The sequence below is a fragment of the Ctenopharyngodon idella genome, chromosome 15, assembly GCF_019924925.1.
Source record: "Ctenopharyngodon idella isolate HZGC_01 chromosome 15, HZGC01, whole genome shotgun sequence".
NCBI classification, from domain to species: Eukaryota; Metazoa; Chordata; class Actinopteri; order Cypriniformes; family Xenocyprididae; genus Ctenopharyngodon; species Ctenopharyngodon idella.
This window is the reverse complement of record NC_067234.1, coordinates 11630084-11702172: the sequence shown is the minus strand read 5'-3', so window position 1 is coordinate 11702172 and position 72089 is coordinate 11630084. Positions and strand designations below refer to the sequence as shown.

Sequence of the window (72089 nt, the reverse complement as noted above, 5' to 3'; positions counted from 1 at the left end):
GTTAAAGATATTCAGGCCAGCAAAGTTATTATTGTGCAAAATATCTATGGATAATGTTTCTACAACAAATAAAAATAAAAAGGGGCTCAAAGGGCAACCCTGACGTTGTAACGTGCTGGTGGTATATACACACACAACGAAGAAGATAATTCACAAATAAGTATTTACTTGATAATCCAACGGGAAGTAAGATATGAGACCCAACAAAGACACACCAACAGAACTGAACTAATATACACAGACAATTAACTAAAATGACTAACAGCTGTGATAATGAGATTAGTGTCCATGGTGACAGATTGTGGCGGGAAACTAGAACAAAGGAGCACAAGTGACAGATGAAAACAAACAAACTGAATGTTCATGTGGTGTGAGGGTGTGACATGACGCCCCCTCCTGGAAGGCATGTCCTCGCGCCGTAGAGAGGAGGTGATGAGGACTGAGAGATGAAGAAATGGGCAGATGATGTAGGAGGCGGTTCAGGAGGTGGACGGCCGACCGGGAGGAGGCGGAACACAAGAGTCCAGGGTGGAGAAGATGGTGGAGTGAACAAAGGTGGAGCCTTGAACAGAGGTGGATGTTTGCTGACCCAGGCCACAGCTGAGACTGCGCCCTATGGAGGCGGCACAGGAGGAAGGAACGATGGCGGTGTAGTCACTGGCGCCACCATGGGGACTACCGGAGGCGACGGTGACGTGGATGAAGGAGCCCACCGCACAGCCGGAGAGCCGATGTAGTGAAGAGACTCCGAAGATCTAGGTGGCCGCGACGTAGCCACAGTTACGACCCCCCCGAGATGGTGGTAGGGATCCAGAGGGCTGAAGTCGAGCAGGAGCGACCGAGGGCGCAGGCGGAGCCTGAGGGAGGGAGGAGCTGGCTGAAGCTGAAGGGGTGGAGGGCCAGAGAGTAGCGACCGACCCGCAAGTCCGCAGCGTAGGTGTAGCGATGCCCGACTCAGGTGGAGCCGACGTACTGAGGGAGTCTGGCGAGGCTGAACGCCCGATGGTCTCTGCTGACATCGAGGGAGGAAGGAACGCAGGCACAGGAGTTAGGGCAACGGGTCAAGGAGGAGTGGAGCGTGCAGAGGCAGAAGGCGGAGCCACAGGCTCATCACAGCCATGAAGAGATGGCTCCCAGCGGCCCCCAGGTGTAGACTCACCACTGAGAGGAGGCACTGAGGGACTGGTGGGAGGCATCGATGATTGGGCGACAGGATTAGTAGGGGACTGGGACAGAACTTGGAGGGCAGAGCAAAATCCAATAAAAAATAATACAGAGTCAATAGTATTCTGGAGAAGTAGTGGATAAGGGAGGCTGGGCGGGACCAACAGGTTAGGAACATGGCAGACAGATTCAGGAAGGGGGGGGTAGGAAAAACAACCTCTCCAACATCAAAAAAATTTTTAGCCGAACACTCACTCTCAGTGGCGTGGGGGGGGCTCGTTTCCATCCCTTCATACTCCACAAGGACTCCCTCGGCGATGGAAGAAGCTGCCGGCTCACACACCAGGCACGCGTTGCTCAGGCTCCGTGACGATGTTCAGCTCGTCGCTCTTATGTGCGCTGGCTTGTACGTCGCGGCGGAGTGGCTCTCGTTGCCTGCAGTGAGCTCGGGCTGCCGATCCCCGCAGTCCAGGTGTTGTTGGCTGGGCACTGGGTAGCTAGTGGGGCCACTCTACGTATTCCGTGAAGCTCCCTCGAGGCCCTTCCCCGGACAGCTGCTCTTTGGTGGCGGTGTTGAGGCCGGCATATAGGAAGCTGCAGAGGCAGTTGTCCGGGAAAGTTGTAGATGGTACAAGGCGGAGAAAATCTTTCAAATGTGCCTTGAGGGAGCGGTCCTTCTGCTCAAGGCATAGCAGTTGAACTGCGGTAAAGTGATCCATAGTGCAGGAGGAAACCAGAGACACGTAATTTACAAAAAACGCTGACAACAAAGCACGCCGCTTATCTTTTCATGGTCGGGTCATGGAGGGTGTGACAGACGTATTCCGCAAAGAATAGGAAACCTTGGTGATGTACGTGAATTTAAAATTATACAACTATCTATTTCTTTGTACAACATTTGAACAATATTTATGAATTTTGAGGGTAATCCAAAAGCCTCTAAAGAGTTTAGAAGGAACTGGTGCTTTACAGTATCGAAGGTCTTATAAAAATCGAGGAATAAGATAATTGCATCGGACTTGATTTCATCTCTATAATCAATAAGATGCAGAACAAGTCGAGTATTACAACTAATATGACAACCTTTCATAAATCCAGTCTGTGTTTCATTAATGATATGATGTAAATAATGTTTTAATCTCTTGGCGAATATGGAAACTACTAATTTATAATCAAAATTAAGAAGAGTGATAGGACGCCAATTATCAATTATAGTTGCATCTTTGTCTGGTTTGGGAATGAGAGATATCACCCCTTGTTTCATAGTAGGAGGCATCGTTCCATTTTTTATACATTCTTGAAGCATTAAGAAAAAAGGTTGTTCTAAAAACTCCCAAAACTGTGTGAAGAATTCTAAAGTAAGGCCATCGGAGCCAGGCGACTTCCCCTTTTTCATTGATTTCATTGCATCTCTAATTTCATTTAAGGAAACAGGAGCCTCACATGATATCTTAAATTCATCACTTATTTGAGGTATATGTATAGTTCTTAATCTGTTGTAGGTATGAATTACTTTGGTTTTTCTGAAAATCAGGGGAGTACAGATTCCTATAAAAATTAGTAACAAATTTCTCAATTTCTTCATGGTGTTTAGAAACTGAATTGTTAATTTGTAATGCAGAGATACTTTTCCTTTTAAAATTCCCTTTCTCAAGTGTTAGCTTTAAACTCCTCAAACTACGGACACAAATAAAATGTGACCATTCACATTGCTGCCATCTTGGCAACCTACAAAGATGATCTTTACAGTGTAAACAGTGTGATGTGTAAACACTGCAGATAACTGATTGGTCATAGAGAATCGTCACTACCAGCATCATTGGATTTGAAACACGAGACACCAACCCTGCTAGATTTAAAGGATTAGTCCACTTTCATATAAAAATTTCCTGATAATTTACTCACCCCCATGTCATCCATTATTCTCCTTATAAAGGACTTCAATAGACCCCAAACGGTCTGTATTCTTCAAAAAGCTTACGCTGTATGTCCTACACCTTAGAATACGGAAGTGCGGTCTGGCGAAAGCACTTGCGAGGCAATCATTTGTGTTTATAAAGCATATACATTTTTATTTTTTTTTTAGAAAATGACCGATCGTTTCGCTAGATAACACCCTTATTCCTCATCTGGTATCGTTTAAAGCCCTTTGAAGCTGCACAGAAACTGCAATTTTGATCTTCATCCCTTTGGGGCCCAGTGAAGTCCACTATATGGAGAATAATCCTGAAATGTTTTCATCAAAAACCTTAATTTCTTTTCAACTGAAGAAAACACGACATGGACATCTTGGATGACATGGGGGCGATTAAATTATCAGGAAATTTTTATTTGAAAGTGAACTAATCCTTTAAATAGTCAGTAGCCAGGTTTCCATCCAAGGATTTTTTTGCGAAAAAAGGTTTAGCACTTCAAATGTTTAGCGATATAGCTGATGGAAGTGCCATTTGTCTATAAAATTTCTCAAATATCGACACAATCTTTTTCCATTTATCTTTAGCACATAAATTCTATGTCGATACTTCAAATGTCGCAAAAATTGGTTTGGAAACACTTTTTGTCAAGAAAAAGGGCTTTAACGCAAATAAATGTGGTCACATGGCAGAATGAGCCTATACATGCAGAGTCTGTGTTTGTGATGTTGCTTTAACCCTCGTGTTGTCCCCTTTAACACTCGTGTACTGTTGCGGGTCAATTTGACCCGATTTTAGAATTGTCAAAAACATCAGTTAACCTATGTTTTTCTTCTTGAAATTTTGTGACTTTTTCTCATTTAGGGTCATGAACATGTATGCAAACTTTCAACACGCTGACATGTTTTGACATATACAGAGACATGGTATGGCGGGCTGCGAAAAGACTCTCGCTATCTGAAAGAAAACAAGGAGCCGCTGATCAAACAAAATGCTGAGGCCAGAGCCAAATTATGGCCGCTGGTCAAGAAGGCTCGTGAGGAGGGGAAGAAGGTTTCATGGAAGGTTCCCCATGGTGATGTTCAAGGGTCAATTTGACCCGCATATTTTAATGTTCTAAGGCAACTGCACAGGCCCAAAATAATAACATGTCTTGGTTATATTTTGTTATTTTATTTTTTTACTAGCCTATGAAGGTAAAAAAGAAGCTTTTCCTCACTTATTTCAATACAAAAAAATATTTTGTCAGCCACATATGGTAAAAATGAGCTATCATTTCTTTTTTCAATCTATCTGAAATACTATCTAACCTACATTGTTTTTCTTGAAATTTTGTGACTTTTTCTCATTTAGGGTCATGAACATGCATGCAAAGTTTCAACACACTGATGTGTTGTGAAATGTGCATACAGAAATTTTATACGTTCTTACTGTTCATAGGTCAATTTGACCCATATAGACAGCCATTCAAAATAAACTACAGACCCAAAATACAAAACAGTTCTGCGTTGTATGTCAGAACTCTTCAACTCTAGTACTGAAGTGCCAGTGTCTTGCTGAGTTTAACAACTTTTTATTTTCAAAGTTTGTGAAATTATAAAGTTGTTTTACCTGTTAATTGTCTGTCCCACCTTTTGAGCATAGATATGAAAATTACTTTTCTAACTTAAATTGTTAAAAATCTTGAATACTTCAGAGCACAGACTTAAGTTTGGTATCTTTTTAAAGGGAACACTTTACAGATTGTTGAAGAAGTAAAAAAAAGTTGTAAAAGTAAAGTTTAAAAAAAAGTTATAGAAGTTTGTTAGTGAAAATTTAAAATATATAAAATATATATTTTCTATAAAATATATATTTTACAAAACATCATTGTTTTACAAAACAAACTTCAGCAAAATATCTTAACAAGTTCTGTTCCAAATTTTAAGTTGATACCTCAAAAAAACAACTTTCAGTAAGTTTTTTTGTGCACAGTACCAAACCTTTCCACTAGATAACATCCAGACTCCACTGGTGACTTATCGATTTCCATATATGGTTTGAGTGATCTGAACCATATTTTTCCATACTTTTCAAAATGTTTATGAAGTAGACATCCTATTCAGAAGAAGTTTGGGCAATAATGTTAATATTTGATTTGAATTCGACCCCTAAAACACATATAAAAAACATACGGAAAGAATCAGAGCATGTTATAGTTTGGCACCAGAACACAAATGAAGAATCTATCACTATTTATCTATTGCCCTGTCATTTCTTTTGAAAATCAGTCACCAAATACGAAAACTAGAATCTGAGAGCTTTAAAATGATCAGAATCAGAATCAGAAAGAGCTTTATTGCCAGGTATGTTTACACATACTAGGAATTTGTTTTAGTGACAGAAGCTCCACAGTGCAACAGATTGACAGCGAAAAGACAAGACACAGATAATAAGAAGAATAAAAGAATAATATACAAATATACAAGATAGACAAAGTGCAAAAAAAGCAGAAAACAATATATAATATAGACAATTTGTATGTACAGTTATGATGTGTGCAAATTTGAAATATTAATAAGTATGTGTTTTAAGTAAATAATGTGTAATAGTGTTGTGTGTTCTGTGTTTGTCAAGTGTTCATGAGATGGATTGGGCATCCCGAGGTAAAACAGAAAAGCAAATGGAGAATAATTAGCATAGCTGCTGTTCATAACATTAAGCAAAGATAGTCATGTGCAATTGATCTGATATGAGATGGATTATGTGAATGCTTGGCTAAAGAGATGTGTCTTTAATCTAGATTTAAACTGGGTGAGCGAGTCTGAGCCCCGAACATTATCAGGAAGGCTATTCCAGAGTTTAGGAGCCAAATGTGAAAACGCTCTCCCTCCTTTAGAGGACTTAGCTATCCTAGGTACAACCAGAAGTCCAGAGTTTTGTGATCTTAAAGAGCGTGAAGGATTGTAGGGCGATAAAAGATCAGTTAAGTACACAGGAGCTAAACCATTTAGAGCCTTATAGGTCATTAGCAGTACTTTATAATCACATAAGTCCCTGGTCTGTCCAGATGCTGCAGAACATAATGCAGTCCCATATTGACTGCATCATTCACAGACCTGTTTGCTCAGTAAGCAAACTGCAGGGGGTCCAATAAGGGTCCAGTAATGTCCTTCAGATAAGCCAGAACCAGTCTTTCAAATGATTTCATGGCCACAGACGTTAGAGCCACAAGTCTGTAGTCATTAAGTCCAGTAATTTTGGGTTTCTTTGGGATGGGGATGATGGTGGAGCGTTTAAAGCACGAGGGGACTTTGTACAGCTCCAGTGATCTGTTGAAGATCTGTGTGAAGATGGGGGCCAGCTGGTCAACACAGGTTTTCAGACAGGCTGGTGAAACACTGTCTGGGCCTAGTGCCTTTCTTCTCTTGTTCTTATCGGAACAAGAGAAGCTTATCGGAATAATTCCTCTTTGCCACTCTGATCTCCTTTTCCAGTGTGTATTTGGCCTGTTTGTACAAGACTCTGTCCCCATTTCTGCGAGCATCTTCTTTGGCCTGACGGAGCTGGCTGAGTTTTGCAGTGAACCACAGTTTGTCATTGTTGTAAGTTAAATGAGTCCTTGTAGGAATGCACAAATCCTCACAGAAACTGATATATGATGTAACAGTCTCTGTGAGCTCGTCCAGATCGGTGGCAGCAGCTTCAAAAACACTCCAATCAGTCCATTCGAAACAGGCTTGTAAAGCCCGCTCTGTTTCGGTGGTCCATCTCTTTACACTCTTCGCTACAGGTTTAGCCGATTTCAGTTTCTGCCTGTAGGTCGGTATGAGATGAACTAAACAGTGATCAGAAAGCCCCAAAGCTGCCCGTGGGATAGAGTGATATGCATCCTTTATTGCTGTGTAACAGTGATCCAGTGTATTACTGTCTCTGGTGGGACAAGTAACATGCTGTCTGTATTTTGGAAGTTCACGTGAGAGAATCGCTTTATTAAAGTCCCAGAGAATGATTAAAACAGAGTCCGGGTGTTGTTGCTCACTCTCTGTGATCATATCAGCGAGTATCTGTAAAGCCGAGCTCATGTGCGCTTGTGGAGGAATGTAGACACTCACCAGAATGAACGAGCAAAACTCCCACGGCGAATAGAACGGTTTGCAGTTAATGAAGAGTGTTTCAAGATCGGGACAGCACATCTTCTTTAACACAGTTACATCTGAACACCACCTTTCGTTAATGTAAAAGCACGTCCCGCCGCCACGCGATTTCCCCGTTGATTCTTCGCGCGATCTGATCTGAACAGCTGAAAGCCCGTTAGACTTAACACGCTGTCCGGAATGGCGTCGTTCAGCCAGGTTTCCATGAAGCACAGAGCAGCCGAGTTCGAAAAACCTTATTCATCCGGGAGAGCAGAAGGAGTTCGTCCGTTTTGTTGGGTAGAGAGCGGAGATTCGCCAGATGGATGCTAGGCAGCGGCGTTCTTAAACCGCGCTGTCTGAGCTTCACGAGCGCGCCGGCGCGCTTCCCCCATCTGTGCGTCCTGCAGCGTCTAAACAGCGCTGCCGCTCCACCGATTACAACATTCAATAAAATGTCTGAATAATCGAAATCCGGTAAAAGATTTTGTGGTGTGTACTGCCGAAAGTTCAGCAGTTCATCCCTGGTAAAACTGATCGTATTTGAAAAATTAACAAACACTGGAGAGCTAAGCACTGTGGCTGCCATGTGCGGCGCCATCGTGATGTAAACTAAATGATATATAGTTTGTCAAGATTACTTTAGGTTTAAACTAAGATATTATTGTTATAAATGTATAATGGTAATGTCCCACAGGTGGGGGGAGGGGCAATCTTAAAAATAGAGGTTATAAGCATTTTTATGAATCATAAATTCAGATATTTATTCTTTGTAATGTGTGAAAAGTATTGATATTAAAAGTTAATTATTTGTACATGATTGTATGTTTTTTTTTTTTTTGTGATTTTTGGGGAATTGTATTGAATCCAATTAGGGTCAATTTGACCCGGACCATACAGGCAATAATCAGAAATCAAACAGTGCACAAGGGTTAAAAAGACTCTGGTAAAAGTTGAAGTACTGACTACACTCGTACTAGAGTTCGTTTTCCCTTTTGGTGCGGACCAAAACTCGGGTGCGCACCAAAAGCAGACCAAACAAGCGTACCGAGACCTCCTTGAAGAGGTGAAAGCAATCCAACCCAACGGACCAAACGATATCATAATTTATAACGGGAAATGTGTTATATAAAAAGCAGTATTGTCTGATTCTGTGAGTGAGCACATTTTTTACCATAGTTGAAAACCAAAGAGCGCCTCTATGTTGTGTAATTGCACTTCTCCGTGCGAGAATGCTGATGCGACGAAGCCTTGATTCCCGCTCTGCATCATTATAACATTCATATATGGTCTCTCGACACACCGACAATGTACAGTTCGCCTACTAGACCGTGCTGGGAGATCCAGAGAGAGAAAGAGAGAGAGAGAGAGAGAGAGAGAGAGAGAGAGAGAGAAAGAGAGAGTGAGCGTTTGAATTTGCCGCAGCATTAATATGAATGTAGTGTCAGGAAAGATAACTCGAGATTCAATTGCAAGTGAACAAATCCTTTATTAAGGAAAAACTCTCAAAGAGAATGTTCAAAGAGATGGTCAGGAAAGTCGTGGTGCAGCAGGTCCTTGGCAACAACAGGGACTACAATGGGCAGATCTCCGAACGCAATCCAACGAGGAACACAATGACAGATAAACATCCACTCCGAACAGAGGCAGGAACTCCAAGACGGTATAAACATCCACTCCGAACAGGGCAACTGGAACCCAGGAGACGAAGGGCAGAGAAACTGCAAGGAACACAGAGTGAGCCACAGAAAACAATCCGACAATGAACGAACAAACACAGAGACACTAAATAGCAGCGCTGACGAGCCGCAGCTGCAGCTGATCGCAAATCAGCGCTCGTGAGTTGCCCAGCAACACACATGACAGCCATAAACACACACACAAAACAACAGAACAGGAATCCACAGACCTGCGAACCGTGACAGTACCCCTCGCCCTAGGAACGCCTCCTGGCATTCCCGTGAGGCACTACCTGTCGATTGAAATCATCGATAAGGGAGTGATCCAATATGTCTCTCGCAGGCACCCAACTTCTCTCCTCCAGACCGTAACCTTCCCAGTCCACCAAGTATTGGAATCCGCGTCCCCTCCGCCTTGAGTGAACGAAATGGGTGAACGAAAAACAGGCTTAACTTTGGATACATGAAATACCGGATGAATTCTCCTGTACACCGGAGGAAGTTTGAGGCGAACTGCCACTGGACTAAGGATCTTAGTGACAGTAAACGGGCCTATGGATTTAGGAGCAAGCTTATTACAAACGGTGCGGAGAGGAATGCTCTAGGTAGAAAGCCACACTTTTAGACCAACGACGTATTCGGGAGGCTTTGACCGGTGGCGATCGGCCTGGGCCTTAGTGCGCTCCCGCACCTGGAGGAGAGCAGTTCTAGTCTTCCTCCAAGTGCGACAACACCTCTGGGCAAAAGCGTGAGCGGAGGGGACCGCGACTTCTGATTCCAAACTCGGAAAAACAGGTGGCTGGTATCCTAAACTACCTTCAAACGGGGTTAGGCCCATGGACGATACAGGTAACGAGTTATGCGCATACTCAACCCAAGAGAGCTGTTGGCTCCAGAAGGAAGGATTCTGAGAAACCAAACATCGCAACACTCGTTCAAAATCTCGGTTGGCCCTCTCAGTTTGACCGTTGCTCTGAGGATGATAACCAGAGGAAAGACATTCGGCCCCAGTAATCGACAAAACTCCCTCCAAAATTTGGACACAAATTAGGGGTCCCCTGTCAGAAACCACGTCCTTCAGGAGGCCATGAATGCAAAAGACATGATCAATGACAGTAACCACTGTCTCCCTGACAGAAGGTAATTTGGGCAGGGGAATAAAATGAGCCGCCTTCGAGAACCGTTCCACCACGGTTAAAACCACCGTGTTGCCCTGGGAGGGTGGGAGGGCAGTAACGAAATCTAGCGCAATATGGGACCAGGGTCTCGAAGGGACTGACAGCGGCTGCAGGAATCCCGCTGGGGGTCGATTGGAAGTCTTACCAACCGCGCAAACCGAGCAGGCCAAAACAAAACCACGAATGTCTCAAGCCATAGAAGGCCACCAGAATCGTTGCTTTACCAAATAACTGGTACGATTAACCTGTGGATAACAAGCGATCCTGGAACAGTGACCCCAACGGATAACATTGGACCACAAGTTCTCAGGCACAAATAAACGGCTCGGTGGACAACCGGATGGAGGCGTTACCCCTTGTAAGGCACTACGGACCTTCGACTCGATCTCCCAGACAACCGCAGAGATGATCAGTCTCTCCGGTATGATGGAATCGGGAGAAGACGGACGCTCGGAATGATCAAAAATACGAGACAAAGCATCGGGCTTGGTGTTTTTAGAGCCTGGGCGGTACGAGATGGAAAAATCTAAACGGCCGAAAAAAAGAGCCCACCGAGCCTGCCTAGAGTTCAAACGTTTAGCGGATCTAATGTACTCTAGGTTCTTGTGATCGGTCCAGGCGATAAAAGGTACCCCCGACCCCTCTAACCAATGACACCACTGTTCCAAGGCCAACAGCTCTCTGTTACCAATATCGTAGTTGCATTCGGCGGGTGACAAACGATGGGAAAAATAAGTGCAAGGGTGCATCTTACCGTCCTTGGAAGAACGCTGGGAGAGAACCGCTCCAGCCCCCACCTCTGATGCGTCGACCTCCACCACGAACTGACGTGAGGAATCAGGGGTCACCAGAATCGGAGCCGAAACAAAGCGGCTTTTTAGGTTGGAAAATGCAGCTTCAGCTGCACTAGACCACCTGAACGTCATCCTGGTGGAGGTCAAGGCAGTCAGAGGAGCGGCCAGCTGGCTGTAATTGCGAATAAAACGCCTATACAAATTCTCAAAGCCCAGAAACCTCTGTAGAGGCCTTACGGGAGTCTGGGGTTGGCCAATCCACCACAGCCTGAATCTTGTCGGGATCCATGCGCACTCCCTCGGACAACACGATGAACCCTAAGAACGGAACCGACTGTGCATGAAACACGCATTTCTCCGCCTTGACAAAAAGGCCATTCTCTAGCAGCCTCTGAAGCACTCGTCTGACATGCTGAATATGTTCCTGGAGAGACGGAGAAAAAATCAATATGTCATCCAGGTAAACATATATGAATTGATCAACGATGTCTCTCAGCACATCATTGATGAGTGCTTGGAAGACTGCGGGAGCATTGGACAGCCCGAAAGGCATGACCAAATATTCAAAGTGCCCCCTGGGGGTATTAAAAGCGGTCTTCCATTCATCCCCCTCCCTGATGTGAACCAAATGATAAGCGTAGCGGAGGTCTAACTTCGTAAAAAAGGAAGCTCCCTGCAACCGCTCGAAAGCTGAAGACATCAGCGGCAAAGGATACGTATTCTTTGCCGTGATGTTATTCAGCCCCCGACAGTCAATTCAAGGTCGCAGAGAACCATCCTTCTTCCCCACGAAGAAAAACCCCGCGCCCGCAGAAGATGAGGAAGGGCGGATGATCTTGGCTGCCAAAGAATCAGAAATATATTTCTCCATGGCCTCCCTTTCCAGAACGGAAAGCGAGTATAACCTGCCTTTAGGCGGAGACATACCTGGCAATAAGTCTATGGCACAGTTATAGGGACGATGCGGAGGAAGAGAGGCAGCTCGAGACTTACTGAACACTTCCTTCAGGTTCAGGTACTCCTTAGGCACGTTAGACAGGTCCATGGATTCCTCCTGAAACACAGAACACAACACGGAAGAACAGGCAGACACCAAACAAGACGCATGACAAAAACTGCTCCAAACACAAACAGTGTTCTGTTGCCAGTCTAAGTGGGGATTGTGAAGTGACAACCAGGGATGACCCAACACCACGGGAGCCAGAGGGGAATTGATTAAAAGTAGTCTGATCTCCTCCGTATGGTTACCGGAGGTGATGAGTTTGATGGGCACGGTATTCTGGGTGACAGACGGCATAACCTGCCCGCTGAGTGCTTGGACGGAGATAGTCTGAGGTAGCGAGACCACCGGAATAAGCAGCTGAGCCGCCAGTGAAGCATCAATGAAACTGCCCTCCACTCCTGAGTCCACTAAAGCCAGGCAGGTATGGAAAGCGTTGGCCCATTGTAGTCTGACCGGAAGGAGAGTAGCTGTAGAGGATTTCTCGAAGGATACACCACCCATCAATAACCTCAAGTCTACTGACGGGCTCTGGCTTTTACCGGACAGCTTGTAACAAAATGTCCGCTCGCTCCGCAGTATGAACATAATCCGTTGGTCCGTCGACGATCCCTCTCCTCCCTGGCTTTCCCACACCACTGTTCCCCAGAGTGCAGCGTGTCCTGACAGCAGTGTGATCATCAACGCCACCCTGGTGGAAGACGAGGCTCGGCGTGATGATCCGATCGCGCCGCGGAAGGGGAAACAGACAGCGGGGTAGGCACAGTGGGCGCTCCGTTGATTTCAGATCTTAGACGTTGGAGCTGGGCAGTAACCTCCGACACCTGTGCCACCAAGGCTTGCACCGCACGACCCATAGCCAATATTTGTTCATCCTGTTGATCCATACGAACATTGTTATTAGCAATAACGTTTCTCCACTCACCAATTGCTGAATCCATCCTGGTCAGATTGTTATGTCAGGAAAGATAACTCGAGATTCAATTGCAAGTGAACAAATCCTTTATTAAGGAAAAACTCTCAAAGAGAATGTTCAAAGAGATGGTCAGGAAAGTCGTGGTGCAGCAGGTCCTTGGCAGCAACAGGGACTACAATGGGCAGATCTCCGAACGCAATCCAATGAGGAACACACTGACAGATAAACATCCACTCCGAACAGAGGCAGGAACTCCAAGACGGTATAAACATCCACTCCGAACAGAGCGACTGGAACCCAGGAGACGAAGGGCAGAGAAACTGCAAGGAACACAGCGCGAGCTACAGAAAACAATCCGACAATGAACGAACAAACACAGAGACACTAAATAGCAGCGCTTACAAGCAAATCAGCGCTCGTGAGTTGCCCAGCAACACACGTGACAGCCATAAACACATACACACAAAACAACAGAACAGGAATTCACAGACCTGCGAACCATGACATGTAGTATATCATTTAACAGCGGGAATGACGGCTACATTCACATAGTGTTTGCGTGTGTCTTGACATTACAAATAAAGCCATAAGCTCATGGAGCTAACTTGTCAAACATTATTTTGATGGATGACGCAGAGAAAACTCTGACCAATGAGAGGACAGTTGTACTTGCATGTGTCTTGCATAAACGCATTTTGGTACGCTTTGAAATGTTGCCATGTGAAAGCGAACCGAACCAAGAAGAAAATGCAACATTGTGTAGCACTCTATATGTCCCTGTGTTTAGAGTGCCCTGGGTTTGTTTACTAAATAAATAAATAAAGAATCAAATGTTCAAATAATCATTGGTTTCCTTTTACTTGAATTTTCACTAAATTTGAGAAATTGAATATTCAAACAATGTATTATTCACAGTATATAACTTTACAGGACTCGCTTTGTGTATATTTCACACTTTTACACCACTTTACATGACTTTTCTGTCAGTTAGTAAACTTAACTGGGCCCAGACTCTTGTAAATGTTGGAAACTCAAAATAGTCCCAAAATAAATAAATAAAATATGGTGCAGGCCTGAACGACGCTCGTGTGCGTTGGGCCATAAAAAAACAATATTGCCGCTTCACTTACGATAGAGCCAACAATGATGGGAAACAACATTATTACTCACGATTGTTGCTCGTAGCTCAGTCCCGCGAACAATCGATCCACGTGGAGAGTTAAGGACGGAGAAAATTTCCCGATGTGGGAATCCCGCGATGCCAGGGGAGCTTTCAGGAATTCCTGGCTACCTGAAGCGCTGCCTGGATGGGAATCCAACGTGGCCGGAGGAGCTCAGTCTCCCGTTATTCCGAATCAGTTGAGAATAACAAGTTTGTCACAGTCCTGTGTCTGCATTACCCACACATGCACAATTACAAACGTGGTAGGAGTTCAACACTTTAACTTCTGTACGAAGTTACATAAACTCACTTCACTTATTATAACTAAATTAACACTTTATTCTTAACTGCGTCACTCTTCGTGTCGTCTTCGTCCTCTCTTCTCTCGTGCTCTTCTCTTCCCGCCCCCTCTGATCAATCACATATCTCCAAAACGAACTGACATGTGAAAATACCCAATAAGAGCCTAGCTAGACTTTATAAACTTTTAACAATATAAAGTTGTTTATAATACACACGAGGAGAACACATATAGAATATATATTGAATAAACACAAAAACAATATAAAGATAAATCTTGATGAAAAGTAAAATAAAAATATATTTCAACTGGGCTCCAATTGTAACAAATTTAGTCCCTGTTTCTGAACAAAACAAACGATCCATAGGTGTGAAAACATCCTAAGTAAAAAGTAGCCATAACTACTACCTGTTTTAGTGTGACACTGGTAACTGGACTTCACATCATATTAATACATTGGTAACACTTTATAGTAACTGCACACTATGAAGCATTAGTTAAGCATTAGTAAACAGTCAATTCATCATTTATAAAGCATTAATAGACATTAATAAGCAGTTTATAAATACACCTATAAATGCTTTGTTCTTGATTTATAAGCATATCTATAATGTGTTTAATAATTGTATTTTCATACTTTATTAATGATCAATTTATCATTTCTAAATTAAGTATTACATTATTTATAAACCAGTTATTTAGGAGTTGTCAGTGGTTCATAAGCTCATTTATAAAGTGTAAGTAAATGATTAATAAACTATTTAAACATACATTTATACATCTTATTATTTAGACATATAGTAATAGTTACTCAGTGTGTTAATAAATGCTTTATTAATACATATTTCTACTGTAATTCATGATTAATTCAGGTAGTTATAAAACATTTAGTAGCTGTCAGTTAACTATTGTTGTGAGCTCATCTAAAGTGAGGACTATTCATGCCTCGTAAATCTTTTTCAAAGAAGATTTAAAGGCTCAGTGATCTTCTGCACTGCTGTTCTCTAATGTTTTAAAGATAGTACTGAGGTAGTTTTGACACTGTGAAATATTTTATTACATTATTAATGTTTTATAAAAACATTCTTTGTTGTATTTTGGCACTCCTGTAATACAGTGTTGGCACTGGTAAAATTTTATTCAACAATGTTTACACTTTACAGAAATGTATTTTTATATCAGATTGCAAAAGCTGTTTCATTTTACTGCACAGTTATGTTTTCTGGAGGAGTACAGGGATTTTTACTTTCTGTGAAATTGCAGAGGTTTACTTTTAATTTTATATCAAGTTACCCATCGTAAAGTTTCATTTTTTTTCCTTGAAATAAATATTTCTATGTTCTGTATCCTTTAAATCTCCTTTATAAAAGCTTTACGAGGCATGAATAGTCCTCGCTTTAGATGAGCTCACAAAAATAGTTAACTGACAACTACTAAATGTTTTATAACTACCCGAATCAATCATGAATTACAGTGGGAATATGTATTAATAAAGCATTTATTAACACACTGAGTAACTATTACTATATGTCTAAATAATAAGATGCATAAATGTACATTTAAATTGTTTGTTATCATTTACTTACACTTTATAAATGATCTTATGAACCACGGACAACTCCTAAATAACTGGTTTGTAAATAATGTAATTACTTTAGAAATTATAAATTGATCATTAATAAAGTATGAAAATACATTTATTAAACACATTATAGATATGCTTATAAATCAAGAACAAAGCATTTATAGGTGTATTTATAAACTGCTTACTAATGTCTATTAATGCTTTATAAATGATGAACTAACTATTTACTAATGCTTAACTAATGCTTCATAGCGTGAGTTATTCTAAAGTGTTACCAATACAGTAATACAAAAGAACTTAAATTGTTCTCTTCTGAACAACTAAATAAAGGTGTAAATCATGAAAAAGTTATAAAGAAAAGAATAAATGAATTAGGAGAAACTGGTGGCCACAATTCACGGATTGTATACTACACATTCACACCATGTAACTTGACATATGTACCACATCCTGTGTGAACATAATTTTAGGCTCAGGGTGCAAAAGACATTGCTGTATTTGTGTATGAAACTGCCAAATCAAATTATGAATGAGATGCCTAGAAAGATAGTCAGAAATCTGATAAAATGTACAATTAAAAATGTGTATTACCATTGCATTACCTTTGCAAACAGCAAGTGCATTGATACAGGAAACAGGAAATGCACTGAATCGGGTATTTGTAATTGCGTATGTCAGCACCTCACTTACACTGACTGCATGAGAGGAAGTGTTTTGTAGCTCCCACTTCCTTTAATCTGAGAGAAGAGCACACAAACATCTCAACGAGCAGCAGGAAGAGGAAAGTAGCACTTCAGATCCAAGCCTTAAGACACACCTGACCTTTCCTAGAGACACATATACACAGACGAAGGACAGGGTAAGCTTATCTGTGATTGTACATTCTGATCCACATATTTCCCAGATTATATTCTGGCATAGATTGGTGTATTTAGCTTTTTCCTCTGCAAAAAATAGTAATATAAGAAAGACCTGCATGATATTGTCCCAGTCTGTTCATTGCTGTTGAGTAAGAAGCTATAAGGGCACCTCCTTATAAAAAGTTTTCTCAAGCCCTATGTTTAGTATATTTTCTTTAAATGATTGCAACCAATTACAAAGGTTGAGAAAGTATCAAAAAACAGTCCAGTAAGGTGTGTGAGTCACTTTCAAGCGTCTTTTTGACGTCCTTTTATGACACATGCACATGGTGTGAGAAGGAGCACATGGTGTGAGAAGGCGGCAAGATTATTTGCTTTAGTAATCTTATTTAAAATGACATGAACTGTACATAAAAAATATGTGTGTGTATGGAGGTGTAGAGAAGACTTTTCTCAAGTTTTTCTTAATTGCATGTTCAGAAATTCAGTTTTTCTTTTCGTTGCCTCGGGGCAACGTTGTGTGATAAGGGGTACTTTTCAAGGATGTAGCTCACATTGGCAATAATGTGTTATAAGAAGGGAGGTGCAGGGTTTCTGGGTGCGCAGGAACACCCAAAGTGATGTGCAAAATGTGTAACATACACCTCTATTTGACAGCAGAGAAGAACTGCTTTTTGAAGTTTCGTACGGAGTGAAATCTTATTACATAAAGTACATTGTATGACATGACACACTACATGATACAAACCTATTCATGTATCAAATCTAATATATCAATGTGTTTCAAGAGTTTTTCCCTTTATACTTAAAGGGTTAGTTCACCCAAAAATGAAAACAATGTCACCTACCACTCACCTCCACGCTGCTCCACACCCACAAGACCCCTGCCCACCACCGGAACACAAAACAAGAAATCCTGGATGAAATCTGATGGCCCAGCGAGGCCCCCAACACCAGCAACGCCACCACACCTAGCAAGATCCACAAAGGCACCAAAGACACACTCAAAACTGTTCATGTGAGTACAGTTGCCCAACACCAACATTACAAAGCGACGAGAACACCCCCCGTGCGCCACAAAAACAAAACAACAACCCCCCAACAACATCCAGTGATGGCCGACTCCAAAACACCACCCCGAAGCCCTACAAACCCCCTGCCTCGAATCAGCGGCTCGGAGCGCCAAAGTCACGTGATTTTAACAATCTGGCAGTCTGATACGCGATCTAAATCACCGATTCAAAACCAAAGACTCGCAAAGCCCCGAAGCAGCACCGAAAGCCTCCACCAGACACCGCCGAAAAGTCGTCACTTTGTTCCCCCGGCGCACAAAAAGCACTCTCGTCACTCCACAATACCAAGATTGAACCCCTGTACTCACACGAACTGCTCCAAACATGTCCCCAGCACCCCCATGGATCCCGAAAGGGGTAGCGACACCACCGGCAACAGAGGCACCACCGAGCCACCGTACCCCACCAAAAACATCCCAATCTGTGCTCCGAAGACAAACGAAGGCCCCATGGGTGCAGCATGACGCGAGGGCGAGCAACAAATGACACCACCTTCATTTTTGGGAGAACCAACCCTTCAATGATTTTTTGACATTTTTGAAAAAGATTTGTGATTTTGTATTGCCCTCTGAGCATTGATCATTTTCTCTATGTTTTTGTACCACTGTTGCATAACGTTGCCCAGAGGCAACGAAAAAATATTTTGGGGTGGGGGGTCAAAAAAATATTCTCAAATTAACTAAGAAATGATGTGGAATAATTGTTTTCATGTGCTATCAAAATGCATGCAGCAGAGGGCAACCGCAGCTTCAAAAACAAGTCCAAAACAAGCCCTATATTATTTATTATAATCAATATTATTTATTATCAATTATTTATTATCAATAAATGAGCCTGTAACATATTGAACTGAAACCACTCGGAGTTTGAAAGGCAAAAACAGAAGTTATTTCACAAAAAAAATCATCAAATTGCAACAAAGTGGGAGGGCACACGCACTATCCTCCGATCACCTGTGAGCAGAATAGGTTTGTAGATGGAAAAGGAGAAAAAGTGACATGAAGGCCAAGTATGGTAACCCATACTCTGAATTTGTCCTCTGCATTTAACACATCTAAGTTAGTGCACACACATTAGGAGCAGTAAATAGTGAACACACCCTTACAAAAGATTACTGCAGTTTTTACATATAGAAAACTGCAGTTTTTTGGACACGAAAAAACTGCAACATTGCAGTATAGCTGCAATACAACTGCAGTTTTACTGCTGTTGAACTTCAATGTATTGCAGTTGTACTGTGATTATACTTCATTATACTGCAAATCTATGGTTGTACTTCAATATACTGCAGTTCTTTTTTGTAAGGGCATCTCCATGTTATTGTTTACACGGTCACCAACGGTCTCTACGATCAACTTAGGCTTACGATGCTTTTGGGAAACGCAACCCTGGTCTGCTATTGTTGTGTTCTGGTAGTGTAATTCGGGCAGCTACACCTTTACACTGAGATGCAATCCCTGAGTTTTCAAACTAAAACGGGGTCTGCAGCGTTTTCGAAAGTCTCCATTTTCGAGGGTCAAAAATGCCGAAGTAGTGTAAATGATAACAAAATTGTAACAGCAAAATTTATGCGTTTTAAAACTAAAATGCACTAGTGCAAACAGGGCCTGAATGTGAGAATAATGTACTCGGTTACTAACGTAACCTCGGTTCCCTTAGATACGGAACGAGTACTGCATCGTTCGTCTTATTAATTAATATTGATTATTAATAAGACAAGGCGCTATGGGGAAAAATCCTTTTTCTCTGATTCTGAAGCCTTTATACAATCACACAGTGTGAACTGCACGGCCATTGATTCGTGAAGTTAAAGAAAACAAACCAATGAACCAACGTGCAAGCCAATAGTGAGCAAGCCCGCTCGAGCCTGACCAAAGGGACGGGGCCTCGGGCTATATAAGTGGCCATCTCACCATGGCAAATCGATTAAATTCGACTGAAGTGATGGCATGAGGCATCTCGCGCGTAGCGCAGCAAAGAATGCAGTACTCATTCCGTATCTAAGGGAATCGAGGTTACATTAGTAACCGAGTACATTCCCTTGCGATACTACACGAGTACTGCGTCGTTCGTCTTATTAATTAATATTGATTATTAATAAGACAAGACACTATGGGGACAGTACAATCACGCCGTGCTACGCAGGGGGACGACCGAGCATCAGTGCAGAGCACTTGAGAAAGGGCTCGCGACAGACACTCAAGACAGGGTAGCCCAGACAACGGGGTACTGAAAAACTGTAGTCATCCACCCAAGCCCATAACTAGGGCACCGGAAGGGCCTAGGGTACATATATAGAGGGCACAGAACATAGTTACGCCCAGACATGGTCGGGGTCGTAATGGAAAACCATAAGCTGGACACAGCAGATTCATGCAGAAAGGACCTGCGACTGAAGCGCAGGGACATCCAGATTATAAAACCTGACAAATGTGGACGGTGAGGCCCAGCTGGCCGCCGCACAGATGTCGGTAATGGAAACGCCACAGGTCCATGCCCACGAGGAGGCCATACCTCTTGTCGAATGCGCTCTCACACCCAAGGGGCATTGAAGACCTAAGGAGGAGTAAGCGAGTGCTATAGTGTCGACTATGCATCTGGAAAGTCTGGGCTTCATGACTGGGAGACCTTTTGTGCGGCCACCGAAGCAGACAAAAAGCTGTTCCGCCCGATGAAGGGAGGTGAAACGGTCAATGTAAGACCTCAGGGCTCTGACAGGACAGAGTAGGTTCAACTCCTGTTCATCCTGAGAATGAGGAAGAGCGGAGAGAATGACCATCTGCTCTCTAAAGGGGGTAGATAGGACTTTCGGGACATATCCATGTCTCGGTTTCAGGATGACTTTGGAGTCGTTAGGCCCGAACTCAAGACACGAGGGGCTCACAGAGAGTGCCTGTAAATCTCCCACACGCTTAACTGATGCTAGCAGCAAGGCAGTTTTCAGCGACGGGTCGTAGGTCGGCAGTCTGGATTGGTTCAAAGGGAGGGCCTTTAAGACCTCTAAGAACCACAGAAAGATCCCAGGCAGGAACCGTGAGGGGATCCCTTAAGGAAGCGAACAACAAGGCCATTTCTCCCTATCGACTGCCCCGCTATAGGAGTGTAAGAAGCTGCTATAGCTGCAACATAGACTTTAAGGGTAGAGGGAGTACGGCCTCTATCCATTAAGTCTTGAAGGAAGGACAATATCTGGGATATGTCACAAATTGATGGGTCCTTGCCCCAGGCTGTACACCAGGCGGCAAAGATGGCCCATTTCAGGGAGTAGAGACGTCTTGTAGACGGAGCTCTGGCCTGAGAGATAGTGTTTAAGACATTCTCAGGGAGGCTTGCAGGCTCCCATTGAGAAACCACACATGAAGGTCCCATAGCTCGGGTCTGGGGTGCCATATTGTCCCTCTCGCTTGGGAGAGGAGGTCCCGTCTCAGAGGGATTGGCCATGGCTCCAGGGGCGATAGCCGAGAAGGCTCCGAGAACCATGGTTGGGTCCTCCTAAGAGGAGCCACCAGGAGGACTTTGTGAGCACCTTCCCTGACTCGTCTGATTACTTGGGGAATCCGCGTGATATTGGGCAGTGATGATTGTCTTCTGAGGCAAAGAGTTCGACCTCTGCCTTCCAGAAGATGTCCCAAATTCTCTGGACTGAGCGGGGGTGGAGTGACCATTCCTCTGAGGGAAGGTTGCTCCGGGACAACATGTCCGCCCCTATGTTCAGCACGCCCTGTATGTGTGCTGCTCTCAACAAGAGCAGGTTGCACTGGGCCCACTCTAGGATGGTTTTTGCTAGAGTGAAGAGGGGCTTTGAAGAGAGGCCGCCCTGGTGATTTATGAAGGACACCACTGTCATGTTGTCTGATCTGACCAGGGCGTGGTGTCCCACCAGGAGAGGAAGGAAAACCTGGAGAGCTCGATATACCGCCATCATTTCCAGGCGGTTGATATGCAGCTTGCTTTCCAGGTCATTCCAAGCACAAAAGGCCGGACAGTTGTCGCACAAAGCTCCCCAACCCGTCTTGGAGGCATCTGTGAAGACGACCTTCCTCTTTTCTATCACCCCAATTGCCATGCTCTGCTTGAACCAGCAAGGGTTCATCCAAGGGGTCAGGGTTGTGACACTCGCCTGGTTCACCTTGAGCGAGCAACGACCATGTTGCCAGGCTAGGGGCAGGACCCGTGGTTTCAGCCAGAGCTGCAGAGGGCGCATATGAAGCAAACCCAGCTGCAGAGCCGGAGATGCTGAACTCATCAGACCTAGCATCCTCTGAAACGTTCTGAGCGGTAGAGAAGCCCCGGGCGTAAAGGTTTGTACGAGCTGCTGAATGGCCAGAGAATTCTCTGGAGTGACTGTGGCCCTCAAGTGGGTCGAGTCTAAAATTATCCCCAGGAACGACACACGTTGGCTGGGAGGTAACGAGCTCTTTGTAAAATTGACCCTGAGCCCCAAGCGCTCTAAGTGGTTGAGGATGATGGATCTGTGGGATATTAGCTCCGCCTCCGACTGGGCCAGAATGAGCCAGTCGTCGAGGTAGTTCAATATGCGCACACCCATCTGTCTCAGAGGAGAGAGAGCCGCATCCATGCACTTCGTAAAAGTGCGGGGAGCCAGAGATAGCCCGAACGGAAGGACCGTGTATAGATATGCCTCCCCTTCGAAGGCGAATCTCAAGAATCGCCTGTGATGGGGGGCTGTCTGGATGTGAAAATAAGCGTCTTTCAGATCCAGGGTAAAGAACCAGTCTCCCAGGCGTATTTGCAGGAAGATCTGCTTCAAAGTGATCATTCTGAATGAGCGCTTTATCAGGGCCCTGTTCAGATGTCTGAGATCGAGAATGGGTCTGAGACCGCCATCCTTTTTGGGGACGAGGAAGTACCTGCTGTAAAAACCTGACTCGCTCAGTGCTGGAGGAACCACCTCTATGGCTCCTTTCGCCAGCATGGTGTTTACCTCGGAACGCAGGACGTGCATCCTTGCTTTCCACAGAGGTTTGGACCACGCCGTTGAAAAACTGGGCCCTTTGAGCGAACTGGAGTACATAACCTCATTTTATTATGTTCAGAACCCAAGCTGACACTCCGGGGATGGCCTGCCAGGCCTCGGCCCGTGTGGCGAGGGGCTGAATTGGTTCTGGCACTAAGTTGCTGTGAGGGACTGTGGTGCGTGTATTGGGTGGAAGAGGAAATTTGCTCTCTTTTTGAGTACGTTTGTTTTTTATGTCCGCTATCACAGCGGTGCACTGCCAGGGCGTTTGAACAGGCTCTGTGCAGGCAACAAACACTTTTTCTTGAGCACCCAGAAACTGAACGGGGTGACAGGAAAACTGGGCAAGGCATTTTGGAGGGTGGTCCGGCCGCGGCGGGACTTAGCTTCCTCCTCTTTCTCTCTTGGACATCAGGCCGACTTCTGAGGCGCAGGGTCCAACGCTATCTTGGGCCGGGGTCCCTGTCGCACCGGAGGAGGGTGGCACCTAGCAGAGCGCAAGCGCCATCTGTGCTCAGAACGTGGCGCAGGCTTAGTGGCTGGTGGCTTGTCTTTGTGTGGCTGATGCTGAGCTGGTGCTGACCTAGGGCGGCTCGAAGCAGGGGAGTTGGAGCGTTTTGGCAAAAAGTGTTGCATGGTCTGGGACGACTTTTGTGCCGCTGTGAAGCGCTCAGCGAAACCATCGATGGCAGGCCCAAAGAGACCAGTGGGGGAAACTGGCGAGTCAAGGAAGACGGCTTTGTCCGCATCCTTGATCTCAGTCAGGTTGAGCCATAAGTGGCGCTCCAGCACCACCAGGCTGGCCATCGAACGCCCAATAGCCTGCGCCGTGGTCTTCGTGGTGCATAGGGCCAAGTCCATGGCACAACGCAGCCTCATCCAGGTCCCTGAGGAGCTTTGCTCTGTACACCTGTAGTACCGCCATGGAGTGTAACGCGGAAGCTGCCTGACCGGCCGAGGTGTATGCCCATCCAGCGAGGGCTGAGGTAGTACGGCAGGGCTTGGATGGGTGGGCGGCCTTCTTCTTCCATCCAATGGCAGCGGGTGGACACAGGTGTGCGGCCACAGCTTCATCCAAGGGAGGCAGCTTTTCATATCCTTTCTGCCCGGCGCCGTCAACAGAGATGAGAGCGTGAGAGGCAGAAGGATGCAGGCGGGCAGAGTAGAGAGCGCACCATGACTTGGTGAGCTCGTCATGCACCTCTGGAAAGAAGGGCGCTGACCGCTGAGGAGGCGCTTGGCGACGTCCAGGCAGGAACCACTCATCTAAGCGGCTGCGTGTGGGTTCCTCATGCGCAGACCACTCCAGACTGAGCTGCTCAACTGCTTTTGACAGCACACGGGTGAGCTCCGAGTCGATTGATGCCCTGGTGTCAATCGGTTCCAAAGACGACAAGGGGGCGGGGTCAGGAAGTGAGCCCGACCACTCCTCTGCATCCGAAGCCGCCAAGGACATGCTGTCATCCTGCGGCTCATCATCAGATCCCCCGAACGAGACCAAGTCGCTCGCGATGGCAGAGGGGCGTTGGTCTGGGCGGGAGAAATGGAAACCTCTCCATGTGGAGAGAGTGAGGCATGCGGGACCTGAGCCGACGTGAGCTCACTCTCATCCGAGCGCTGAGATCCTCTGCCCCACTGTTTTTTCCTCACAGGCTCCTGGGAGGAAGAAAACGGGAGGGCGCAAGGGGCGGAGTCACGTTCTGAAAAGAACGCTATCCGCGAGCGCAAAGAGGCGAGACTCATACCCTCGCAATGAGAGCAGGTCGATTCAGTGAGCGCGGCTTGTGCGTGGGACTTGCCCAGACATCGCACGCACTCACTGTGCCCGTCATCAGCGTGCAGAGGGGCTCTGCACGTACCACAATCGTGGCGCAACATTTGTAACAACGTCGCAGAAATTTGCTCTTTAGAAAAAAGCTTTTTTAGAAGCAATAGCGTTGCAAAGGATACACCGTAGTGCACTCGCACGAACTGCAGGCGGCTCGGGGGCAAAGCACTGACCAGGCTGCTAGGAAGCGGCGTGGGAACAGAGCTGCTTGAGAGCGGCAAGCTGATCTGGCTGCTGTGAAGCGACAGGTGATCAGCGCTGCACAAGAGCGGTGATCTGAGTGGCGAGCTGAAAGAACGGCGAGAGCTGCAGGCTGCTCGAGGCAGCGGCTGCTAGAGAGCGGCGAGCAGAAGAGAGCGGCAAGCAGGGAGGCGAGCTAATCAAACTGCTGCAGAGTGGCGAGTTAATCAGCGGCGAATCCAGCTGCTTGCAGGTGAAGGTGGCTTCAAGTCTCGTAGATCAAGTGAAGAGATATCCGCGTCGCTGAAGGAGAATGAATCGATTTGCCATGGTGAGACGGCTGCTTATATAGCCCGAGGCCCCGTCCCTTTAGGTGGGCTCGCTGACCATTGGCTCATCCATTCCGCGCCGTCATTGGTTCGTTTTCTTTAACTTCACAAACCAAGCCGTGCAGTTCACACTGCGTGATTGTATAAGGGCTTCAGAATCTGAGAAAAAGGAGTTTTCCCCATAGCGTCTTGTCTTATTAATAATCAATATTAATTAATAAGACGCACGACGCAGTACTCATGTAGTATCACAAGGGAACTCACCCCACCCGGGTCGGCATGGTTATTATCTGGACCGTAGGCCTAGGGAGGTATGATAGTGACCAGAATAAGTTAGCCCTGAGATAATATAGCCTAGGGAGGGGATCTTATACATCTATTTGACTCTGAAAAAAAGGGGCATCACTGCAAAGATGTTGAGTGACCTAGACAGAGTTACATGTTTGAGGTCGAAAACACCCAGAGGGGTGATGCAGCACACATGACTCTTGAAGTTTGATTAAGTATGTGAACATGTACAGATAACATTCAATTTAGCTATAAGTTGAATAAAGAATCCCAGCAGTATAACTGGATAATATCTATGAATAATACATGTAGGCTAAATAATGTTCTATTTCTGATATAAAAGCAGCATGTTAACAGTGGGGTACATAAAGTTTTGGTTTCACAGGTATGCCTGCCCATCTAGTCTTAATAGTTTTGGGTAAACAAACTTGGCTTGCTGTCCTTGAAGGAGGCTTGAACCCAAGGCTCGGATCCAGCTCTGAATTCAACCCCCCATAACAGTACTATGTATAGAGTGAGAGAAATAGAGGAGATGGGGAGGTGGTGGGATGCCAGAAGAATTGTCAATGGGACAGTTCAATGACTGCTGCTTATATTTTCTTGTAATAATGATTGACAGAACTGAATGATTAGGTTCCTCCCAAATCTATGTTTAAAATATCTAAACCATGTCTTTGATCTGAGTGTTTTTTCCTCTCCAGGACTTTCCATCGATCTCACAATGGCTAGCCAAGGTATAAAAGTTTCTCAAATAAAAAAAAAAAGATCATTGTGTGTTTGCTTTACAGTCGGTGATTGAGGAAATGTAATAAGTGGAATGAATTCTCTCATAGGTACTAAAAGAAAGCGTGATCATGAATCGTCTGTCTCGGGCATAGAGTCACCGCTGACAACAGGCAAGTAAAATCTGAATCTATCTACCTTTAATTCAGAGACAAAGTAGCTAGTAGCTACACTGTATCAAAAAAAAACAACTGTAATTTTCTGACAGCAGTCTCCATAGAATGTCTGTTAAAAATCTGTCGAAGTACAGATATAGATAATCTGTAAAACAAAAACAGTAATTTCACTGTAAAACCATTTAAATTCAAATATTTATACAGTGTTAGTAATGTGAGTATATTAATACTGTGAACTTATTTTATTTGAGTCCACTAAAAAGAATGTTTGTTTATATATATTAAACTAAATGCTGCTCAAATATTTTGTGCATCTAAATCTCAACTGAATATAGTGAAATAATTAAACCTAAATACATCAATTTAACCAAAAACTCTTGGAGTTCACCATTATTTGACAATGGTTACGAGCTAATGAAACTGAAGACATCACTGCATTGGTGACTTTACGGCTTTTAACATGGAGCATAACATCAACATGTTTGGGTCTGTCCTCAACCTAAACACCGGCTCTACTCTTCAGCACAATGGTGACCCCCAAGTCACAGACAACAAAACCCTTTAAATCCCAACATAACAGAACATTAAACACTAGAGTTGGGCAAGTTACTTCCAAAATGTAATAATGTAGACTAAAATGCATGTTTGAGCTGTTTTAATTAAGAGTGACTTGTACTGACATATCTTAAAATATGTCAGTGCCATTGTTTTGTCTCAAGATGCACACCAGTGATGTTTTTTTTTTCTAGTGAACGTTTATAAAAGCTACCTAATTGAACTAGGGCCTAATCCTGGCTTAGGCTAAGCCCTGTCTGTGAAACTGGGCCTAAGTCTCTCAAGATCTCAGCAGAGGATAGAACAAACAGCATTAACAGCTTCACTTATTACTAACCAGTCTGACTTTATTTCATAAGTCTACAGAAGTTCTTACTGACAATTAACATATGTTTAGATGTTTTATTGAAAATGTTTCGTTTCCATTATAGTGATCAGTGTTTTCTTTAGTTGGGCTCTTGACCCTTGACTTTATACCATTAATTTTCGCTGGCTGCTGTAACTGTGTGTTTAAAAGGCAAATTTGTGCTAAAAAAGCCAAAAGAAGTGAGAGTTAGTGATGATATCTGCTTACTGATAATGTAATCATCATTAAGTGGTCTGATTCGCTAATCTCTTTCAGAGTTTAATGTCTTATTATTTGTGTGATGTGTTATTGATCTGACATTATTGATTATAGCAGCCATGTGATGCTGCAGCAAGACATCGAGCAGTGTTGTGACAATAAGATAATTTGAATGGGTTTTAAAACACTGTGCACTGGAACATCTGTCCTATTTACACACATATAAACATCAATAATCAGCATATGAATCTCAACAATGGTGGCAATCAACATAAACACACTGTTACAAAAAGACAGAGAAAGCTTACATTAAGTCAAGGCACGGGCGTATCCAGGGGTGGGGCCAGAGGGACTCTGAAAATCTGAAATCTGATTGGCCCCCGTCCTGTCGCTCATTGCTGATCTACGTCAAGTACTCACATCAGTCTGCTGTTTAAAAATCAACCTGTGTAAGCTGCATTTGTTAAAAGATTGTGATCTCGATTCAATCACCCACTCAATCTTATTCCTAACTGACAGCGATTGGGCTCTATCTATTAAACCTTTGACAAGTGGGGTCACAGTGAAAATTCAGATCTGTGTTCTGATCCAGAGAGAACAGTTGTCATGTACAGGTATGAAACAGCTTTACAAACAGTCTTTTCCACCACACAACATCATTATTTCTGTTACAATAATTCAAGTGATCACATAAGAACTAGGATAAAAGTTCTAAACCTCTGTTAATTCTCAATAAGAACTTCTGTAGACATAACTTCTGTAGAAAGAAATAAAGTCAATCTGGTTAGTAATAAGTGAATCTGATAATATTGTCTTATTTATCTTCAGTTGATTTTATTTAAGGCTGTGGCTGGAAGTCAGTTGTAGTTGTTGTTTCTCTTTCCTTCAGTACTTCTTGCTAACAGCAGATGTTCGCCATTAATGATACTCAGGGTCTTACTTTAATGATCTAAGCGCATGGTCTGAAGCGCATGATGCAGGTGCACTTAGAGTGTGTCCGAATCCACTTTTTTCTAGTTTAACGATGGAAAAAATGGTTGGTGCACCAGGCGCATGGTCCAAAAGGGTTGTTCCTAGTCTCTTAATGAGTAATGGGTGTGTTTTGGGCATAATGTGCAATAAACCAATCAGAGTCTCATCTCCCATTCCCTTTAAAAGCCAGTTGCGCTTGCGCCATGGCGGATTCACTATTTACATGACGGAATTTGCAAGCAGAAAGACTGAACGCTTCTCCAGAGAGAAATCCTTTTATTTTTAATATTTGGCATGTTTGTGTGCTGCTGTGTGTGTAAAAAGCAGAGTGTACATGCGTTGTGCATATTATTAACACGCCCTTTAAATAACAAAAAAAATAATAATAATGTTTTCAGTTGCCTCAAAATAGCAACACGCCAACAATGCACCTGAACACACCTTGTTTTCAGACCAGCATGGGCGAACAGATGGGTGCAATTGCATTTTCTATTTAAACAACGTGGTGCTGGACGTGAAAATGATAACTGCGTTGGGCTGAAACTAGCAAAAAAACACTTGCGTCGCGTGTATGATATGGCCCTTAGTGTCTGAATTTGCTCACGTTTTCATTCACTCGTCAAGTGGACTATATAGTAAACTAATGGAGGGAACAGTGGGTGAGGGTAAAGGGTTTAATAGATTTTTATATAAATTTTTTTTACATTTTTTTTATTATTCACAGATACAGTTTTTTCATGTTATTTTACATTAGACAAAACCATTAGACTTTTCTCTGAGACTACTGATCCATGCATGTGACTAAACACTATATTTTATCATTTTTTGCAGCAAATATAAGTCTATTTCAAACTGTTACAATGATTGTTGTACTTGTAAAACATCTACAATAGTACAATTAAATATCTGTGATTTATAAGTTTCTTGAAAAAATGTTATTTCATCAGAAATACAATATGACTGATCTTGAATGTCAATGGAGAAAGATGAAGTTTGCCCATATACTGGTGTAGTTATGGCACCTATCAGCAGAGGCTAACTGGATTATGATGATCTGTTACATAGATTGTGAAATTTCATAAAGTGAGTGTAATTTAATTTATTTATTTTAAAACTATCCCCACTGTGATCCTCTCCTTCATTGCACACAGCTATGGAGATCATGGAGAATGCAAAGAAAATCATGGATATTGTCAATCACAACTTAGATCAAGCTTTCTTGATGAACAGAGACATCATTTCAAAGATAAATCAAATGAATAAAGTCAGCAGGAAGAAAGCAACCATGGGGATTTTTGGAAAATCAGGAGATGGAAAGAGTTCCCTGTTGAATGCGGTCCTGGGGAAAAGGGATTTTCTGCCATCTGATAGTTATGGCGCCTGTACAGCCATTATTACTCAGGTGGAAGCCAATCTGACTGACTCCAACTACATAGCAGAGATTGAACTCTTCTCTAAAGAGGTCTCCTCATTTATCTTACCATGCCTTTAATTACTGTTATTGTAACTGTAAATGAATCAGAAAGACAGAGCGGAATAATGCTTTATTTTCTGTATTGCAGGAGTGGGAGAAAGAGCTCAAAGATCTTTTCAGAGTTTTGTCGGATGAAAGTGAGGACAGGGACGATGAATTGTTTGAAACTACTGTAGAAAAGATCACTGCACTTTATGGAGCTGATGCAAAAAAGAAAACATTAGAAGAGCTCAAGAAAGATGACAAATTTGCTGAGATTGAAACCATTTTGTATAACACTAAGAAAACAATCTCAAACACTGATGTAAGTTTTTAGGAGACTAAACGTTTCATTTTTAACACCAGTACGGTGTACATTTTAGGACTTCCTCACACCTCAGTCATACAACGAAAAGGCTTCATGCCTCAGACTAAAAGGCTTCAGTCACTGGACAAAACAGCATCGCGCCTCAGACTGAAAGGCTTCAGGTCTCAGGAAAAATGACGTCAGGTGTCAGGTCTCGTACAATTAGGCATCAGACGAAACAGCCTCAGACTAAAAGGCATCAGACATAAAGGCATCAGACGAACGGACTTAGAAAGAAGCAAATTGCCCCGCCTCAATGTGATGTCATTTGCATGCAGTTTTCTGTTAAATGTTACACTAAGTTGTATAAAACATATCCCACTGAGATTATTTTGTAAATTTGTATTATTCACTAGTTTTATTTGCATGTATAAAAAGTTAGCAAAATAACATATTGCAAATAGCTTGCATTGCAAACTATTGTGAACACATACGAAAATTAACCATGGTTAAAAGTGTGTAACTATTTTTTTTTTTTTTGTCGGATTGATAGGCTACAATTTGTATAACAATAATTTTACTACAAATACCATAAACTATAGTGTAGCAAAACCATAGTTAATTTGTGGTTATCATGGTTAACTACAATAACCATTTTGTTTTATTTGTAGTAAAACCATGGTTCATTTTTATAAGAGAGGTAAAAAATCTTTCAAGCTATTTGAATGTGTTGTTTTAAGCACAGCTGCTTTGTGTACAGAGGTTACCAAGGAAACGGCTTTATTTCTTCTGTTCCAGCTCCCCCTACTGTCAGAGAGTCGATTAGGCAAGGCAAGGCCATTTTATTTAGCACATTTTATACACAATGGTAATTCAAAGTGCTTTACATAAAAAGGAAACAAATACATAAGAATAAAAATGGAATGCATAAAAAATAAAAATAACAATAAAAACAGAATACCACTATCTGGATGGAAGAGTCACATTTTACATTTTCATTCAGCCCGTTGCTGTTTTTCTGCAGACCAATGTGAAAATCGGCATGTTCTTTTCTGTTCTTTTCTTTTCTTTTAAATAGCCTACATGAATACCATCAACAGATAGATTCTACATAATTAACATGCACGCACACACATCTTACATCAATTTGGGAATAGTAACAGTAAGGAAAAAGACAACTGAAGGACGGCATCATGATGGGATAAAAGCCAATAGAAAGTTAGGCTATACAAAAAAAAAAAAAAAAAAACCTGACGCCTTTTTGTTGTATTACTGAGGTGTGAGGAAGTCCTAAAATGTACACCGTACACCAGACCAGTTTCATGACAATATTAAATGCATAATGATGGATTCTGTATATCTTGCTTGTTAGTGAATTAAAAAACTTCATTGTCTCCACAGGTCTCTGAATTTACCAATGATGTTGCAAGTTACATACAACACAGTGAGTCAAGTTCCGGTGACTGGTACTGGCCGCTTGTGAAGAGTGTGACGATCAAAATCCCAGATTGTCATGAACTTCTGGAACACGTTGTGCTTGTTGATATTCCTGGGACTGGAGACTGCAACAAGATGAGAGATGATCTGTGGAAATCTGTAAATATATAACAGTCTTTTGAAACACAATTTTACTAATTAATCATCATAGAAACACACAATCTATTATGCTACTATGTCATCTAAATCACTATTTCAAATCCTGTAGAAACTGAGAGAGTGCTCTTTTGTTTGGATTGTAAGTGCTATCAATCGAGCAATCAAAGACAAAGAACCCTGGGGGATTTTAAAGTACTGTATTGAAGAATTGGGACCAGGAGGAAAGTGCAAACGCATTAATTTCATCTGTACAAAGACTGATGAGATCAATCCACAAGGCTATTTTAGGTATTTTGTTATATACCCATATAAGTACAGGGCTGGGAAGTGGTTTAATTCTAAGTTTGACATGATAGTACCTATAGCATTTTATACTGTATCTGTTTGTATACTGATGCAGTGAAAAGAACAGAATTTCAATACAACAAACCCTTCTTCTGACTTCTGATTATTTATTTATTATTATTTTTTATTTTTTTTAGATCCGCAAGGCTTACAGGAGGCCAACTCACAAGAGACAAGGTTTGGAAAATATAGGATAGCATACATTGCTCCTTGAGTAAATTTGCTGGTCATTGGGATTTTTCATATCATTGTAACTGCAATTTAACAAATGTATAGATTTACTGAGAGGAAAAGGAAAATCTGCTATGTAAAGTATAGTGCATAATCAACCTTTGTATCAGATTTCACAATAGATCTATATTAGACAACTTATATTCATACAATGGTGTTTTTAATCAATCTTCCCCTGGAGCAGAAAAAAGTGTGCATACTTCATAGAAATGAACGTGCCAAGGTGGACGTCAAAGAAAGGCTCAAAAACTCTGATATCAAGGTTTTTATCTTTTAAAAAAGTTCCTTATTGTCATCAATATTTTCAATGATTTCTACTGATATGAGGTTCCCTTTAAAGGGAACTCAACACTGTGTCAAAACCTGGTGTCTGAAGCATGTGTCAATCTTATTGGCTGACTGCAGTTCTATGACATCACATGGAGCATCCTTGAGTATAAAAGGGCACCTGCATGACATGTCATGAGCTTTATTGTCTTGAGCTTTATTTGTGAGTGGCTGTGAAGATCAGAGTGAGTTGGTAACACTTTATAATAAGTATACAGTAATAAAGTACTTACAAATCATTAATAAACTATTAGTTTATAGTCTACATTGTAGTCTCTACATTGTTATTTGGCTATTTATAAATGGCAAGTTCTTAATTCATTGTCACTGTAATTAACACAATTATTATTGTTTTATTAGCTTGTAGTAAAGGAATTGTTAATTGGTTATTGGGAGTAAATAGTTCTCACTTTAGATTAGGTCACAGAAAATGGGAAAAAGTCATTAATTAAGTGCTTTAAACCAACCTTTATTGGACATTAATTGCAATTATTTTCAGTGTTCGTTAAAATGTTTAAAACACATTAAAGAACACACACACACACACGTTAGCATACTGTATGTGGTTTACAAGGACTCTCCATAGGCGTAATGGTTTTTATATTGTACAAAGTGTCAATTCTATCCCCCTACACTACCCCTACCCCTAAACCTACCCATTAGAGGGCTGCATTGGGATTGAAAAAAGAAATATCTTGTGGGGAGTGGGCAGTTTTACCTTTGCTGCGGGTGGGAGTGGGCAGTCAAATAATACAGCTTGGGTATTCTGAATGTTTAGCATAGCCTTAATGTTTGTGTAATTTTTTACACAATTTCGATCAATTGTAACAGAATGTTTGCAGGTGTGGGAGGAAGTGGATACCAACATTGCGAGTGGAGTGGAGTGGAACACACACGTTGTGGGAGCGGGCGGTAATGGCCTGAAATTTAGAGGGAGCAGGATTAAGAAAACAGTCCCGCATAGGGCACTACTACTCATCACAGAAAACTATATATATATATATATATATATACATACATACACAGTATATATACATTTTAAGATCACTTAATACTTATGCAATTAATGTCTAATAAAGGTTGGTTTAAAGCACTTAATTAATGATATTTTCCCATTTTCTGTGACCTAATCTAAAGTGAGAACTATTTACAATTAATAAATTGTTAACAAAGCATAAATAACTCTTTACATATGAGATAATTAAACAATAATAATTTGGTTAATTACAGTGATAATGAAAGATGAACTCACTATTTGTATTTAGCCTATTAATATACTAACAGTGTAGAAACTACAATATATTAAAGGATTAGTTCACTTCAGAATTAAAATTTCCTGATAATTTACTCACCCCCTGTCACGGAGTCACAGCCAGCACCCACCAACACCAACGCATCGTCACCAGATCTACATGCTCCACCCACTCGTTCACAGCCCCCGAAATTTTAATCACCTGCACCTCATCAGACTCACTGCATAAAGACTCTCACTCCCTGCAACTCATTGTCTGGTCTCATCTCCTTACCTGATACTCACCTGAGTTTCCCGTTTCCTCTGCCATTCGTCTTCCTTCGTCTGTTCTCCGTGGATCCTTCTCCTGCAAAAGACAACATCTGTTATTTCATCAGCTAAGTGACTGTTCAAATTGCTTGTTCATATACTCACCTGCATTCTCCATTTGCTAGTGTCCCAGCCTTTCAATAAACACCTGTTGTGCACTTACCTGTCTGCCTCATTCTGTGTCCCTGACACCCCCGTGTCATCCAAAATGTTTAGGTCTTTCTTTCTTCAGTTGAAAAGAAATTAAGGTATTTGAGGAAAACATTCCAGGATTTTTCTCCATATAGTGGAGTTCACTGGAGTTTAACGGGTTGAAGGTCATTGGGGTGAATAAATTATCAGGAAATTTTCATTCAGACGTGAACTAATCCTTTAACTATGAATTAATTAACTATAAACTAATATTTTGCAAATGATTTGTAAGTACTTTATTACTGTATACTTCCTATAAAGTGTTACCGATTCAGCTCTTGAGAGAGCTGGATGCATACATAATGAGTTTGCAGTGGGAAGCCTTGCTCTTTCTTGATTTCTGGGTTGAGGTCCATCAAGTCCTTCAGTGCTTAGGCTGGCAAGTCTTCCGTATCCAAGTTACGAAGAAAGTGTAAACAGCGTCGCGTCAGTTACACTTTTTTCGTAAGCTGAATCCCTATTATTATTATCCCTATAAGGCGTAGGACGTAGCGTAAGCTTTGTGAACTGCAAAAGTTTTACACTTTCTTCATACGTTGAATACCGAAGGCGGTCTGAAGGAAGCTAGATTTTTTTCTTTATAACTCGTTTAAATACGGATATTTTTCTTACACAAACACATCGCTTCGCTTCAGAAGGCCTTTATTAACACGTTTATGAAGGATGGATGTAGATGGAAGCACTTTCTTCAGCTCATACTTGTTTGGTAACGCTCACTGCCATTATAAAGCGAGGATGCGTCAGGATATTTCTTAATATTTCTTCGATTATGTTCATCAGAATACACCTAGGATGGCTTGAGGGTGAGTGATTTTCATTTGAAAGTGAACTAATCCTTTAACATCCTTATAGCTTCATTAACTGAGTTCCCTCGAAAGAGACCGTCTGGGGCTTCCATATGTTTCGCTCCATGTGATGTCATACTAGGACTACTGTCAGCTAAAATGTTTTCCATGATTTTACATGTGCTTCAGACACCTGGTTCTGTGGGACATGTCCCCATATCATCAGCAACTCACACAGCATCTTGTTCCATTCTCAGGGAACCCCCAGAAGTTTTCTTTATGTCTTTTATTATTCTTTTCTTTCTTTCTTTCTAGAAAATACTCAACACTGACAATGATTTTGAAGTTTTTACCGTAAGTTCCAATGCATTCTTTGACCACGAATTAAATCTTGAACATAGTGAAACAGGTAAATATCCATTGCCTTTATTTTACCATTATTTATGACAAAAAATATATTTTTGATTAATCTGAAGATGAATCATTTATGAACCAGACAAAGCTCTGATGAAATTAATCAAATATACACTTGTGTTTTGGAAACTGTATATATCTGTAGAAATCCCAAAGCTGCAGGATGATCTGAGGATTCTTAACAAGAACATCAAGAGAGAACTGACCAGAGATTATGTCAATGAAGCAAAGGGAGTTTTGTCCTTGATCCAAAGTGTTCAACTGGATACAGAAAAGAAAACGGTATGATATTTCACAGATGTTTATAATGCTGCCAATATCAAGTGTAGCGTTAGTTCTGGCAGGTCGCATCAGCTGACTCTCAGGAGACTCTCGTCTACCTATATGAATACGACACCTATCACAGCAACCATATGTAAGCTTCTTCAGCATTATCAGCAGCTATTGCGTTTCTCAGGAGCTAATTACCCTCCTCCATCCCCAGCTCCTCCTCTCGTCAATCAGGATTTGGCCTTCTGATTCCCCTTTGAAGCAGACTAATTTCTCGAATTATGTTGTACATTAAAATATTGATATTAATGATATCTACAATACATTTATGTTGGTTCTTTTCTGTTTACCCTAAGGGGGGTTATCACTGCTCTCCCTGCTCTTATCCATACTTGGCTGCATGGATGCACAGGGAGTTCTTGCCCAGAACAGAACCATACCACCAATACAAACTCTATGCAATTATCAATCATATTTGACGATAGTGGTCTTGACAGAAGTGTATTATTCTGCATTTCTCTCCTGTCATATGGTTGTGTTTTAGGCTGAAACGAAAGCCAGCATTCACACGGAATTAAAGAAGAACCTACTGAAGGAACGAAATAAATTGGACAAGTGTTTTGTCAACATTCATAAGGTTCTGGAACAATGTCTTTCAAAGGGAGTGGAAAAATCAGTGCAATCATGTGTTGCTACCACAAAGGACAAGATATTACACGTAGGTGTGATTTTAATGTTCTACAAAATGAATAACCATTTTCTTGCCATTTTAACACTTGTATTTTTCTCAGAATAAGGATGGAAGAAGATTCCATAAAATACTTCAATCTTTGTGCAAGAATGGTGGATGCTATTTGTCGAAAAATAGGGATGTATACCTAGATCTAAACAAGGAATTGGCCAAAAACCTGCATGAATGTCTTCAAGATGATTTCAAGAAGATTTTTCCGTAAGAGCTGATTCATCATTCTATTTCTAGTCCTCCTTTGTTCAGTTTAGAATAAAATTAAATGAAAACAACCCACAATTCTTGGTCAGTGACTAATGAAATTTTAAATGTGCACCAAATGTAGATTGCATGTAGCTAGAGCAATAAACCAGCAAACGACTCTGGTGCCCAGGAAGATAAAGACTGGGTTTAGTGGCCATGCCAGATTAATTTGAGGCCAAATGTTTTGTAAAGTGAACAACAACCTAATTTTTGTTTCCTATGAAGTCTGAGCAGGACCAAAAATATGATTATACTGCTTTCCTTCTAGCAATAAGTCATTCATGACAGCTGCATACACATCCCTACTGTGTTTTCTGGTTCAAATCTTTCATTAATCACCTGACAGCTGCATAGGTTCTACATAGGCTATAGGAAACAGGGTAGCACTTTACAATATGGGTGCACTAATATGCATTAATTCATGCTTAACTATTGCACGATAATCATGAGTTAAAGGTCACCTATTATGCCCATTTTTACAAGATGTAATTTAAGTCTGAGGTGTCCTCAGATTATGTCTATGACGTTACAGCTTAAAATACCTCACAGATTTATAAATCCATGTTGTAAATACCCATTTCTGACTACAGTCAACAACAGGCTGTTTTCGTGCATGTGCCTTTAAATGCAAATGAGCTGCTGTGCCCCGCCCCCTCTTTACAATCACAGTTCCTGCCTCAATCGGATTCTCTGCCAAATACAAACAAGACATCTGCTTGGTTTTGATTATCATCTATATCGCGATCATTCTCACGGATAGTATAGTTCTTCTGTCATCATTAAAGTTTATTATTTCCACGCGTTTTAAAGCTATATCAGTTTAAACTTCTAATGGATCGTTTTCTGAGCGCACTTATCTGAAGCGCACACACACTTACTTAGACAGCTGTCAGACATCAAGTCTCGTGAGTAACTTCTCTTTCACATTTTTTGTTTTGTTTAAAACAAAAAAAGTCAGTTATGTCTGAACGTAAATAGCAGGCAACGTTACAGTGTATATTAGATCTGTGGCGCATTCCCTTCCAAAATAAAACTAATCCACTGCGTTCAGCGACTCAGATGTCAGTAAATGAAGACTGTTATGTTCACTCTTACATTCAACAACAAAACATATATATATATATATATATATATATATATACACGCACGGTTACTTCCTGGTTGTCGTTAAGCCAGCTCGGGCATTTCCGGTGAACTGTTATTCATTCTGTAGTCGCTGTACATCGACACAAAACCATCAATGGTTGACTTTTTAATGTTGTATTCATATTTTAATGCAGTTATCACATTTACCTAATTTGCTAATAAACCAGTTTTATTGATTGCAATAAAGAAGAAGCTATAGAGTACCTCAGGGATGACGTGTTTTTGTAGGCCAACCCGGAAGTTAGCGGTGCACGGGTTCCCTCGATCAAAAGCCAATGCATTTTTCCCATAGACTTTTGGAAAATCGCAAAAAATAAGGTCTGTGTTTAACAAAGGGTTATGACACTTACACGTTTTGTCTATCAAGATAATCTTTACAAGTTAACACAACATTTATACATTTTGAAGCCTAAATAAAGTCGTCAGATATAAAAAGCTAACAGTAGGCTATAAACGGACTACAGCACACCATGGTCGCAGATCAATGTCACCGCCACCAAGCTTCCTCAAACTTTATTTAGAAAACAACTTTATTTAAAAACATGCTCGCTGATTATGATCTGCGCTGTGTATGAATACTTATCCATTTTTTTTCATGGGAAATGCTGTCCAAATGTCCTGTTTGTCATGATGATGTCTAAAGTCCCCACCAAAGGAAGTAGTCCCTTTTAGCAATTTGTTAGCAACCGCCGTTTTTAAGGCACAATAAAGGTTTAAAAAAAAATCAACTGGTGTTATAACTGGTGTATTTTATGTCATAGATCAAAACGTGAAAATATTTAGAGGCTTTGTTAACCAATATTTAGAGGTTTTGCCTACAAAAACACGTCATTAGAGGTACTCTATTGGGACCGTTTAAAAACGCAGTGTCTGTAATTAGACACGCACACGCATTTTTCCCCCAGAACTTCAAATGTTATTTTTAATGTGATGACCACAAACATTATTTGTTCATCCTTCTGAGATTGTCCCCATTGTAAAACCAAACGTTTAAAATGTAGGAAATTCAACATTTGATAGAAAACACTTATTTAAAAATAAAAAAGACAGTAATTACCACTTTAACCAGCAGGTGGCGGCAAAGTAGCATTTATTTGCGCATATATCATTCCTCTAATCGTTTTTCACTTCGTTTTTGACTAAATATTAAACGTTATAAAATAACTAGGTTTAAAAATACATTTTGTCAATGTGAAGTATGAAATACTCAAAAAATCTTAATAAAAACAATAACTTTTCTTGTGATTCATGACAGAAAGCGAGCATCACGCTTTCCCTTTGTAATTACAGCAGCTGTCAGTCACTGCAGCGCAAGATCAATGATTTCAGCACACTTGTAAAAACACATTCAATTAATTAATCTTATTCAATTAATCTAACTAAAGTGCACAATAAATATTTAATTTTCGAAGCTTTTTTTCACATAAAAGTGTGAAAACTGATGGTCGAATTGAATTTAGCCGAGGAGGAACAATGAGGTACGTCTTTATGTATTTATTTTTTATGCTGTCTTACGTTTGAATAACTAAATTAATGCTATGCCTGACTATTTAAGTGACTATATTCTGATTATAAACTAAGTATTATTACACTACTGATGCTCAACACACCAGCAAATGACATCTCACCGGAAATTTTCGAGCTGGCTTATATTATTGCGGAAGTTCTAAAGAACGCTCCGTGCATATAGCCAAAGACTATAGAATAACACAAGACATGTCACTCGTATTGTTTTGAATGGGAGAAAGTGTAACGCTCAATATGGTGAAATAAGTCCCGCCTTCAAAATAAGAGCCAATCGCCGACCTGTAAAGTCATTGCGTCACTGCAGCGGCCGTTAGAAGCACCGGTTTCTATAGAAACAGTCAGACGCGCGCCTCCGAAATGAGACACAAGAGGCGCGCATTTAGGTCTGCGCATGCGCATTAGCTTGATCCAGCCTAAATACTGTTTTTTTGTCATGATTTGAGTGTTTGGAAAAAAAATTTATGAGACAGTTGTTGTCAGATTTCATTGGTGATTTCAAATATGAAATTTAATCGAAAGCTTAGCAAACAGCTTTGGAGAATTTGATGTTTCCCCATTCAAAGAGATAGGAGCTGCATGATGCCCAGGATGCCCGAGAGGCGTTTCAAAGATGGCCGCCGAGTGAAATGACTTGTGTCTTAAAGGGACTTTGATATAGCCCATTACTTACCAGACATTAGGTGCGTCCCAATTCGCGTACTTATGCACTATTCTATGACGTTTTACAAATAGTGTGAGTAGTGCGTTCACACAGAAAATTCCAAAAAGAAAAAGTGCACTTTAAATACCTGGATGATGCACTAAATTAACGGAAAAAACGAAATGTGGAATGTTGGACACTTCATGCACTCAACTGTCGCAGCTTTAATTACGTAGCGGAGAGGGAGGGGGTATCAGACTCCGGTGTTAAATGACAAAATAACGTTATACAATTCAAGCACTACATGGATGAGTACATAGTGTATAAGTGCATAGTGTATAGTGCATCATTTGGGACGCAACTATTGTTGTCGCTACAGCTCCTCAAGCGCGGAGAAAATGGCGGACAGTGTACAGCTCGCTGAGGGCGGAAACTATGGTAACACAGGACTGTCAATCAGCGGCCGTGGGCGGGGCATGAGTAATGTGACATCACATTACTCAGAGAATCAAAACAGCTTGTCTAATTCGCCTTATTCACCTCGAAAGTTCTAAGGAGCTTGAGGGGTACACCTACCACTTCCGGGAATTCTCGCGTCGCGATTTCTGGCGGCGCACTACTATGTTCCCCAGTGCACTTCGTCACACAGGAAAAAATCAAACAGAGGACAAACCTTTCACCGTTTTCCAGAGGATAAGGGACTACGTCGAGAGTGGATAAAAAAATATCAGAAGGGATTCTGGTCACTGGCATAAGGTTGGTTTGACGTTGGACGTTTGATATTCGCAAATTTAAGGACTGTCTCTAAAGTTACATCTGACAATAGGTATGCACGATTCTAACTTCAATAACATCTGAAGAAAATAATTTACAGTCAAAAAACAACTGTAAAGTGCTCATCCAGGTGTCCACTATGATGCACACCTTTTATATGTTTAATATTTATTAAAATAAACTGTCAAATCATGTGTAAAAATGGCTATTTTACACTACTGTATATACGCTCATACATAAATATGCCATAATTTAAAGCTCAATAACATCTGAAGGGAAGAATTTACAGTCAAAAAAACAACTGTAAAGTGTTCATCTACATGTCAGCTGTGATGCACACCTTTTATATGTTTAATATTTATTAAAATAAACTGTCAAATCATGTGTAAAAATGGCAAGATTCGTAGTCCACAAAGTTTCCATTGCTGCTACTGATTGATAGTACCGTATCGGAGTCCAACTTCCGGGTTTGTGTACCCCTCAACGGCGTTCGAGTTTTCAAAATGGCCACCAGGTGAATAAGGCGAATGAGACTGGTTTAATGGGGATTTAAAAAAAAAAAAAAAGGAGTTGGTGGATTTTTATCATTGTAGAGTGGTTGTGTTCTTACACTGCCAACACACATTTATATCCAAACACCTTGTAAAAGTGGATTTAACATAATAGGTGACCTTTAATGTATAGCTGTCACAATTCCTCAATTAAATTTGAGTACTCGATTTTTTAAAAAATCCTCAATTGCAATTTACTCGTGTCCAGTAAGTGGCAAAATACTGGAAGAAAATCCATGAACCACATTATTATACCATTTAAGACTGCACAATCTGTTAAAAAACATTAAAAACCATGCAATAGCATAGCGCTATGTGAATTTACAAAGTTTGCGATTCAGTTAAATAAATATATGCCCTACGGGTTTAGCCTACGCTTGAATTACTTACAGGTTACGTGCATCTTAAAGCGGCTCTGTTCACAGTAAATGCTGCTCCACAAGAACTGTTGTCATTTACATGCGTGGAGTGCGTCTCAAACTCCATCTCTGCATATGCTGTGAGTTTGGGTTACTTTCATAATGTTCATCTAGGAACGCAATGTGTGCCATTTCATCAGATTTGTAATGTAAATCATTTATAAACCGATTCCAACACAGGAGAATACATCATTATGTTTCTAAATATGCAAACTGTTTATCGCAATTTAAATAAAAGTTTACACCCTCGCTCTGAGTTTTGATGTAAACGTATTCTTGCAGGGTTATGGACTCAAGTCGCATGACTTGGACTTGACTTGCAACTCGACTTAGACTTTGACAACAATGACTCGAGACTTGACTCGTACTTGAGCCCTGTGACTTGGAAAGTCTTTATGGCTTGCCTTCTAAAACCAAAGATCGGAGTTGTGATCAATATAGGCTGGCCTCTAAAGGGTATCACACCGGTATGATTAGCGCTGCTTTCACTGAGCCAGAGACAGATGCACTCAGCGAGTGCTTATCATATAGACTATCACAACTGTTCAGTGTTTTTCAACCACATAATGTTCAGGCTATTTAATGTTTCAGACATTTAAAATCAAGTACTAGAAAACCATTTATAATAATAATAATAAAAACCAACTGATGTCTATGGAAGCGTCAGTAGGCTAATGAATCTTTCAAACCTAATTTAAAGACGTGTTTTTTTTCCATGTCAAAAGCACAATGTATAGGTAGCGTAACTATAAAGTAACAAGGCCTATGAAGTTTACTCTATTCTTCTCCCTGTTTACCAGCCACTCACTTTCATGTCTTTCAGAAGAAATGGATGAATTCACGTGTTGTGAATCCAACAGGACCTGACAGCGGCAATGGGCAAATAGCCTCTAAACTTAGCAATCAACTGTGATCATTATAAGCTTGTTTAAAACACAAAATACATTTAAAAATCTGAACATCAGATTTTACAGTCTAGTTAACAAGTTTTTAAATATAGGCTATTTTGAATGAGTAACATTCTATCAACAGTTTTATCCAATTTTGTGAGGCAACTGAAAACAGGCAGAGGTATGTTGAAATTGATTTGGATCAATAGGCTATTTAACTTATGTTAGCTAGATAGCTATTTAGTTACTGTGGATAATGGACATCAACTACAGTTTTGGCGTGAATTATTTTGCATGCCTCATTGCTTAAACAAATGTGCACAACATATAACATATAGAAAAGACCAACCCGATCTCACGGCAAAAGTATTTTACGAGGTGGTTAATTCATACAAATTCGTATGACCTCACTCCTACGAATTTGTACGTTTTTTGCTAAATCGTACGTATTTTACGAGTTGCCAAATTCGTATCAATTCGTACGAATGACCTACCCCGAACCCCACCCCTAAACCTCCCCGTCACTGGGGTCACTACGGCGTATACCTGGTCGCATCATTTTGGGTAGAATTGTATGATTGAACTAAATGGGCAATATGCTGGCTCCACCTTGATTTCTGTTGTGCATTCAATGTGCCAAGCATATTGAGAAGTGTCCTGTTAACCCTCTGGCCCTCTTCGGTCACTTTTGAACTGAAAATTTTAATTATGATCATTTGAAATGCTAAAGTCCCCCTGTAGTCAAAAATGTTATCCCTTAAAACTCATCTTTGATCACTAAAATTACATATTAAAACGTTTTTTTTTTCTTAATGCCTTAAAATATCTTGAATGTAACTCTACACCCTTGCCTCATTTAATATACATGGATCTATGAATATGCTAATTAGCCCCGCTTCCACTCACTCGCACAAGCTCAGACGAGATCCACTCGGTCAACTTACTGAGGTAAACGCTGCACAATGGTATCGATTTTTACAACGTCGGACACATAACGGTAATTAATATTATTAGCGTTTTGCTTGACTGCGTTATCAAACAGATAATAATGTGTTGGTAATGCTATACAAACCATGTTCACATTCGCGAGTCAGACAGCTGCCTTCTAACAATCTGTATCCTTAAAAATGCTTTGAACAACTCAGAACGTCAGTGGAGGAAGGCATATAGTTCATCATAACATCGTAATATGCATCATATACCCCCCATATTGCTAAATCTAGACGATTTTCCATATCAACAGAAAAATATACCGGGATAACCTTCTTTTGAGACTTCCTCACACTGTCAGTTAATGATATGCTGAAACCCGCTGGTTTATGACATCAGAAACACCAGTGATTTCAAATGGTGGCTTCGAGACTGTCTTTGGTTTACTGCAGTTTTAAAGAGAAAATACTCAGCAATGGTGTTAACTTAGGAATTTGCACATGGTTTGTCTTAAAGCATGTTAAAAACACCAGACACATGAACAACATTAAAAACTTGATTTTCACCACGGGGACTTTAAAGGTCCCATGACATGCTACTTTTTGGATGCTTTTATATAGGCCTAAGTGGTCCCTAGTACTGTATCTGAAGTCTTTTTCCCGAAATTCAGCCTTGGTGCAGAATTTCAGCCACTACGAGACAGTCCCACAATGAGCTTTCCTCAGGAAGTGCTGTTTCTGGGTCTGTAGCTTTAAATGCTAATGAGGAGGAGAGAGGTGGGGCAAGGTGGAGGGTGGGTGTGGTCTTAACCAGCTTGTGGCCACGGTTCCATGCGCTAATGTTGACAGTGGGTGTATCGCAATGGCTCGTAGACACGCAGTCGTTCAAGCGTTTCAGTTCGACCCAGAATCCGATCCGGATGGAGAGGCACCGGATGAAGAAGTTGCAACTCAGCGGCTACAGCAGGACGTCTCAGAGTGGTTAGTTTAAAATTAATTATCATTAAATTTTAGTTTAAAATGTATTATCATGTAGCTAGTGCTAGCCTACGTTGTTGACTTTTCATGTTGCTCTGATTTGCTATCATATATATATATATATATATATATATATATAATGTGTGTGTGTGTGTTTGTGTATGAAGACTTAAGATGCAAAAGCCTCTAAGTGCCGTCTGAAATTTTCTCCTAAAATGAGCATTTTTACCAAGCTTGCATGTTTATGTTCAGTTATTTCACTTTAATGGCAATGAAAAGGACCTATTAATTGCCATTAAAGTGTAATTACTGAACCTAAACAAACGAGCTTGATAAAAAAAATAATAATAATAAAACTCATTTTAGAAGACGATTTCAGACGGCACTTAGAGGCTTTTGCATCTGAAGTCTTCAGTTACATCAAGCTCTGCAATCTGTAAATGTGGATATAGCGTGCACCATAACACCAACAGCAGAACGGTTATCCAAAAAAAAAAAAAAAAGAAATGTACAATACTCGCATTACAGTGTGTGTATTGACACACATACTTGATGCTATCTACCTTTACATTAGCGACATTAACTGGGATGTTAGCGGCAGAGCTAATGTTGCAGCTACATTCTAAGGATAACAAGCTAGGTAACCATATACAGTAAAGCAAAAGAATTGTATAGTGTTAGTTGACTTACTTCTCCGAGGTTTGTAGCTGCGCCAAGAAGAGTTGGTACTGATCCAGACTTTATTTTCAGACGTTCAGAAAGGCCAGCACTGTATACAAGCTCGCTCGTTTACAAGCCATGATGTCTCGAGGAAAAAAAGCAAACGCGCCCCCTTGCACGGTAGTAGCTCATTTTCTCATGGGCGGGCAAAGCAGAGAAAGGGGAGGTAACCTTTCCCCTTATGACGACATATGGGGAAGATTCCAGATTGGGTCACCCAGGGCACCCAGGGCTCGGTTTACACCCATCGCCTTTTCTAGCCACTGGGCGACCATAAGCAGGCTAGGGGAACTCATATTAATGTTAAAAAATCTCACAAAGTGAAATTTTCATGCCATGGGACCTTTAAAAATCGTAGCTTCATCGGAATGAGATGACACTTGGTGACTTTTGTCACATTAGCAATATGAACACACAAAAAAATCAAGGACATTATTCGGACATGTAAAAGGATAAAAAAAAACAAAAAAAACAGTCACACTTAACTTCTTTGCGGTCAAAAATGACTGACATAGGAAATGAATGGAAAATACGAAAAAATATGAAAACTCAGAGAATCTTTTGTTGGTACAAACTACAAATCAGCCACTGTGCAGAAAAAGTGCACAGCAATGAAGGGGTGACACTCCTAAATGCCAAGAGTGCAAAATAGACACACCCAACCCCCCACCCTCCCCTCACACACATATATATAAACTAGCACGACTATAACACAGAGCAAGTTGTGTGAAATAAAATCAATAATTCAGCCAAAAGCAGTAAAAAATAATGTACAGCAAGAAAGAGGTTACACTCAAAAACATTGAGAGTACAAAACAGAAACACCCACTCAAACACACACATTCACAGACACACACAACACACCACTATACACACAAATGAACCGGTGTGGCTGTAACAATATGGTAAAATTGAGCCAAAACTCAAATAAGAGGTTGAAATCAGATCAGACCCAGATTTATTAAGCTGTAATAAAACATACCTGTTCATTGTTCATTATATTTTTTATTGAATTTTGATGTTATGTGTAACAAAACGTCCACCTCTGTGTTCAGGTTTGACTGTAGTAAAATTAATGCAAAAACCGACACTTCAAATCAACATTTCAAACAAAAAAAATCTAAACCTTGACAAAAAGTACTCTTTGAGAATGTCTAAGTATAAATCCAAATCCAAAACTTAATAAAAATAAGTATTTATGTCTAAAAACCACTACAGAATTTATAAGCCACTTTACATAGAACTATATAGGAATCTAGTGGTTACACTATGGCATTTGTAACGCAGTTCGTATGTACGGGAAGAAGGAGGCGGGAACCGGCGAACGTTCAACACAACTTTAATAGCCTACAACATAAACATATACAAAACGAAAGTAAAATGCCGGCAGTTCCTCACGGACAACTGCCGGCCACACAAACATAATAAAACATAAAATAAAATCCAGGCCTGGTCCTCTCTCGTCCTTCACTGTCGTCGCTCCCCTTTTATGCTTCCGGAGCTCCTCCGTGAGAGACTCGAGACCGGTGCAACGCGCAGCTGACGCTCTTTAACACTTTAGTCACCGGCCTCGCGCTGTTCCCTCACGGCTCTCGCCCGCCCTGCTCGTCACAGCATTATGTAAGTTTTTCTTTTTTTACCCCCACCAGATGGCACTAATCTACCTATAAATAAAAAAAAAAAGTATTTTAAATGCCTTGTCTCTATTTTAACATGGAATACTGCTTTAATTAAAAAATATATAATTTTTTTTTTTTTTTAATATTAGAAAAAAATTGTGTATTATTTTCAATGGGGAAAAATAGCTAATAAAAATTGTATAAATATTGCATAGTATCATAAAATACCCTCAATTTTATATAATAATCAAAAAATATTACTGAACAAAAATACATTACATTGGTTTTCCTGAAAAACAAAAAAGTTACATTTCAAGGCTTCGGTCACTTTTGACCGTAAAGAAGGCAAGTGTGACTCCTAAACGAAGAGGGCCAGTGGGTCCCCTTGTGGATGGTATGGAGAAGTGTAGGATTTCTTTACCCCCAACATAGCCAACATCTCCTTGATCAAATGGCTCTCAAAATCCCACCCCTGATCAGAGTTTATTCTATTTGGCAGGCCATAGTGAACAAAATACTTCTCCCACAAGGTTCCTGCAACTGTCAAAGCTTTCTGGTCTTTTGCAAGGAAAAGACTGAGCATATTGAGTAAAATGATCAGTAATGACCAACACATTACTTACATTTCAGGTGTCTGGCTCAATTGTTAGAAAATCAATACAGACTAAATCCAGAGGACCAGAACTGTGCATGTGTGACATAGGCGCACTTCTCTGAGGCAAAGTCTTCCTCATGATGCAGCAATCACAATTTTTACAGTCTGGAGCTGCTGTGCTGTTGGTGACTAACAACGAACACGTTTGTATTTACTCTTGTGTACTGTATGTTATTTTTTTGTGCTTCCTTGTTGTTCGTTCATCATCTGCGCTTTATTTTTCATGAAGCATTATTTTGTTGCACATCAGCTGTGATAAACAGACATCTACTCTCATATTGCGTGTGTAACAGTGGCCAGATAGTGAGAGTTGAGCAGGTGAAGCACTGCACATGATGACCGCTAGAGAATGCGGTGTTTAGTGTCATTGTTAGTGCACCTGCCTCACCTGCCAGCAGCGTTTGGGGTTCGAGACTGACTTGGAGCAGGGTGGTTAGGATTGGAGAGTGAGTTTTGGAGGTGGAGCAATGAAGAGAGGGGTGGGTTTGTTTATGTTGATTTCAACTATCAACAATGTCCAACAGCGTTTTTGAAAAACTACTTACCCCACCTTTAATTGTCCTAATTTAACTAAGGCCTAATCCTGGCTTAATCTAAGTCCAATCTGTGAAACTGGGCCTATATGTTGTTAAGGAATTTATTCATGATGACACATTTAACTAATAGCAATTCATATATGACTTAATCTATTAATCAGACAGACACTTTATTAGTTGTTGATGTGGTAATCATTAATGAATGGTTTAGTTCTTAAGTCATACATTATTATGTGTGCATTAGTTAAGCATGAATTAATGCATATTAGTGCACCTGTATTGTAAAGTGTTACCAGAAACAAAAATTAGTTCCTATTTCCAACTTTATACAGTTATTTGTTTTATTTTTGCCCTTACAGTTACACAGCACATAATCCATTAAAGTATCTGTATGATGAGAGGAAAAGTTACATTCATAAAGTAAGACACCTTAATTTTAACCAAGTAATAAACTGTTTACAGTGAGTTTACAACTTTTATCTTCTCTATAATAGAATATAAAAGCTTTCTCATATTATTGACTTGACTATTGAATAGATTTTGGATAACTTGTCATTTATTTTTCTCTCATGATGCATACCCTAGTTGTGGTTAGTGTATTAATTAAATGTAACTCTTTAATTGAACTCTGTTCAAATAAATGAAATGAATTAAAGACTTAAAGTTAATTTTGCTGAACTAAGTAAAATGATCCAATCTTTCATCACTATTTCCTTCCTGTAATCATTTCATTAGATTATTTCTCAGGGATTACAACAGTGTTCTGTAAACTTTTATTAAATTAAACTCTATTTTGTTTTCTCTTGGCTTCAGTGTGCATGGAAAAACAGGGAAGTCACTGCAGGAGGAGATTGATAAGTTCAGTATTATCCAGAGTGCCTCTGCTCCTCCCAGATCTTCCTTGTTACGACACATTCAGAAATACATCAGAGCAGAGGTGAGTTCAGTTGTCCGTAATCTGGCCGTTGTCTTCTGTGTGTGTCTTTACTTCCACTGAAGAACAGGCTAAACAGGCTGTTTTTATAAACCATTTGGTATTGAAATGTACAGAAGTAAGCAGGGTCCCTGATATATATAAAAACTTCAACCACTCGCTGTTTCAAGATTTTTCTGACTTATTTGTGGCTTTTTCCCCTTTTTTGAAAGGAAACTCAACTGAAGGCAAGGCTCAACAGAGAAATTGTTGAGACAAAGAAGGAAATCTACTCATCAATCCAAAAAACTATTGAGAAGGAAATGGCTTCTTACTATGAAGGTAAGTCAGCATTAATTTTTTTAATTAATCACAAACTATTTATTTCATTTTTTTCCTGAAAACAATTATCTTAAACACTAGCTCTTTTTTATGTAAAGTAAAAAGGAGAAATTAAAATAATCACTGCAAGAAACACAAAACCATGGATAAAAAGTAACAGGAAAAAAAAAGTCTATGTGACCAGTACAGTGACTTAGGTCTGTAATGTGTATGTTCTGTTTTATTGTCATTGAGTTTTGGTTTTCCCTGTCTGCCTGCCTGTCTGTGTTCCTAGTTAGTTTCCTTGGCTGTTAATTAGTTTCCGTAGTGTGTGCTAGTTATTTCCCTTATTTACTGATTTCTTTCACTTGTCAATCATCATGTCATCATGTATTAAAGCCCTGAGTTTTATTCTGTTCCTTTGTCCGGTATCTTCAGTGTTTAGTGGTTGTGTTCTCATTTATCTCCTGCGTTTTCCTGTATTCTTAGTGGATTTATAAAAGACTGTTTTTTTTCTCTACTCCTTCGTCGTGCATTCTTTACAGCAACCAAGGATGAAAAGGTCAAGGTCTGTTTTTATAATTTAACCCATTTAGCCCGAAGTGTCCCGCCGGCTGGACACCACCCCCCGCAAAAAAAAATTCATGATCAAATTACTAAGCAACCACTGACAGGAATAACACAAGATAGGTATAATTTTAAAGCTTAGAAGCAAGCTTTTTGTTCAACTCTTAACGAGTGCTGAGTCATCGCTCTAAAACTGAGTGTACCACCCACGGGCGCCACCTAGCTATAAAAAAAAAATGAATAATCATATTTTTTTAAAACTCCTGCCTAGATCATCACAAAATAGGTGTCATTTGAAAGCTTAGAGTCTGAACTTTACAATGAATGTAGCCAATTTGATGAACTCCTAAGTACTGTTAAGTTATTTGCTGAAAAACAATTTAAAAAATTCATAATTTATGATTTTTTTTTTGTACTATGTACTCCAATGTGTCAAAAGCATCATACAGCTCAGATAATCATGTGTTATATGTCATTTGAAAGGTGTCACGGAGTAGAATACAACGAGTGTAACTTTGGGCTTTGACTAAACTTGAGCGACTTTTTGTACGTGAAGCCCCGCAAGTCCCATATGTGTAAATAATAAACCGATGCAGCATTTATGTCACATTTCGGCTCGTAACTTCAAGAAACATGCTCTGATTGTGGAAAATTGGACAACATTATTTACAGCAGATTCTCATGATTAAAATATGTCCAACATCAGCATAATCCGATAAGCCGATCTCGAGATATTGATCACGAAATTACGACACATAAAACTCCACAGGCACACAGATGCTAACTAAAACTAAAATGTAGCTATCACTTGGCATTTCAGCATATAACTTAATGAAACATGCATAGATTACAGTGGATTCTCCGGACTGAAATGAGTCCAAGACTCACATATAGAGGAACATCACCAAAAAAGAATTGTCCTCCTACCTTGTTGCCTTTCTGAGTTATTGCATGTCAAATATGAAATATATTTAAAATTTCCCTTGAGCAAACTTTTATTTTTTGTCTTTATCAGCAGTTTCTCAGCATGAGAATGTCCAAATTTTATTTATTGGTATTTATACCAACCTTTTGACTCTCCTTGCTATAGTTTTGGAGTTACGAGTCTTTACTCTTTTGTGTCACTCAGAAAAAAAAAAAAAACTCAGAAAATACCCTCAGGGCTTAAGGCCGGGGTTAAGTTGTTAAAGACCTGCTGGTAAGGATGTAGGTTCAACTCAAGCGGCAATGTATGAGCTGTTATTACTGTATGTGATAGCAAGTGTAACCTGACTAATTTGGTGAACGCAACCAATTACGTGACACAAAATACAGTATTTGATGGCAAAAAGAAGTTACTTTAATTTTGTTCAAAGAAAGCCAGTTGCTTTTCATCAACAATATTTTTTTCTGATGATTCAGTCAGATCAGTAGCTTTTACTTTACTTGCCATCATTTTCACTACTTTTTTCACAACTATGCTCACTAGGTCTACTGTAAATACATTTTTTTTTCTTTGTTCTGATCTGTCTCCATGAGAAATTTATTCCAATGAATAAATACTGGCTGTTGCTTACTTTTAGAAGCTGCAGCAGTGACTGGAATCGGATCCATGAAGAAAAGGCAAGAAATGTTGATAACCACAGTTGACGTGATAAAACATGACATGTTCAACAAGGCAAAAAAGGAAGTGCTTAAAAAGTTCAATAACTTAAAGGTACTGATCTTACCTTCATTGAGACAAGCATGTATTAATTTGTACAATGACTAAACTGAATCTTCTCTTGCTCTTTGTAAAGCTGTACATAAATGATGCTCTTAAATCAGAACTGAAGAAATCAATGGAACTCTCACTGTTACAAACCAGCAAAATCACATTAATGGGTAAGAGAGAATGTAATCCTGTTACACCACAGAAACAAGTAAAGAATTATATTCCCAATCACTACCTTCTCTTAATCATCACAAGCAATAAAATGACATCCTGTATTATGGCTTTTCTAGATGTTTCCAGAGAGACTGAACAGCTAGAGACACTGTCAGGACAACTGGAGAGACTGTCAGAGCAATAAAAGGCCCAAGAGAAAGGGCACAAGTAACAGAACAAACAAACACGTTAAAATGTATGGTGGCACATTGCTACCACATACATAATATTTTTTCCAGTCAATTATGTTGTTAAAACCACATCTTTTCTCGTTAAAATGACATATTTTCTCATTATAACGATATGTCGTTAAAATGACATTTTGTAAATGATGTGTACAAAATGTACCTTTATCTGATCTATTACAGAGTTTAGATTTATATAGCCTACATCAGTTTATCAATTCAATTCACATTTATTTGTATAGCACTTTTCACAATACATATAGTTTCAAAGCAGCTTTACAGGAAATGCATGTCAAAGGTGACTCTGCAAGTTATTTAATTTCAGAAATGTACATATACATGCAGTTAACTAACAATGTATTAAGGTAGAAACAATGAGCTTATTTAAGTAATTAATACATGTTAACAAAAGATTACGACGTGTAGCCTATAGTAAACTCTATACTAAAGCATACTATACAGAAAAATTGGTTTGTGCAGAATTTGATCTTTTAATATCACTTAGAAGGCTACATTAAGCGATGTTAAGCTTTTTCTTTATAACGGTTTATATGGGAGGAAAACACTTAACGTGTAATTCAACGAATTGCGTTCATATTCTGGGCTCATCTGCTTAAAACCTAACATGAGATTGGCTGAAACTGGGTGTTTTGTTATGAACCCTTTAAACCATCTTCAACTGGTTCAAAATGCAGCAGCTAGACTTTTAACAGGCACTCATAAAAAACAGCATGTAACACCCATTTTAGCCTCACTACATTGGTTGCCAGTCCAGTACAGAATTGATTTTAAATGATTGATTATTGTATATAAACAGGGTTTCTACAGGTTTCATCAAATCTAATTTAATGCTTTTTAATGCTAATTTTTATATTTTTTAATGCCATATATATATGCTGCTAAATGTCGATAGATGACAACATACGGCAATTAGAAAATTCATCATGTCATTGTTGTATTCGCATTCTGCCAAGTGTCAGCCCTATTTGTTTGCTTCTCTGCTGCTACCCTTTTGCTCACATATTTTAATACAGGCAAATTCCCAATAAAATTGTTTCATCTATATATTTTTTTCTGTTTTTGTTGTCATTCAATATGAAATGGTGACTGAAACGCGGCCCATTAAGATTACATACAGGGCTCGACATTAAGCCTTCTCATGTGGACACATGTAAATCGGTCATTCACTTGTACAAGTTGAGTACACTTGTACACTTGAGTAAAACAGTTGCTTGTCCAGAAAAAAAAGTTTTTTTTTTTGTTTTTTTTTGTGGTGGAAATATAAATTTGTTCTGAAGCAATATCCTTTCAGAATATTGCAGCTTTGACATATGTAAATCTGCATATTTTTGATCGATTACAACTGCATTAAATAATGTTATGGGATTGTTTTAAATATTTTTTGAAAATACAAATATGAAATGTTGGGGGGGAAATGATACTTTTAAAAATGAAACTAAAACACCAGTAGGTGGCGGCAAGTAACCTTCTTAATGAGTGAGTCATTGATTGATTCATTCAAGTGATTCATTAAAATGGCAGATTCGTTCAAAACGCTGAATCATTCAGTAATGAAAACAAGGCTGAGTGCTGTGATCTTTGTTTGAAACTATTTTCGCTGATAAAATAGAACAAAAACAGTCTATGTTCCTTCTAAAATGTAAGTGGCTTAATATTAAGTACTTGTTAATTGAACTGTTGTATGAAATCAGTGTCACGTTTTTAATCGTGATGGTAGCCAATTTAGGAAAACAGCATTTTTGGTTGTGTGGTTTTGCTTACCAGTATCAAGTTATAAAAACTCCACATTTTTTACCGCAGTATGTTTCAGGGGCACCTGCAGGATTTTATCGCAGGGTACGCACAGAACTAGCAGCTTTGTCCAGAAATGTGCGTATTATTTTCAGAGAAACATGTGATTAATGAAAAACAAAGCCTCGCATTGTTTCCAGTCACTTGAATGCTTCACTTTGCGTGTCAGAATGTTTGAACCCAGACCATTAACCTACTATATGAAAGTTCAAGTCCATTTACTAAACATTTTAAATATATAAGCCTGTAGCCTATATTACATCATCATATGCTCGGTCATATAAACAGTATTTACAATAAAATAACAACACAAAACTTGCCTCAAACAACTCAGTATAGTATTATTATAATTATTGTTTTTGTTGATCCATTTCATTTATTGCCAAACTTTAATATGTGAATTAGATTATTGAAATAAACACATTTAGCGTCGTCAGGCTTTTTGTGCTTAATAGATAAAACAACGGAATTGCGCACTCAGGGTTATGGCTGTTGTAAATTTTTCCTGCCACAAGATGGCGCTGTTTTCGACACTCTTGATGCTTTGAAACCTTTCCCGAAACATTTACAGAAAAGCTTCAAAGATTTAAGAGGCTTCATTTCTCCATCCCTACTCAATAATTTTAGGCCTTTTTGCAATGTTTCAGTCGAATTTAGCTGTTTTAGAGAGCGTTTACTCATTATGAGCCTGTTTTTAAACATTAACTATCTGTAACGTCATTTTTCATGTGTGGAAAAAACGACGAAACTAAACTAGCCAATCAGATTTCTTTTCACCTATATCTCCCACGCCTACCCATGGACGCACATACACACATTTGACTTTACAACACACAAACGCAAACCTTTATTCTCATTCTCTCCTCCTCTCTTAATATGTCATGAGTACGCAGATAAATTTTTTTGGTATTGACGTTTTAATCAGGTCCTTGTCCGGTAGAGAAAGTAAAATTCGAGCCCTGACATGTTAAACCAGCGCTAAAATCCTGATTTATAATCGAGACGTTGTCTGACAAAATCACCATACACATAAGACATTTGCAGTGATTTTGGCTATATGTACACGTAAAATGATCACTCAGGTTAGAAGCAATAGTATCTATTTTATTTGTTCTCTGACAGAGCGCACATCCTCAACTTAATGCGCTGCTGAACCAGAGAGGTACGCCTGCGGCAGGAAAGCAAGATCTCGCGCTCGTGCGGCAGTACCGGGGGTCTCGGAAGCTGGATCAGGTTAACAAGTCGCTATATTCGTCACAACGCGCTTTCTTAGAAAAAAGTCGCAAAAGGGGTCTGAAAAGGCGCTAAGTTGGCAACACTGATGCAGCTTTCCGTCTCCAGGTCCCAGCCCGCCGCTGTCCAAACCGGCGTAATGGCAATTTTGCACCGGCCGGAGGCAATTACCAAACTGGTTCCGCGTGCGTATCACACCAATGTACATATTTTGCGACAGCAAATCAAAGTTATTAATTATTTAGGCTTTATTAAAAATAAACTGGTAGTATTTTTCTTCAAAACTATCTAAAAAATGTAATGCCTGTAGAAATAACATTTAATGCCATTTAAGGCCTTAATTTTCGCAAAATCCATTTAATGACTTTTAATGCTTTTTAATGCCCCGCGGATACCCTGATAAAGCATTGCATAAGTTGGCCCCACCATATTTAGTACAACTCCTTCATATTCATAAACCATCTAGGTCTCTCAGTTTAGCAAATCAGATGATCCTAGACATTCCAGGGACCGAAACTGAGTGACTGAAATTGAGTGGTGACCGGGCATTTGCAGTGGCAGCTCCAAAGCGCTGGAATAATCTACCTCTACATCTTAGACTGGCTCCTTCTCTAGGTTATTTTAAACTAAACCTGAAATTACATTTACTGGATTTAGCGTTTGGTTAGCAAGAGGCTCTTAGCAGATGTTCGTAAGTCATTGTTTGTCTGAAAGTTAATTTTATTTGTGTCATTTTATTTTATTGTGTGATTGGACAGCACATTGGTCAACATTTTGTTTCAATTGTGCTTAATAAATAAACAAAAAATATTTAAAATATGCTCCAGATTTCCTCTTCATATAGATTGTAAGCTGGTATCATCCTGTGCTGTCAACTTTGTCTGTCTCTGGTTTCTAAATGCTCACTAGCTCTTGTGGCTCCAGTTCTTAGTCTGAGTCTGATCCACTGAGCTTGATTCACAGCTCCTGTGCTGTGCTGAGTACGACCATCTTCTTATCCATGGATGTGTTAAAATATCCCAGAGAAAAAGCTGGCTAACGTCTTTATCAGTATTGCACCAATCAATAAGCTCATTGCATTCTATATGAATTTTAATGAGAAAGCTGGTTAGTCATTGCCACATAGTTTTCATCTTATAAAAATATAGTTAATGGAAGGTAATGTAAACATTTTATACTGAAACATATTGAAGAAAACACTCTATAAAGAATGTTTCTCTGTAATGATATATATGTTTATGTTCCTCTGTACTCTTAACATGTAACATCAGAGAGTCACCGATGAACATTTGAGGGCAATCCTGTGTTACACGTTTTTTGTTTGTTTGTCGATACTCCATTAACGTTTAGCGGACTGCATTTAGTGTAAACTTCATGAGATTGTACAGAGGACTTGTGTGCTTGTCATTGTGTTGTTAGTGCCATTATCTTACCTGTGGGCACACTGGTGAGGGCTAAATGTGCCACCTGGCTCAGAATACAACCCAGAGACGAGCGAGTCTGTTTAAGGGCCAAGCTTAATGGTATCCGGGTGTCAGGCCCTGGGTGTCCTTCTAGTTCTGTAAACAAGACATGTTTAGCGTGAAGCCAACAGTACAGCAGTGAATCACATTCAGTGGAGAAAGCATAAATTACATATGTTTAGAGGCTACTAGAGGTTTGCTACATCTTCTCTCTCTGCCCTTAATTTCCAGTCTTTTTCTACTTGTGAGTCTGTCAATAAAATGTACAAAAATGCTAAGAAAACAATCAGTAAACTTCATGGTCGATACACTCATTTGCTGATTGGACTATCTGAGCCATTAGCATCCGCACAACACCCTCTCCTAGGCGTCCACCGTAACGACTAAGGAAAGAGTTCAGCGTTCACAAGGCTCAGGATACTCCATAACCAGAATTGTCTGTTCTGAGTCTTCAAACCACTCAAGTATTTGTATAACGTGGGGGCTGGGAGGTTCCTTCATCAGCTGCATCAGAACCACTTCTAAAACGATTTGGTAGGGATAGCCAGGCTAGAGAAAAAGTGTTCAACAGCAGGTTAGCTGGAGGACATATTCTTGTTATTTTAATATTATTTGTATTCATATATTATCTATACTGTTGTGGATACATCTTTTAAAGTTCTATTTGGTGCTCCAAATATACTATACTTACAAGAACTCGCCTTCTTCATATCCAGTTTTATTTCTGAATTTGATGGCGACCTGTGGTTCAAAAGATGGGGAGCATAGATCAACAACTTGTATGTAACAAACATGAATTCTTTTAACTTTATCAAAACAGTGGACACAGATCTACACTGATCCGCAATCACTGTACTCACAAAAAAGAAAGGAAGGTCTACCTTTCTGTGATCAGACTTCTGAATTCCCATTTTGACACAGCCAAAGGATCCCCGTCCCAGCTCACCAAGCACATCATATTTCGAATGTACTGAAAGATAAATGACAGCATGTTAATGTAAGTATGATTCTTGTTGTGCCTGAGCAGACAGAATAAAAAGAATGTGGATGGGTCTTTTCAATTCAGATCGGCTACTATAAGATGAAGTAATCTGAAATCAGAATCCACATTACTTTGCACTTTATGTACTCTGCACATATGGCTCAGGCAGGTAAATTAATCTAACTGCAGTGTCAAGTCAATCAAAACATTTTTTTAAACATGGAACAAAAAGTCAGTTACAAAAGTGCCCTAGCCAGGCGATGGGCCGATTCCGCTTGAACCTGACTGAGGCAAGGTCTCGATCCCTGATGGGCCTGGGACAGGATTAGGGTCAGGTGTTGGTGTTGGTGTTGGTGTCAGACCTGTGAATGGGATGCACAATGATACCTGTTATCAATCAGTTATGTGCTTGACATAATTCATGATTAATTGGTGATTCTGTAATTACAAGATGAATCTTTAAGACGTTTTTTGTGTAATTATATGGTTCTCCTCTAATATGAACATTAGGGGTGTGACGAAATATTAAAACATGACGATATTGTTTCGTTGAGGTGAAAAGCTGTTAAACGTATAAACCCTTGCTCTGAGTTTTGATATCCACATGTTATTGTTAAAGAACTATATTTCTATTGTAAAGAAGTTGCCAAATATTAAAGATTAAAGTGGACACTTGAATTAAATGTTATATATATATATATATATACATATATACACACAGGGTGCGATTTGCGATTTTCCCTTTTGAAAATAAATCACAAACCACAGTGGAGTTATATACGAATTTTTGGTAGCTGCCTGTTACAGAAACATTTTTACAATAAATATTCTGATTTAACCTTGAGTTTTGAAGTATTAGACAGATTAGATAACTTCGATATTTGCACCACTATTTACAATGAGACTAATAATTCTTAATTTTCTAATAGGAATGCAAAATCATGCAAAATTAATCAGTAGTTGTTGATTTTTTTTTTTTTAATAGAATAACGAGACACAAACCTCTACATTCAATCACGTTTGCTCCTATTTATTTTTGATCACAGTGCATACACAAACGTTTAGTCCCAAAGTGCGCACATTTGGAGAAATACAGGGCCGTACACAGGGTTTCATAATTACCGAGGTCACAAAATGTAGTTTACTAGTCTAGGGGGGTATGGGGGCATGCTACCCCCCAAAAAATTAGATTTCCTTGGTGTAGACATGTGCATTTTAAGACGTTTTAAGGCCAACAAATTGGATAACAATTGCTTTGAAACAATGTCAACAAATAGCCTATGCATGCACAGTTTTGAGGCAGCTTTAATCGCATGTTTGGTAATTTCATGACTTAATTTACAACAGAACAACGACGGTGCATGCTCGTAGTTTCATTTGCGCTTTATTTAAGCTATAATAAAGTAATGTACAGCGCGCGCCGCCTCATTTGCGCGTGGAATTCTTGAGTGCGCGCCGCGAGCACAGTATAACGGCTGATTGGACAGTCATGTTCATTTTTCTGAGTTTTACTGACATAGCCTGACAACATCTCGTCTGACTGTTGTTCAAGTAAAGCTCCCTCGTCCTCACCTATCTTTTCCGCGCTCGTTTGACTTGAGTCTGGCGATGAGGCGAAGTCGGAATGCGCGTCTGAAATGTCCCGTTTGTTGTGATCGTAAAGAGACAGTTCTGTATAAACGCAGCGTTTTACTTGCCGATGTTTTAAAAAATATTTTTATTTTTGGTATTTTATATGCTCTGTTGGTGGTTTGTGGAGTAGCATCAGCCGGGGGTAATATTTTTTTATTAATTCAGCAGAGGCAGGGATACATAGACCAGAAGGGGGGAAATCCCCCCATCCCCCCCTACAAATCGCACCATATATATATATATATATACACAGGTGCTGGTCATATAATTAGAATATCGTGAAAAAGTTCATTTTTTTATTGTAAATTATTTTAAAAAATGAAACTTTCATATATTCTAGATTCCCTACATGTAAAGTAAAACATTTCAAAAGTTTTTTTTTTTTTAATTTGTTGATTAGAGCGTACAGCTAATGAAAGTCCAAAATCCAGTATCTCAAAATATTAGAATATTTACATTTGAGTTTGATTAAATGACCATCCCTACAGTATAAATTCCGGGTATCTCTTGTTCTTTGAAACCACACTAATGGGGAAGACTGCTGACTTGGCAATGGTCCAGGAGACAATCATTGACACCCTCCACAAAAAGAGTAAGTCACAGAAGGTCATTACTGAATGGGGTGGCTGTTTACAGAGTGATGTATCAAAGCATATTAAATGCAAAGTTGACTGGACGGAAGAAATTGGGTAGGCAAAGGTGCACAAGCAACAGGGATGACTGCAAGCTTGAGAATACTGTCAAGTAAAGCCAATTCAAACACTTGGGAGAGCTTCACAATGAGTAGAATGTAGCCGGAGTCAGTGCATCAAGAGTCACCACACTCAGACATCTTCAGGAAAAGGACTACCAAGCCACTTCTGAACCAGAAACAACGTCAGAAGCATCTTACCTGGGCTAAGGAGAAAAAGAACTGGACAGTGAACAGTGGTCGAAAATCCTCTTTTCAGATAAAAGTAAATTTTGCATTTCATGTTGAAATCATGGTCCCAGAGTCTGAAGGAAGACTGGAGAGGCACAGAATCCAAGCTGCTTGAAGTCTAGTGTGAAGTTTCTGAAGTCAGTAATGATTTGGGGGGGCCGTGACGTCTGCTGGTGTTGGTCCATTGTGTTTTATCAAGTGCAAAGTCAATGCAGCCATCTTCCAGGAGATTTTGGAGCACTTTATGCTTCCATCTGCTGACAAGCTTTATGGAGATGCTGATTTCCTTTTCCAGCAGGACTTTAGCATCTGCCCACAGTGCAAAAACCACTTCCAAGTGGTTTGCTGACCATGATATTACTGTGCTTTATTGGCCAGCCAATATGCCTGACCTAAATCTATGGGATATTTTCAAGAGAAAGATGAGAAACAGTCGATCCAACAATATACAGATGATCTGAAGGCTCAATAGTGCCTCAGCAGTGCCACAGGCTGATCACTTCCATGCCACACTTCACTGATGCAGTAATTTGTGCTAGGAGCAAGTCATTTGCTGTAATATGTCCTGCCGATCAAGTATTGAGTGCACAAAAGAACATACTTTAAAGAACTTGAACTTTTCTGTTTTGCAAATCCATTTTTTGATTGATCTTAGGAAATATTCTAATATTTTGAAATACTGGATTTTGGACTTTCACGAGCTGTACGCTCTAATCATCAAAATTTAAAAAAAAAACTTTTGAAATGTTTTACTTTACATGTGGGGAATCTAGAATATATGAAAGTTTCATTTTTAAAAATAATTTATAATAAAAAAAATGAACTTTTTGATGATATTCTAATTATATGACCAGCACCTGTATATATATATATATATATATATATATATATATATATATATATATATATATATATATATATATATATATGTATATTCGGGGGAGCATGCCCTTATATATAATTAACAGATTATTCAATTAATTGTCAAAATAACTGACCAATTACTGGATTAATAATTGTGTTTCTGATAAACTGGATGTAATTTAAGTTCTGTTGCTTTTATATGAAAATGAATATGATGAACAAGAAACCCAAAAGTACTTGTTATTTATTTCCATATGTTGAAATTAGATTAATTAACGTTACGCCATGCAAGTTTGGCCATGAAAACTGTCGCTGAATTCGGGCAAGAAGTTTCAAGCTTCATGAAAACATCATAATATCGAAGTTTTCCATCATTCTTTATAATTTTGGGCAAGTATCAATCACTACTGACACTTTATTTCTTTTAAATCATTTTATTTCTTTTGAATCATTATCATTGGAACAGAAATGTTTGTGAATGACAGTACGCTTTTAACCTCGAGTCGATTATGATCGTCGAGCTCCGTGTTTGACATCAGAAATTGTAGTAATCGTGACATGAAGCTTTTGAAAGAAGATATGTTTTAAGATAAAGTTGATAAATATATTTATTTTATATCTAAACAATAGCAGTTATCGTTTGCATGTATCTGTATATTCTCGTGACCAAAACATTCGAAAAAATCCCTTGGCAACCGGCCGACGCGTCAGCACTTGTGACGTCACTGCCCAAGCCTACATATGGAACTCCGCGAGCGCTGAATTTTAGTTCATTTGTTTCCTGCTGTATCAATCGATCTGACTAGTATTGTAGTACATCTGTGGTGAAAAGTCGCTCAAATTGTGTTATATCACTCTGTGTGTTATATCACTTGATTTGTAGTTTTTCACTGATCTGTGTGCTATAAAAGTTCAGTCGATTTGCGATAAAAGTTTGTGACAGAACATCAGCAAGTGATCTGACGCAATGGGGCAGTGCACATCTCACAGCTGCATTGCAGTCCAAGATCCTTCTGCATGTATGTCACCAACACCTGTCCCTGAGAGACTAGAAAAGAAGAGAGGGAGGCTTTTTAGATGGGCTTTTTCTAGGAAATCTAAGAAAACGCCCATCGAAGCCCAACAGGTTCAGTGCAGAAATGGCAGCAGCCAACCACCTCAGAGATGCTCTGATGGTGAAGATGAACACAAGAACAACACCCAGAGCATCAACACTCCCAGCAACAACAACGTTGTTCATTCACTGAACAAAGCTGAAGAGAGCAGTGACACTAACACTTCAGTGTACAGCTGCGTGTCTTCCTTCAGCGCTGTGGAGAAAGTTAATGAAGATGTTCCTAAAGCTGAAGAAAACAGCAACACTTCAGTGTACAGCTGGCACAGTTGTGTATCTACCCTCAACACTGTGCAGGAGGCTGATGCTCCCAGACAAGAGCAAGAGGACATCAACGTGAACAACGGTACTTTTCCAACTGTTTCATCCATTACTGAAGGGGACCTCAGCGCTCCTTTGCTATCGGACGACATTTTTTGGAAAACTGAGGATGAAATTATCAATATAAGTTCAAATGCAAAGAGAGGTCAGTTTACTACCAAATACCCCAACATTAATGTCTTCTTCTGGACATTGTCTTTCTTATCCTAATGAAGATGTGGACTGAGGATGGATTTTGGTTGTGTGAGGCCCCATAACACCACAATAATGTGTCCATCTTTAAAGTGTTCTTTAATGTTATGGTTTATACTGTTTATACCTCATTATATATATATATATATATATTCATACATACATACATATAATCTTTCTTTTATTTTTTACAGGGGACATCTACCAGGACTATAAAATTGGTAGACTTCTCGGTCAAGGAGGATTTGGAAAAGTGTATGAAGGAACGCGATTGTCTGATTCACGAAAGGTTTGTTTCTTTCCTCGCTAACAAAAGTATTTGGTACTCTTTAAGTTTATTAAAAGTTACATCAAGTTTCATTACTAGAATCATGTGACCTCTGCACAGATAATTAATTGTAACCCATTCTCACTAAAAAAAATCTTTCTGTTTTTGTTTCCCTTGGAGAACAGGTGGCACTCAAATTTGTGGCGAAGGAAGAATGCTTTCAAAATGGGCGACTTATAAGTAGGCTGCTGCTCCCTTCATTTTCTTACTCTCAGAGTACACGGTCACATTAGCGATAGGATACTTTAACAAAATTTTGTGGGCAAAAAAGGTCCATTGTCAATAGAGTATTAACTTTCAAACCAAGCAGCTCTCTGAGGGTCAGCATGGCAAATTCACATGACCAACATGAACGAGCTTTTTCACCCTCACGCAAAACTCCAGAGCGTGTGGATTCCTGTTAAAATGACTGAATTTTTCCCCGCAAAATTTCAACAGTCAGCTGTAAATGTGACCGCAACTTCAGTAACTATTTCCAGTTGAATTTGTTTAAATTACAAGACTTCAAACCTACTTAGGACATAATTCTGTTGTAGTAATTCAGATGAGTTACATCACGTCCTCTAATTATCTCACTTTCGTGTAACTTTTATCTCTCCTGTAGGGTCTATTTGGCAAATCGCTTCCAAATGAGATCGCTATGATGATTCAGGTGAGCAAAGGCCCCAGCGTTCCTCAAATAATAAAGCTGCTGGACTGGTATGAGACACGGAAGGAATACATACTGGTCATAGAGCGGCCCACGCCTTGCAAAGATCTGCGGAAGTATTTAGTGCAGAATGATGGCAGAATCAGTGAGTCAAAAGCACGAGCTGTGATGCATCAAGTTGTTACTGCTGCAAGAATATGCTTTGAAAGGGGAATCTTCCACAGCGACATCAAGCTTGAAAACCTGCTAATCAACGAGAACAGCTTACAGGTCAAATTAATCGACTTCGGTGTTAGTAGAAGCTTGAAGAAGTCTGGTTATACGAGGTACATTGGTACGTATTATTCCACAAATCTATGGTGATAAGTTATAATGAGCTTTCTAGACAGAGCCAATGACACCAGAGATCGCTTGTTGAATAAATATAGACAAAAAGCTGTAGAAATACAAATTCATTGCAATACAAATCTTGTTCTTTCGTTCAGGAACAAGAATTTACGCTCCCCCTGAGGCTTTCCACAAAACATGCAGGTACCACGCCAAGCCGGCAACAGTATATTCTTTAGGCATACTGTTGTACTTGATGCTGTTTGGGAAGTACCCTTACATTATGGAACCTAAGATCTTTGCCAGGACCTTGAAAACAGCAGAAATTTCCAAAGGTGAGAGCATGTGGATGGATCCTACAGGAACTTTTATTACAGCTTAAGATAATGTGATCAGTTACACAAAGTATAAAACTTACAATAATAATCAGACATCTCTCCCCACTTTCTTCACAGAATGCAAAGAACTGATATCTTTGTGCATGGAAAAAGATCCAGCCAAGAGGATTGACTTGGACAAGATCCTCGACCATGACTGGTTCCAAGTTTTGCTCCTGAAGCCGGAGAGTCAAAACGAGGAACCCAGAGTAAGTGAATTCAAACGTATGGATTCATTCCTGAGAAAATATAATCTTTGCGTGCTATGAAAAAAACGTACATAGATGCAAATACGGGTCCAAGCACAGCTTACATGCGCTTTGCAAAAGAAGAAGAAGAAATATTTATATAAATAACGGACGACTGCCGCATAAATTAAAAGAAAACAACCACATAAAATCCAGGCCTGGTCCTCTCTCGTCTTGCACTGCCGTCACTCCTCTTTTATCCTTCCGGAGCTCCTCCGTGGGACTCGAGACCATTATGGTGGGCAGGTGACGCTCATTAGCACTCGCTTCGTTCCCACGGGTCTCGGCCCCATCCTGCTTGTCACTTACCCCCATTACCTCTCGCAGTACCTGGGGGTAAGGACAGATGAGGCGAGAGAGGAGGAGATGGAAGGATGAGGAGAGACAAGAGATGAGAGAGGGGAGAGAAGAAAAATAAATCTTGGTCCGGTTCCCAAAACGCACTGCCGTCCGGTTCTCTACCAGCTGGGTGAATTCCTCCACGATGCCTGGCGGTGGCGCCGGATACCCCTTGGTGGACTTGGCAGTGGGTCCCCCTTTCCCACAGCGGTGAGGGATCTTTGGCAGTGTGTTCCTCCTTCCTTCTGGGTTTCTGCTCAGGGAAGAAGGAGGTGGGAACCGGCGAAACAAAACAAAAGTAAAGCGGCAGTCGTCCTCATGAATGAAAACAAAACAACAACATTAAATCCAGGCCTGGTCCTCTCCTCCTTTTATCCCTCCGGAGCTCCTCCATGGGACTTAATGTGACGCTTATAAGCACTCGCGCCACCAGCCTCCTCCGCCCCCCCCCCCCCCCCCCCCTTTTAAATAAACAAATAAATACATAAAAAAAACAAGTATTATCAGTTTTGATTTATGGTGACTGTAAAAATGTTTTTGTACTCATCTAGCAGCTGTGATGGTTGCTAAGAATTCATCATAAAACAATATGTTGACATTGTTTCAGGTATTATGGGATGGCATATTGATGCCAGTATATTTTACAACTTATAACTGCATATTTCATCAAGTGATATAATGTTAAATCATTACTGATAACAAAAATGAGAAACAAAATTATACAAAATAATCATTTTGTGATGTGGAACATCACATCAGACTTCTTCTGGGAATGTCTTTTTACTGTTTTTCATTGGGACTTATACATCAGTGCATTGCTTTCACTTGTTAAACCATTTACAGTGTTTCACTGTATATCAGGGATATTCAGTTAAAGTTCCATGAGGTCCAGCCTCTCCACATTTCATTCCCAGAGGAGGTCCAGACTATTCTTTTGGAATAGTTATAAATGTCCATGTGGACAGCAGTAGTACTTTGTAAAAGAAAAAAGGAAGTCAAAATATCAAGGATAAGGATATTGGGAGCAAAGCATTTATAGACACAAGCACCAATGAGCCATTAGCGATCCAGCTGAAGTGTGTCTTATGATGTGGTTTTTACAGCAAAGTCCACCTTGAATCTTCACTGAAAGTTCAGGTTTGATCATTATATATGTGCTGCATGTGTGGACTCGTTCAACATTTAAATTTAGATGAAACTCATGAAATAGGATGTCACAGGACAATTTCAAATAAATATGAAGATATCATTTGCAGCTACCTGAAGCTATCTGAAGTATTTATCTTTTAGGCCCTTTTTAATTTTTATTATGTATTTATATAATATGTGTAGCCTTTTAATCTTTTAAACCATGTATTTGTGCGAACTGTTAGTGTGAAATGTTTTGTAGAACTAAAACTGAAACCAATTAAACAAATTAAAAAAATAAAAAAATAAATATGAAATTGTTATAAACATGAATATAATAATAATAAATATGAATAAAAATAAATAATATTTTTGTAGTAATTATAATAATAGGATGCAAAAATAATACAAAGATCAAACTGTCATATTATTTAAGACAGCATGTTAGGAAAAAAAGAAAATAAAAAAAAAACATTGAAGGACACTTATTTATTTAAAATAAATCATGGTGTCAGGTTATATGAGAATGTGTCATCTGTAAGATTACTCATGCTTGCAGTTTAACACAGCACATTTGTTTTATTATTCATACCACAACAGTACTTAATAGAAATGTTATAATATATTATCTTGAATAAAATAATCTGATATTTTTGTAGTAATATTAATAGGCCTAAGCAAAGACCCAAGCCTTTAAAATGACTTAAAGGGGTGGTTCAGTGGTTTTTTTCTAGGCCTGACTGTGTTTTTGGGGCGCAGTTTAACATGTCTTACTGCTTCGTTTTTTTAAAAAAGCCGTATTTTTCATATATTTTACCTTTATTCTACACCGCTGTTTCCATTATCATTTAAACGGCTCGTTTGACTTCCTGCTTCTATGAAGCCACTCCCTCCAAAATACGCAATGTGCTCAGATTGGTTAGCAGGCCCAGTGTATTGTGATTCGCTGAAGCGTCCGGAAACGCCACGCCCCTTACCATTAGTTGTTACCAGAGCCGTTAAATATGATGTTTTTCAATGGCTCTGGTTGTTACATGTGCGTCTGTGGAAATGTAAATAATGGCGTTTATATTGCTGTATCAAATTGAGCCTAAATCAGACCCAGATGAAGAGGGTCAAGCAGAACCTCGGCAATCGCGGCTTTTAAAGGACGTTTATGAATGGTATTTCATTTCGTATTTGTGTCAAAGTGTTTAGATATGCTGTCACTGCTGTTTGTTAGCTTTCAATATACGGTTTTATCCTGATTAAAGCTTTACTGTAGCCGAATACATGACTGAGTAGTAGCATTTTTGTAAAGGTAGCGTTTAATTTATAGCATGAACAACTGTTTGTCTATGAACATAGAAGTTTGTTGGTGTTTGTTGGCGTTTGTTGGAGAAGTATGCAACAGAATTTAGCTAACTGGCTAGCGAAGCAAAAACGCGTTGGTCTTTGTTTACGTCCTTGATGCAACCAAAAAATAGCAACAGAACTATACATTTAAAAGACATGTACAAACAATAAAACACACTTACAGTTTGGGGCACATAAACAGCAGCTTCTGCTTTTAAAGTGGGAACTGTTTCATCTTTCAGTAATAGCCTTTGTGCAAATCCAGCATTAAACTCGTGTAGATTCTGGAAGCGGTCTTCAGCGGCGCATCCAGTGTAGAAAATATCACTGATTATTATTATAATGGGTTCTATTATCTTTTGACGCGTCCGGTGTAGACAACTCTTCCGCTTCCATTATGCCGCGCGACATGGCCTCGCCCACTTTGTTGCGTGTTCCCGGGGGCGTGTTTTGCAGGGTTTATGATGTCACCAACCCGGGAAGAAGCTCGTTGTAGTCCAAACCGGTCGTTTTTGTAGGCATTAAACTACCATAACTTTAAAAGACAATATCTCCGTTTCCATTGAACTGTCAGCGCTGTAACTTTGCAGATACTGTTTATGCTCAAGCAGCAACATTACACACTAACTAAAGTTAAAAAAGTGAAATCGCAATGAACCACCACATATATAATAATAACAATGAGACAATATTTGGTTCAAATAAAGTATCAAGAGCAAGTAATCATATGGTTTTATAGAACAATACTGTTAAAGTACATAATATACATAACTAAGTGTTCGCAAAGACCCTCCCCTCTTAGTTACTGTTGCTACGTCCGACAAGCCATGCCGCTCTCACGCCACACATCATGTTCTCACGCAGTAAAAAATACATCGCGGAGCAAAGAGGAAACTGACAACGCATCGACAGACAAGAGCAGGTTACTTTATACCTCGTATAACCATAATTTAAGTCTCAAATTTCAAATTTTGTAATTTTTAAAGAACAATAAATAATAAATAAATACCGTTTTGTGGCTCTTTAATATGTCGATGGATCGCTGTAGCGCCTCGTGAACCGATCATCTCTACTAGTTAATTTAGCATCAAATAAACAAATGAACATCAGGTTGTTGTTCCACCATAGAAAGACACACCATTTTTCAAGTTCAAGTTGACATTGATCTACTAACTCTCCTGACTGCTTTGTCGGACAAAACGGCAGATTTGGCGTTATGATTGGTTAGATCGCCTGTCAATCAAACTCCTGGCGAAGATTCAATTTAAACAATCATCTTATGTACATTTTGTATTATAACAAATGTCTGCAGAGGGCGCCAACGGCCTGGTGATTATTGCACTTTACAGCAGATCAAATCCTTGTTTAATATTGGCCAGAAATTGTCTTATTCTTGGGGAGATGAGAGGGTCTGTATCTACCATTGGAGAAAGCGTAATGGCTAACTTGGATCACGTGAGGCGCCTCAGCCTATCATATAATGGCAGTGACGTCAGTGCCCGCCGTTTAAAGTTTTATGACAGTCGGTTGCAGTTTACATTAATCAGTTTCTTGTGAATTAGCTCATTGGTCTTAATAAATGTTAATATTTGGTGTTATATTGCTAGTAAACGTACAGTAGGACTGCATTGTTTGTGGAATGTGCTTTACTGCAGAAAAAAAGGACGCGAATATCTCTATTAGCTGCAAATTAGTCACTGCAGGCACATAAAACTACATTTAAGATTACACCAAAACTTAATTGTAATTTAATACACATTTAGTTCATTTAAATTATATGTAATTACCTTCATTCATTAAAAAACATTATATCATCATCATTAGGCACACAGCAGTCATAAATCATTACAAGTCTAACCTGGTAGCGATAGTAAGAACACTTCATTTTTTTTTCATTAAACAACATACAACACAATGTTTATAATTAAATTATTTATTTTCTCTTTATTCATTAAAATGCATCAGCGTCATATGCATACATGCAGTTATAAAAAGTCCTATAATAACTGGTAAAACCTGAAAGCCAAAGAAAGAAATCATTGGTATTTTTTACTTTCTTTAGACAATATACAATATCACTCAATATTACTATTAAATACTGTGGTAATGCCGTAAATGAGTCCTACCTGTCGTGACATTCCCTACTCTGCTTTCTCTTATAAAATAACCTTTTCATCATGGTAAAATCTTCATATCTTTCCCCTCAAACATGTTGGAGATTAGCGTTCAGTCAGTCGATTCATTAAATAAGCTGTTTACTCACAAAAGAGGTTTATTCAGTGTAGTGAGGCCTCTTCTCCATTGACATCCAATAAAAAAATAAATAAAGCCAGAGCATTAGCATTAGCATTAGCTGTTATGTTTTTTTGGCTAAAGGTTGCAGGCTTGCCTTCCAGTAGCTTTGATATTGACCAAACAACATTTAATTCTAATTCTTTGCTGAGCTTAATGGCTCTGGCTGAGCTGTGATATAAACTAAATGCTATTGGCTATTTTTAAAAAGGGGAGGAGCTGCTCGATATGTCCTGCCCTGTCTTCCTGTTTCAGTGGAAATTACGACCACTCACTGAATAACGCTGTGCGTTTTATGGCACTTCAGTGGGCCTTTAAGTATCCATCATATTAGAGGATATGTTAGGATGACCACAAAAAAAAAAAAAAAAAAAAAAAAAAAAAATATATATATATATATATATATATATATATATATATTCACACACAAGGTTCCTACACATTTTCCATTTTAAAATTCCATACTTTTCCAGACTCAAATTTCCAGACCTCCTTCCAAACGATTTTGAACATAAATGGTTCACACAGTATTATTTTTGGTAAACAGTAAAGTCATCTGTAAATAGTTTTATTTTCTCATTTTTTCATTGGTTTTCTCAAAGTGATAACATATGTGCTTGCATGATGAGAAGAAACCTAAAAAGCTTTATAACCTGTGTTTGTTTATTGAAGTTCAAAAGAGACTCGCTTATGGTAAAGAATTCATTCGGTCAGTCATGTTCGACAATCAAACAATCACTACAGACTGTCAGTCTTGAAAACACTCTGCTTGTAGGGCTGGGTATTGACAAATTTCACAATTTGATTTAGATTCTCAAGCTTGCAATTCAATTCACTTCCGATTTTGATTCAATTTAATTCGATATTGATTAATTAGGGTATGTATCAGGTAGAGTACATGGCAAATTTTCAAGGGAAAAAATGTCTCAACTAATTCTGTGAACTATACAGGGAACCCCAGTTGGCACATTACTGTAATATAACAAGTTAAAATCAACTGATTTGTATAGGTTACTTACATTTAAATTATACACAAGGAAATTTTCATAATAATGTTATAATAACTATTTAATGGCATAATTATGTTTCTAGTGTTTATTTTATTTTATTTATTTGAAATATAAACATTTAAATAGTGTCTGTACAAAAAAAACTTATTTTTTCAAACATACATTAAATATTGAAGAACATAAAACGTAAAAATACAATGAATATACAATATAGTGTATATACACAGCTCGGCCAAAAAAAAAAATCGCTGTTTGGATTTAAATCAGCAGATGCTTAAGAGTCTATGGCTGGATCATTATTGCAGTGATTATTATGTTTCTAGCATGTTATATGTTTGGCAACAGTTCTTCTAACCCTAACTGATGGATGGTGTAGCTTTTCATTTCTTAAACAACCATGTAGGAAGACACATCATGGCCATATTCCAGGATGACAATGTCAAGATTCATCAGGCTCAAATTGTGAAAGAATGGTTGTGAGGGAGCATGAAGAATCATTTTCACACATGAATTACCTCCTCTGAGTCCAGGCCTTAAATTTATTGAGAGTCTTTGGGATGTGCTGGAGAAGACTTTACAGAGTGCTCGCCTCTTGCATTGTCAATACAAGATCTTGACCAAAAATTGATGCACTTCTTGATGAAAATAAATGTTGTGATGTTATTTCCATCAAGAGGTACATCAATTTTTGGTCAAGATCTTGTATTGACAATGCAAGAGATGAGCTCTGTAAAGTGTCCTCCAGCACATCCCAAAGACTTTCAATGAAATTAATCCCTCACAACCATTCTTTCACAATTTAAGCCTTATGAATCTTGACATTGTCATCCTGAAATATGGCCATGATGTGTCTTCCTACACAGTTGTTTAAGTAATGAAAAGCTGCACCCTCCATCAGTTAGGGTTAGAAGCACTGTTGCCAAACATATAACATGCTAAAAACATAATAATCACTGCAATAATGATCCAGTCATAGACTCTTAAGCATCTGCCTATTTAAATCCAATCCAGCTGCTGTGTGTCTATTTTGACTTTTAAAGGGGGTCTAATGCTATTTCATGCATTCTGACTTATTTACACTGTTAAAGTTTTGCCAAAGTTTCAAAACACGAGTTGTACGTATGACAGAGTATTTCTGTACCAAATATACTACTACTGGTTGTGGACATGTTTCGCCAATTTTTTCGAGCATGGCCTGTATCACGTCAAAAAGCCAGGCAGAATTCCTTGTATAGGTACTTCTCCCTGATAAGCGTGCACGCACACATCACCCAGAGCAAGAGCAAGAGCACGCCCATCAACGTGCTTTGTTCGGGATACAGAAGCCGAGAGATTTGTCCCAATTCAGGGGCTGCACCCTTTGAAGGCTGCATACATCATCGAGGCAGTCTCATTTAAGAAAAATAACCGTTAGATTGCAACGTAAGAAAGAAATTGCA

At 39.7% G+C, this 72089-nt stretch overlaps 2 protein-coding genes across 4 annotated transcripts; both read left to right on the top strand.

Moving 5' to 3' along the window:
* The first annotated feature begins 16537 nt into the window (after positions 1-16537).
* LOC127495623 (nuclear GTPase SLIP-GC-like) lies at positions 16538-53149 on the top strand. 3 transcript variants are annotated; one of them, XM_051862563.1, is made up of 18 exons: positions 16538-16666; positions 26045-26077; positions 26177-26239; positions 29486-29796; positions 29897-30112; positions 31496-31690; positions 31800-31978; positions 32173-32212; positions 32451-32528; positions 35447-35540; positions 35691-35827; positions 36360-36533; positions 36607-36764; positions 49004-49127; positions 49337-49445; positions 51554-51687; positions 51770-51854; positions 51975-53149. In XM_051862563.1, exons 2-18 carry the CDS (start codon positions 26065-26067, stop codon positions 52040-52042), a joined length of 2178 nt encoding a protein of 725 aa, XP_051718523.1. In that variant the 5' UTR covers positions 16538-16666; positions 26045-26064; the 3' UTR covers positions 52043-53149. The 3 variants fall into 3 exon arrangements, 2 of the variants coding, with proteins under 2 accessions (XP_051718523.1, XP_051718524.1); XR_007925152.1 differs by lacking the exons at positions 51554-51687; positions 51770-51854; positions 51975-53149 and adding an exon at positions 48550-48610; XM_051862564.1 differs by lacking the exons at positions 16538-16666; positions 26045-26077; positions 26177-26239; ... (3 more) ...; positions 31800-31978; positions 32173-32212 and having other exon boundaries at positions 32237-32528.
* Positions 53150-62011: 8862 nt separating this feature from the next.
* LOC127495532 (serine/threonine-protein kinase pim-2-like) lies at positions 62012-64739 on the top strand. Its single transcript, XM_051862451.1, has 5 exons — positions 62012-62570; positions 62812-62906; positions 63550-63928; positions 64080-64256; positions 64377-64739. Exons 1-5 carry the CDS (start codon positions 62012-62014, stop codon positions 64565-64567), a joined length of 1401 nt encoding a protein of 466 aa, XP_051718411.1. The 3' UTR covers positions 64568-64739.
* Positions 64740-72089: the final 7350 nt, after the last annotated feature.

Bases quoted from the DNA above. Each gene is read 5' to 3' on its own strand.
- LOC127495532 (XM_051862451.1), top strand. From the start codon at position 62,012: ATGTCACCAACACCTGTCCCTGAGAGACTAGAAAAGAAGAGAGGGAGG. The intron at 62,571-62,811 runs GTCAGTTTACTA...TATTTTTTACAG, and splicing joins AAGTTCAAATGCAAAGAGAG to GGGACATCTACCAGGACTAT. The intron at 63,929-64,079 runs GTACGTATTATT...TCTTTCGTTCAG, and splicing joins TGGTTATACGAGGTACATTG to GAACAAGAATTTACGCTCCC.
- LOC127495623 (XM_051862563.1), top strand. The intron at 29,797-29,896 runs GTCTCCTCATTT...TCTGTATTGCAG, and splicing joins TTGAACTCTTCTCTAAAGAG to GAGTGGGAGAAAGAGCTCAA. The intron at 49,446-51,553 runs GTAAGTCAGCAT...GCTTACTTTTAG, and splicing joins AATGGCTTCTTACTATGAAG to AAGCTGCAGCAGTGACTGGA.